At 53.4% G+C, this 66987-nt stretch overlaps 2 protein-coding genes and 1 long non-coding RNA gene across 3 annotated transcripts; 2 read left to right on the plus strand and 1 right to left on the minus strand.

The window, feature by feature from the left end:
- Positions 1 to 5000: 5000 nt before the first annotated feature.
- Positions 5001 to 13385, minus strand: LOC128809942 (maestro heat-like repeat family member 5). The gene is made up of 9 exons (XM_053982374.1): positions 13311 to 13385; positions 12923 to 13107; positions 12703 to 12840; positions 12319 to 12433; positions 12010 to 12207; positions 11601 to 11777; positions 11326 to 11481; positions 11076 to 11177; positions 5001 to 5009 (listed from the first exon to the last, which is right to left on the minus strand). The coding sequence occupies exons 1-9, from the start codon at positions 13377 to 13379 to the stop codon at positions 5001 to 5003; spliced, it is 1149 nt and encodes a 382-aa protein (XP_053838349.1). The 5' UTR covers positions 13380 to 13385.
- A 9803-nt stretch (positions 13386 to 23188) lies between these two features.
- LOC128809944 (uncharacterized) lies at positions 23189 to 29677 on the plus strand (the record flags this gene model as incomplete). The annotated part of the gene is given in 13 exon segments (XM_053982375.1): positions 23189 to 23311; positions 25554 to 25643; positions 25894 to 25993; positions 26096 to 26238; positions 26378 to 26392; positions 26394 to 26578; positions 26897 to 27006; positions 27291 to 27389; positions 27392 to 27431; positions 27809 to 27959; positions 27962 to 28631; positions 28634 to 29577; positions 29579 to 29677. Coding segments are annotated over 13 exon segments (2703 nt in total), but the record flags the coding sequence as incomplete, so codon positions are not given.
- A 16193-nt stretch (positions 29678 to 45870) lies between these two features.
- On the plus strand, positions 45871 to 46341 carry LOC128809642 (uncharacterized). The gene is made up of 3 exons (XR_008437809.1): positions 45871 to 45891; positions 46017 to 46172; positions 46321 to 46341. It is a non-coding gene; the product is annotated as an uncharacterized LOC128809642 (long non-coding RNA).
- The last annotated feature ends 20646 nt before the right edge of the window (positions 46342 to 66987 follow it).

A 66987-nucleotide genomic window follows, 5' to 3' on the forward strand; every position in this document is an offset into this window, starting at 1 on the left:
ACAGTCGATTGAAAACAAAAGAGTGCTGCTCAGGAGGAGAAAGGGCAGAAAGACTATTTCCCCTAAGGGAAGTTCCCATGGGAGGAGCCAATGGGGGAATAGGATTTGTGAATGCCCCATTAAGAGCTTCCGAGGGGAGGAATTTTAAGAAAGAAATAAAGACCTTAGTAGAGGATCCCCTTGGAATCGCAAACCAGCTAGATCAATTCCTAGGTCCTAATATCTATACCTAGGAAGAATTAAATTCAATAATGGGGATTTTATTTTCTCCTGAGGAGATACAGCTGATATGAATTGCAGGAGTAAAAGCATGGGAGAAAGAAAATAGAAGGGGCAACCCTGCAGATGTTCCCCCCGGGGATGTTAAAATGCCTCTAACACCACCGGATTGGAACCCGAATAATGAAGCAGGGCGGAAAAGTATGACGGAATATAGATCTCTGATCATAGAAGGAATCAGGGGCGCAGTTCCCACAGCAAACAATGCAAAGCTAGCATTTGATAGCCATTGGGAAAAGGACGAGGCTCCAAGTGCGTGGTTAGCCCGGTTCAAAAGAAATTTTCAACTTTACTCCAGTGTGGACCCAGAGAGCCAGGAGGGAAAGGTACTCATTAGGGTACACTTTGTGACAAGGGCTTGGGATGATATCAGGAAAAAATTAGAAAAGCTTAAAGATTGGCAGGAAAGGAGTTTAAATGAGTTACTAAAGGAAGCACAAAAGGTGTATCTAAAGAGGGAGGAGGAAAAGGCGAAAATGAAGGCAAAGATCATGATAGCAGTAGCAAGGGAAAGTCAGGGAAAACAGGAAGATACCCAAAAGGAGGTAGAATGGTATAAGAGGGAGAGAAAACCAGACCGAAGAGGAGAATTTGAAAAACGAGAGTGCTTTTACTGCGGTAAAGGGGGTCATGTTAAGAAATATTGTAAGCAGCTCGTAAAGGACCAGAAATTATACAGAGAAACTGAGACAGGAGTTGGAGAAGGAGAAGATTAGGGATGTCAGGGGCTCTATTCTCTGAGGGCAGTAAAAGATTTAAAAGCGGAGCCCTTGATAAATTGAGAAGTAGGCCCTCAGAGAGAAGAATTTGAATTTTTAGTAGATACAGGAGCTGATAGGTCATGCGTTTTTAAGATACCAGAAGGAGCAAACTTAGTAGAGCAACTTGTAAAGTAAGAGGGGCAAGCAACAGTCCATTTGAAGTACCTGTAATTAAACAAGTAATAGTGAGAGGAAATTCAAGGGAAGGATGTGTTGATTCACTATTTATGCCTAAGTTGAACTGTAACTTACTCGGCCGTGATTTACAAGTAAAGATGGGGATGGGGTAGTTCCGAAAGAAGGGAAGATGGTAGCAACAATTATGAGATTAAATAGAGAAGACGAGAAAGAAATAGATTCCCAGGTGTGGGCAGAAGAGGGTGGTCGAGGTTTATTAGACATACCACCGATAGAGATAAAAATGAAACCCGGAACTACAGCCATTCAAGTCCATCAATATCCCATCTCAGCTGAAGGAAAACAGGGGTTAAGTCCCGTAATAAAAGGATTGATTCAAGATGGGATATTAGAGCCGTGCATGTCACCCCAGAATACACCAATTTTACCAGTTAAGAAACCGGATGGAAGATAGCGATTAGTACAGGATCTAAGAGAGGTCAATAAGCAAACTGTAGCCAGATATCCAGTAGTGCCCGACCCTTACACTCTGTTGAATAAAAAACCACCAGAACATTCCTGGTTTAGTGTGATAGCTCTTAAAGATGTGTTTTGGGCGTGCCCATTAACAGAGGAAAGTAGGGGGTGGTTTGCTTTTGAATGGTATGGTGAGAACGCAGGGAGAAAACAACAATATCAATGGATGAGATTGTCCCAAGGGTTTACTGAATCACCAAATTTGTTTGGACAAGCACTGGAAGGGTTATTAGAGCAATTTGAGCCAAAACAGAATACCCAGATTTTACAATACATGGATGATCTATTAATTTCAGGGGAGCAAAAGGAACTAATATGAGAAACTACTGTAGAACTTTTAAATTTTCTGGGAAAAAAAGGGGTTAAAAGCATCAAGGAAAAAAGCTCCAATTTGTAGAGCAAGAAGTAAAATATTTAGGACATTTAATTGGGAAAGGTTATAAGAAATTAGCAATGAGTAGAATTGAGGGAATCCTATCCCTGCCCTCCCCAAAGACAAAAGGGGATGTAAGAAAATTATTGGGTTTGGTTGGGTACTGTAAATCCTGGATTGATGGACACACCAAGTTAGTTAAATTTTCATACCATCAATTGGTTGAGACCAGGACTTTTGAATGGACTGAAGCAGATGAGGGGAAATTAATGGAATTGAAGGAAAGACTGATGAAAGCTCCGGTTTTAAGTTTGCCTAATTTGGAAAAACCTTTTGAACTGTTTGTAAATGTAGATGAAGGAATTGCTTAATGGTGTATTAGTGCAAGAGTGGTGCGGAGAAAGGAAACCAGTTGCGTATCTATCTAAATTGTTAGACCCTGTGGTGAGAGGCTGGCCCACCTGCCTACAGTCAGGGGCCACTACTATGACTCGAATTGAGGAAAGTTATCAACTAACTTGTGGAGGTAAAATTAAGGTACATATCCCCCATGATATAAAATTAATATTAAGCAAGAAAGCTAGTCAATGGATTACGGACAGTCGATTACTGAAATATGAAATGAAGTACTCACTAATATTGATAACATAGAACTTACAACTACAAAAGTGCAAAACCCTGCACAGTTTTTATATGGGAAATCAGAAGGCCACCTTGAACATTGTTGTGAAGAATTAATTGATCTGCACACTAAAGCAAGATCTACAAGAATTCCCTTTATTAGAAGGGGAAGTGTTATTTGTAGATGGCTCTTCTCGAATTGTCGAAGGGAAAAGGATGTCAGGTTACGCAGTCATAGATGGGGAAACGATGAAAGTAATAGAGAAAGGAAAATTGCCAACGAAATGGTCAGCTCAGTGCTGTGAATTGTATGCCCTAGTAAGAGGTCTAATTTGGTTGAAATACAATAAAGGAACTATCGATACTGATTCTAAGTATGCTTATGGAGTTGTTCACACATTCAGTTAGATTTGAGGGGAAAGAGGGTTCATAAACTCTAAAGGTAAAATGTTAATTCATGAAGAATTGATAAAAGACATATTAAAAGCACTAAAAGATCCATTAGAAGTCGCAGTAGTACATGTTAAAGGACATCAAAGGTGGACATCAATAGAAATACTCGGAAATAATTTAGCGGATCAGACAGCTAAAGGGGCAGCTTTAGGAAAAGAAGAGCGGCTATTTAAAATAGAAAACCTAAGAGTAATAGATGGGGAAGAGATTCCAATATTCACAGAACAAGAGCAAGAAGAATTGCAAAAACAAGGGGGCGTTAAGGATGAATTTGGGAAATGGACAATGCCTGATGGGAGGCAAGTATTGAATAAAAATCTATCTCGGAAAATCCTAGAAATTCTGCATGCCTCTACGCATTGGGGAACTCAAGCACTGTGTGATCACTTCTTAAGAACATATGTGCGGATTGGGTTATTTGGGCTAGGAAAAGCTGTAACAAAGGATTGTATGACTTGTCAGAAAAGAAACAATAAAATAATGGAGGGGGAAGAGAATTAGCTAAAAGGCCTTTTCAGAATATACAAATTGACTTCACTGAATTTCCTCAAGTACAGAGGTTTAAATATTTATTAGTTATCATCGATCACCTTACCCATTGGATAGAGGCTTTTCCAACAGTAAAAGCAACTGCAGAAACTGTTAGTAAAATTCTACTTGAACAAATTATCCCATGTTATGTTATAGTGAATACAATAGATTCAGACAGAGGGCCTCATTTTACTGCTAGAATTTTACAATATGTAATCAAAACCCTTGGTATGACTTGGAAGTTGCATACTCCTTGGAGGCCCCAAAGCTCAGGAAGAGTAGAGCGAGCTAACCAGACCCTGAAAATTACACTTGCCAAGCTAGTAGATGAAACAAAAATTAATTGGATCAAATGCCTCCCATTAGCCCTGATGAGAGTGAGAACAAAGCCTAGATCTGATGTGGGTATTTCCCCTTATGAACTGATGCTTGGACTCCCATTTTTGACCACCTCACATTGCATGGGGACATCCGAAGGAGATAAAGGTGTGAAAATTCACCTAAAAATAATTGCAAAACCATTAGAAGAGTTAAGAAGAAATGGCTATTGTTGCATCCCGGAGTTTGGGTTTAGATTAGGGTTTTTAATTTATGCTAAAATAAGTCAAGTTCTGTAATCCCGTGTTTCCCCTGTGTTGTTCCCCCCCGCGGTTTCTGGCCCCATGTTGCCTGCTGCCGGCTCTTACCCCTGTGCCGCTCCTGTAACCACCCTGCCGTCCGGCCCTGGGAAACCCCGTGCTGGCCACACGATCCCGCTCAGCCCGCTCTGGCTCGGTGCCCGCCCCTGCGGGGTTCTCTGGTTGGTTGCGGTTGCTGGCGTCACTGCCACGGCAGCCGCCCCTATTGGGCGGCAGGCCGTGGATCCTCTCGCCCCGCCCCTCTATAAAGCCCTATCCCGCCGGCAGTCAGGCGCCATTTTCTCCCATGCGAGTGCCGGGAGCGGTCGTGTCTTTCCATCGAACCGCGCCACGTGACCAATAAACCGTTCCTGCCAAGCACGGAGTAAATGGACAAATTCCTTCCTCTTTGCCGGGTCCCTAGCGCACGGTAACAGCGGTTGGCCAGCCCACGCGCCCGAGACACGGAGCCGTGTCCGGGAACCCGCGGCAGCAAACCCCGGTAGCACGTGGAAGCTACGCCACAGCCAGGCTCCCAAGAGCCGCGTGCAGCCGGGGAGAGCAAAAACCCACGCCGCAGCTATCTCCCGCAAAGTACTCCTATTGATTTTAAAATCCATAAATATCAAGCAGGAGATTGGGTATTAAATAGATCGTGGAAAGAACAGCCGTTAACCCCCAGATGGGAAGGCCCGTACCAAGTTTCATTGACTACCAAAACTGCAAAAAGAACACAAGAGAAAGGGTGGACCCATGTTACCAGGGTCAAAAGTCCAGTTCCGGCTCCCACAGAATAGACTATGGGAAATTCGACTAACGTCAAGCAGCACCTCTTGTTTTTATAAGTGTTGTTCTAATGTTGTAATTTGTGAACTGTTATTTAAAGATATTGTTTATCAACCTGTTGTTTAATATCCTATTTAAATCCAGTATTAGTGTAAAAGTTAAGATAAAGAGTTATATGAATATTTATTGTCATATTTATTCAAGTGTTACTATTGAAAATATTTGTTGAAGTTAGAAAAGCATCTCTTTGATTTTAAGAAGTAAAAGTAAAACATTCAACTAATGGCAACTAATTACAATTTCTGGTATTTCTCATTACAGAATCAGTGACAAGAAGTCCCCATAAGATAGAGCATTCGCCCACCATAGTAGTGATCTGACCCTAAAACGGAAAAAATAACAAGTCGACACAGGGAAAGAGTGGAGTGAGACGTGGATACCGGTAAGAACGTAAGCACAGGGGGCAAGCCCAGATCAGGTGACAGCACTCTTACCATCCGAAGCTGACTAAGGACCATGAGAATCAAGAGAGTAACCTGTACTGGACCCCTATGGGGGTTGATAGCAATAATGACTGTGAGTCTCCAGGAGAGCTCACCAAACTCCTGTGATAAGTGCTATCATGCTGTCTATACCGGAAATGCGCGAAGCGCAGTTCTCAGATTCCACACTAATCTTAACCCTGAGTGTGTTGACTTGTCACAATTACAAACCTGTGTAGAAGATGGAAAAACCTATTGGCTATTTGAAAATGAATGGACCCCTAAACAGAAACTAGTGGGGGAATGCCCTACAAGGGAGAAATGGTTATGCACTGACAAGAAACCAGGGAATAAGGTCATTAAAGGATTGGACTTAATAAAAGAAAAAGAAATAAAAAGGGTGAATAAACCAGGGGTAGAAACAAAATTACCGAATGGAAAGAATTTGTTTTCAGATCTAGTAGAAAGAATCAGCCATGAGTTCAACGTATCGAATATACGCTGGATATGTGGGGATACCGGGAGGTCAGAAATATGGCCCTGGGAAGGAATCGCACTCAGCCCTCAAGAAACTCTAAAAGCGATGAAAAACCTAGATAGAGATCGAAAACCAGACATCTGGAATGCAGAAGAAGTTTGGAACTTAAAGTCCGAGGTAATCAGGGAAGAATGTATATGGAGAAAAGGACTGAAATTTCTTTCCTATGTAGGTGAACTGTCTTGTAAAAGGTATCTAACTACTAATGATACCCATGAGTGGTGGATTCCCCAGAGTAAACATCTGTATTGGGCACAAAAACAAAAGCCAGGCTCAAACTGTTCATATATACAAAGAGAATAGTTGTAGGAGTGTCTAGCTAAAGAACCGAATCTAGTTCAAGACGAACCCTGGTTGTCTAAATTTTGGAACAAAAATGAAGTTAGAAATACCAGATCACTAAAATTCTGGAAAGGCCCGAAAGGATTGTTTTGGATTTGTGGAAAGATGGCATATGTGATGCTACCAAAAGACTGGAAGGGCAGTTGTACATTAGGTGTAATAAGAGTGTCATTCTTTTTACTTCCAAAAGATGACCATCCAGATTTAGGGGTACCCCTCTATGATGAATTAAAATGTCAAAAGAGATATCTAATTGGAGGAACCCAGAGCTGGGGAGACGAAGAGTGGCCCCCAGAGAGAATTATTGAAACCTATGGCCCTGCCACCTGGGCCCAGGACAGTTCATGGGGGTATAGAACCCCCATTTATATGTTGAACAGAATTATAAGGTTACAAGCACTTCTAGGAATAGTTTCTAATGAGACAGCTTTAGTTTTAGCCTTGTTATCAGTACAGAGCCGCCAGATGAGGACTGCCATATATCAGAACCGGCTAGCCTTGGACTACCTGCTGGCCGAAGAAGGAGGGGTATGTGGAAAGTTTAATTCATCTGAATGTTGTCTAGAAATTGATGATCATGGGGACCTAATTAAAAATATAGCCACCAGGATTAGAAAACTTGCACATGTACCAGTACAACGATGGACCCCATTGATAAAAGCTAATTGGTGGGATAACATCTGGAATGGAGAATGGTGGAAAAAGATACTGCTTATAGTGGGGGGGGGGGGGGGGGGGGGGGCACTCATAAATTTAATTTTCCTTCCTTGTTTAATACCTTGTCTTATCAGAATGATTAATAACATTGTCCAGACTTCTCTTGAAAGGTCAACAGATGAGAAAATTATGATGATGAAAGAAAACCAAGACGGAAAAGGAACAGAGAGCGCAAAAGAGATGTATGAGAAATACCAGAAGTTAAGAGAATTTTACTGAAAGTATGAAAGTCCAGTTTGATAAGTTAAGGCTGATGCGGGCCAAGCCCGATCAAAGAATTAGAGGGAGGATTGTTATGAACAAAAATAAAATTTAAACCTTTGGGGAACTTAGTTGACAATGGTTAAATGTTGTTACAAAGTTAAATGTTGTTAATACCAGTAACAAAGTGTGATTAGTTCTATGAAAACCCAGTAGTGTGGTTCATGTATAAAGGGGGAGTGGAACCAGGGAGGAGATGGGGTGCCAATCTTTGTGCAGGGGCAGAGAAACTTCCAGGAGTATTCCATCATAGAACACAACCACAACTTAAATCAAGATTGGAAGAGAGACCAACCAATGGGAGGTGAGAATTCCAAAATGATTGGCCAAGACTGCACCAACTTATAAGTCAATCAGCAACGGAGAAATAGACCTGTCACAGCACGGATCCTGAACGCCCCAATCAGGAGACAAGAGAGAGACTTGAAAAGGCCTGGGGTGTCTAACTCCCGCGTCTTTCCTGGGAGCCGCTTTCCCTGGAAACACCCCTAGGTTACAATTACTAAGCTGTTGAAACAGTATCTGGACCAGCCCGAGGTTTTTGCTTCCAGTTGTTCATTTTGTAATAAACAAGCTTACTTTTTTAATCAACATGCCTCCTTTTTGTTAGTTTAAAGTTTCTTTCTAAGCCTGTTTGCAACATGTACTGTGGACTATGGAGAGGATCTTGCAAAAGAATTTGCATCAGGATAAAGAGAAGGGGAGAATGAAACAAGGTCTTTGCTTGACATAAGCACAAGCAATTCACAGAAGTAAACGAGTACTTAGCACAGATATACATAACTACTTAGCACCAGTTAGCATAAGGAAAAGCTGGAGGGCCAAACCTGACAGGAGAGTGACTTGACAAAAAGCTTTAGACATAGTCTACCAGAAGAACTAAGGGCAAGTACGGAATCAGCCCTGTGCAGGGAAACCATGAGGAGGAAGTGCTGCTTTAGGGCATGAACACTGCTCCTGGACAGCGCCTGGGCATTAGCTTCGAGGACAGGAATCTGACAGAATGTATTTCTAACCTCCTGCCTATCGAATCACCGCAGCAGGGTAAAGATGGATGGTATTTTTGATACAATTCCTACATAAACGCACTGAAATTGATACATGGCAGAGAAGCGTGTTAGTGGGGTGCAGCCCCCTGCCCTCCCGCCAGATCAATAAAAGGGCTTTTAGGGGACAATGCATTTGTCTGCTGATTACTTTGAATTAGGGAGGCCCCTCAGGACTGCAGTATCCTGAGGGAACACCATTGGCCTTGACCTGTAGGCACCTGCAAAAGCTAAAAGTCAGCTGCCTCAGCTTTCAGAGCCTCTCTGGGCCAGCATCCTGACGTGGATGCAGGACTGCTGCCAGGCACTGCTGGGACCCAGCGGGACAGGACCGGCTGTCTCGTGTCCACGTAGCACCCCTGACACAGCCAGGGCTGTCCTGAAAGCAGACAGACGCTCCCATGTCAGCAGAGAGGAGCAAGGAGCACTGGGCTCCCCTCAGCTGGGCTCACCACTGTGCTCCAGTGGGAGGGGCAGACAGGCCACCCACCTTCAGGGCATCCCCTGCATCAAAAGGACGTGCATTTTGGCCTTTTCGTCCCTTCACCCCAGAAGCAGGCCTGACATCTCCTCCTCTGGAGTGGAGTTTTTCCAGTTCTGATGTCATCTCACGCTTGGCCAGCGCCTGAGATGAGCTGCAATGGCTTGTGATACCACTTCCACGCCAAGCACAGCTCCATTGTCTATTGTTCCTCTTTCACAGGTTAACTTCCCTTCGATTGACCAACCCATTGTTTCTTTTAAGGGTCAAATTCACAGTAATTTCACAATAAGGTTTCCTTCATTGTCTGTTCTTCATTACCTGCCTGATGTGCACAACAGCAGACCAAATACGGCAGGGCCTTAGACACGATTTCAGTCCCTGACACACAGGCTCCTTGTCCCACTGCCGGCCTTCCGTGTGCTCGGCAAGATCTGCAACTCCACAGTGTTGTGGAACTGCACCTTCAGCACAGGCACCTTTCCAGCCTGATCTGCCCTCGTTGCTCTGTGCGTGTGCACAAAACACGGCGTGGAAGAGAACGGCAGCAGGGGCCTGTGTGTCCAAGGGCTCGGGATTTGTGTCACTTCATCTCCACAGAGATGCAGGCAAAGTGAAAAAGCCAAACTGTTTATTAATAGAAGACAAACCAAAGGGATGGGGTGGGAGGGAAAAATGGGATGGGCAGGATCTGAGGGCTAGAGGGAAAGAGCTGTCAACAGGGAGGGAGAGTGGAAGGGAAAAAAGGGGATGGGCAGTGTCTGAGGGCTGGAGGGAAGGAGCTATCTATAAGCAGGGAGAGGGCTGAAGCCCTGCAGGTTTCCCACAGGGTCAGCTGTGCCAATCATCAGCTGTGCCTGGAGCTCCAGCTGGTCTCTTCTGGTCTCAAGGTAGTCTCATCTTCCATGGCATTTGGAGGCCTGATGCAGACACTGGTTCCTCTGAGCCACTTCTGCAGCTCTTTCACTGAATGTATCATGAACTACTATGTTTGTCTGGGAAGGACTGTAATCTCTCCACAGGGCCTGAAGGGCTGGAAGAGAGAGGGACAGAGCCCCGGTTAGAGCCAGGATCTGTGGGAATCCTAGCAGACCTTCCTGCGAGGTCCATCCCACCCAGCTCCAGCCATGGCCACAAGAAAAAGGGGTGTTAACTGGATCAGCCTCCCATGAGTCTGACCCTCCGAGATCCTGAAATCTCTCTGTGCTCTGCCCATGCCAACTCTCATCCACACAAGGAGCAAAGCCCACCACAGCAAAAACAGGGATTGCAGCTCCCTGCCCAAGCATCGCACCTCCCCCGCCAGCCCCCGCTGTCACTCCGCAGCCCTCACTCACCCTGACTGAGGGCATGGAGCTTTCCCTGCTGCCCCCTCGAGCTGCGCTCGGCCATCCCTGCGAACACAGAGCCTGTCACGGCCCAGCGGCACAGCTCCCTGCCAGCGGCGCTGCCAGCCCTGTGGCCACACGGCCTCGTGGCCCGGCAGGGCTCAGCCCGGGCCCTTGCCGCACGCTGCCGCCCAAGGGCACGGCTGCCGGAGGGTGACAGCAGCGCCCAGGCCAGGCGGGGCTCCGTGGCGCCGGGCCCGGATGGCGCTGCCGGGGCAGCAGGCGGGGCTGGGGCCGAGCTGCCCGGCGGGGCGGGGAGGGAGCCCGGGCTCCTGGCTCACCCATGAACCTGACGGCCGCCTCTCGCAGGGGCCCCTGTGGGCTCTGCAGGTAGGGCCGGGCCCGGCGCAGGTGCTCGGCCGCTCGGCTCCTGTCCTCTGCCAGCTGGAGAGAGCGGCAGGAGGGAAGGGCTGGCGCGGGCTCAGCCCCTGGGCCGGGCACTCCCTGCGCCCAGCCCCGGCCTCCCCTGCCCGCACAGCCCTGAGGCCCGGCCAGCAGCCGCTGGCGCCGGGCTCTGGAGGGGGCAGAGGGCCGGCTGCTGCCCGGGGAGCCGCGGTGCCACCCCGCAGCCCCGCCGGGCCGGGGCTCCATCGGCACCCGGCTGGGACCCACGGGAGCCTGGAGAAGAGCCCGCGCGGCCTCTGGCTGCAGCAGCGGGCAGGGGCACAGCTGCCAGCCCACACACTGAGCACTGTGCCCATGGGGCTTCTCCAGCCTGAGCCTGGGCCTTCCAGGCCATCCTTACCAGGACCTCAGCAAACTTCCACAGATGCTCCTTCTCCAGGAGCTGTTTGAGATTTCTCCTCTTCAGAAACTTGGCTGCACAATGCAGCGTTTCCCGAGAGGCCTGGAGAGCAGCAGAGACCCCGAGATGGCCCCACAGCCCAGGGCACAAGACCTTTGTCCCTGTGCCAAGGCCTGGAGGAGGCTGCAGCCCGCCAGGCGCCAGGGCAGGAGGCAGCCGAGCCCCCTCCCAGCATCATAGAAATGCTCACCTTTGCCACGTGCCAGTTCTCATCATGACAGTAGATGAAAAGTGTGTCCAGGCTCTTGTTCACAATTGTCTTCAGGGACTTTTTTCCCTCATCCACTACCAAGTCCATCACCTTACAGAAGAGTTGAATGGAGAGCAACTGCACATGGCTGTTGTCCTAGAGGAAAGGAAAAGACCTACACCAGCTACTCCAGGCCCACCTGGGCAAAGGCCTGAAAATCCACAGGGCACAAAGTTTCTGGGAAGCACCCAATGCCTGTGGATGCAGAACCTTACGTGGTCAAAGAGCAGCAGGAGAGCCTCAGCCAGCTTCGGGGCAGTGGTGCTGGATACCAGGATGTCTTTGTGCTGGAGCACATTGGTGAACACACGGAGGCTCATGCTGACCACCTCTCTATCTTCATCCCCCAGCAGCTGCAGAAGGCTTTGAGACACGCTGCACATTCTTCTGGCCTGGGTGGAACACAAGGCTGTGCTGGGAAGCCATGGACGGCTGCACGGCCAGCAGCGCCCTGGCACTGCAACCCCACCCTGCTGCTGCAGGGCCCACAGGCCAAAGGCCTGTCCCAAAGCACTGGGGCAGGTGAGGCAGGAGAGCTGGGAGCAGCTGCCTCAGCTCCTGAAGCCCTGCCAGCCCAAGGGGCTGCTTTGCCCGGCGCAGCTTCAGCCGCTGCCCCCTTCTCACCATCGAGGGATCCTTGCTGAGCACCACGAGGCCTCTGAGCGCCAGGTGACGCCTCTGACTGCATTCACTCCGGAGGTACCTTGACATGATCTTCAGGACGCTGCCACCACATTTACTCATGTCCAGGCGCTCGAGGACCTGAAAGGCACAGGGCAGTGACAGGGGACCCAGCCACCAGGAACCCAGAAGCGCACAGGGCTGGGCCCAGGCAGCAGCACAGGGCGTGGGCACTGTCCTGGCAGCTGTGGCTACGAGAGGGCAGAGAGCTGGGAGGCAGCTCAGCGAGGCAGCGCTGGCCAACAGGCTCACCTCCACAAGGAATGCCAGGGCAGGTAGATCCCAGCACGGCTCCTCCCTGCTGAGCTGCCGGAGCAAGTGGAGCGTGATGCAGGAACAGAAGGGGACCAAGACATTGCACATCTCCCTGGCAGGAGGAAAAAGGCATCAAGACCCTGAGGTGGGGAGACCAAAACTCTCCCAGCACTGACTCACAGAGCTCTGGTCTTTCCCCAGCATCCCTGGAGGGGATGTGGGCCCTCTGAGAGGCAGCCCCTTCTGGGCACCCTCCTCTCCCAGCCTTTTCCAGTCTCCTTGGCCATCCCTCGCTGACGAGGCCCTCTGGCCCATGAGCACAGGGACTGTGTGGGGCACAGGGCACAAATGCTGGGGGCAGTGAGCAGAAGGGGGTCTCACCTGGCCAGCAGACCCACGGCATAGTGCTGGGTGTGAGCACACAGCATCATGTCCCAGCCACCCTTGCGCTCCATAGCCACCACCACATGGTCACACTGCAGTCGGCAGAGCAGATCCTTCATGGCCTGCACTGCAAACCTGTGTGCAGAGCAAAGCCCAGGTCACACTGGGAGCACTGCCGCTGGCCACAAGGGCACGGGAAGGACAGGAGGACTGGGACCTGTTGGGCTCGTAGGGAAGGCGGTGTTTCGCCTGGCATGCACTCCAGAAGTTATCAACTTCCTCTGGTGGCATCTGCTGTGTGGTGATGACAACATGGGAGAGCAGAGCCACAAACAGTTGCCCAGAATAAGGGATCATGGCCTTGTTGCACTCAGGCACAATCACCCAGATCACCAGAGTTGCCTGCAAAAGAAGCAGCCCAAGGCAGCGCTCAGTGCCAAGGTGTCCATGGGGCAGGGCCCAAGGGCAGAGGCAGGGGGAGCAGCGGGCCTGGTGCCCCCTGAGCCTGCCCCTAGGCCAGGTTTCAGCCCAGCGCCTGAGGCGTGGAGAGGATGGTGAGCTGCTGGAGAGGTGACCTGGGGCTGAGCAAAGGCCCAGAAACTCACAGCCAGGGCAAAAAGGTCCTTGTTGTCCCCATCGGAGGTGCACATTCTGTGCAGAGGCCAGTCCTCCATCACACAGAGCAGTGTTGGCAGCGCTTTCTCCAGTGCTGGTCCCGATGAGCCTATGGCTCTCCACATCTTTGCAGCAGCTCTGTGGGATGGCAGCTCTGTGTCAGGGGCATCTCAGTCACAGCACCATGCCCTGTGCAGCTGTGGGGGCCCAGGTGACAGAGGCCTGGTGCCCTGAAGGGCAGGGGGGGAGCATTGGCAGCAGGCTCAGGAAACAGAGGGGCCCGAGGGTCCTGGGCCTCTCTGCCTGTCTGGCAGAGACCATTGGACAGGCTGTGCAGGGCCACGGGCCCTAAAGGCTGCTGAGCCCTGAGCTCTCAAGGCTCGTGGGCCCCGTACCTGTCACACGTTGGGGCACAGCGCAGGAGGGTCAGCACCACGTCAGCAGGGTGTTCTTCTGCCAGCCTCACAATGTCCATTTGCAGCCTGGCATCCACAGAGACCTGGGACATGAGACTCTGGTGGATGTTCTTCACCTTGGCTGGCACCTGGAGGAGGCATGGGGGAGACTTGGAGCGCTGTCCAAAGGAACAACTTCCCCAGCTTCCCCCAAGAAGTGCTTCTGTTCCCACCACACTGTGCTGGCCTCAAAGGCTGAGGGGGCCCAGAGACCATGGCTTGAGGGGACACACCATCCTGGGAGGCCTCCAGGTGTGGACCCAGGCTGCTTACCTGCTGCTGCTGGTGAGAAGAAACACAAGGCTCCTTGAAATAGTCAAATATGAGTTCCTGACTCAGAGTGGGAGTGGGCGTGGTGTCAGTATTTGCAAGGCCCTGAGTCTCTACGCTGTTGGCGTTTGTGATGGCCACATCCTCAGTCACTGCCATGTCAGCCTTTGCCCTGTGATCGTTCATTGCAGCCTCAGAGTCTTCTGAGTGCTCCAGTGAATCTGGGCTGGTGTCAGTAGTTGTGATGCCCTGAGTCTCTTCATTGTCGTTGTTTGTGATGGCCACGTCCTCAGTCATTGATGTGAGAAGAGCCTTTGCCCAGGTTTCAGTCTCTGAGGTCTCAGCGTCTTCTGAGCGCTCAGCTGAATCTGGGCTGCCATCGGGCTCTGCCTGGAGCTCGGTCAGCCCCGAGTCAGGCTCGGCTGCGCCCTCAGCTGCTGTGCTGCCGGTCTTCCTACGCTGAATGCGCAAGAACTGCCGGAACATCTGCAGGAGAAGAAAGGCCAGGGAAGCCCGGGATGTTCCATGGAGTGCTCCAAGCGTGGTGCTGGGCTGAGCAGTGACAGCAGGCCCAGCCCAGTTGGGGATGGCTGCTGGTACCTTCAGGCTTTTGCGGAAGCGGCCACGGGCGGGTTCCTGCTCTTGTCTCCGGTCCAGGGCTGCATCTGGCAAAGAACAAGCGCAGCCAGAGCTGAGGGGCTGCGGGAGAGGCCGGAGAACACAGCCCAGCCCTGCACTCCCCAGGCAGGGAGAGCCCCAGAATGCCCCAGGGGATGGAGCACGGCCACTGTGGGGTGTCTGCCCGGCCCCTCCTCCATCCTGTCCATGGGCCTGTCCCCAGGGGATGGGATGGGATGGGATGGGATGGGATGGGATGGGATGGGATGGGATGGGATGGGATGGGGCCAAGCTGACTGCAGCCATCAGCCCTGTGGCTCAGCTCTGCCACTCACCATCCTGCAGTGTCTGGAACTGCTTCGCTTCTTCATGCTGTTGTGCTGGGTCAGCTCCAGGGTGTTTCTTTTTTTTCCCCCTAATAACTTTGAACACACTGAGAAATCTGTCTGCCATGCCAGAGTCTGGACTTGAGGGCACCTTGAAGGAAGATGGAAGGGTGAAGTTCTGAGTCAACAAGTCGTGTAGTTGTGCCTTGAAGGCATCTGAGGCAGAGAAACCTCAGGACGGCTGCAGGACAGCAAGTCCTGCACTCTGGTCTTGAGGGCTCCTGCCACAATGACAGGAGACTCCTCGTAAGGCTTGTGGTCACCAATTCCCTCAGTCTGGCCTCGCAGGCACCTGCAAAAGAAAAGCCTCGGGAAGGCCACGGGCTGCCAAGTCCCGCAGTCCTGCCACGAGGTCACCTGCAGGAATAACGCCTCAGAAAAGCTCCGGGTCAGACACGAACGAGCGCGCTGTGCGAGGGCTCCTCACGGCACCGCTCTGTCCTGTCCCGTCCCGTCGCCTGCTCCGAGCACTGTGGCGTGCTCTTGTCACCGCCAGCTCCTATGTCACCACGTGTCACAAAGGGAGGGCCCTTGGACACCCTGGCCCCTTCCATGACATGGTGACCGTGCTGCAGCGTGTCACAAAGGGCCCTTGCACACACTGCCACCTGCCCTGGGGCCACCCCCAGCCCCACCCAAAGTGGCCCAGGCTGGAAGGAATCCCTGGCCCCAAGTGTCTAAGAATGCCCAACAGGATCTTTAGGAACAACTCAAACCATCAGCAAACCCTGCCGTGTTCTGTGGGATCAAGTAGCTCCAAAATTTGCAAACTTCTCAAATTAATAGCGATTGCCGGAGAATGTGAATGATTTGGAAGTTTGTTCCCACCTAAAAGCAGCAACTCATTTGCCTTAACACATTCCATTGGAAGTCCCTTTTGAAACATAGCACTATACAGAGGCAAAAAGAAGGCCATTCTTTGGTGTGCAAATGGTTTTCGATGAAGGGATGATAATATCGTAATTCTCTTAAGGAATAAAAGCTCTCAAGGAATGAAAGTCCACTCAGTGGTACAAAAGTAGCCCAGACAAATGAGTAGATGGACAAAGGGCTCGTCCTCCCCCAGTACAGATATCTAAGTGGCCAATAAAGTACATCTCTCCCATCTTGTTCCTTGCAGGAGAATCAGGACCATGAAGAGAAATAGTCACAGATATTCCTTCTGGCCTCCATAAGCAAAGCTGTGCCAAACCACAGATGCTGCCTTCAAGCTGACTCAAATTCCAGCCTAGACCTCTCACCTTGCAGACAACTCCTTCCCCAACACGCTCCCCAACACCAACCCCCTGCAAACACCCGCAGAGAAGCCCTCAACAGCCTGCCAGGACTGTCCCCACTCCTCTGAAGAGCTTTCCCACCCTCCAGCAGACCCCCTGGTTCCCTGTACGTGCTGTGGGATGGCACTCGGGAGCATCTGCTCCAAGGCCTTCCCTGGCAGCAAGCTCAGGCTGCCAGGCCTATGGATCCTGGCTCATCCTTCCCACCGAGCCTTCCTGTGCACGGCTGCTCCATTGGCACATCTGCGCTCAGCTCGGACTTCTCCACTCAGCCAGGGCTGCTGGGAAAGGATGGAGAGCAGCCTGGCAAGCTCTTTCTCCAGCTCCCCCTTCCCTCTCGGGGGAGGTAGAACATTCCAGAGGAAAGCAACTGGTGCCGCAAGGAGTGGGCGGCATCAGGCAGCTCTGGGGAGGCCCCTCAGGACTGCAGTATCCTGAGGGAACACTGTTGGCCATCCCCTGCGTGTATCTGCAAAAGCTTAAAGTCAGCTGCCTCAGCTTCCAGGGCCTCTCTTGGCCAGCATCCTGACGTGGATTCAGAACTGCTGCCAGGCACTGCTGGGACCCAGCGGGACAGGACCGGCTGTCTCGTGTCCACGTAGCACCCCTGACACAGCCAGGGCCGTCCCGAAAGCAGACAGACGCTCCCGTGTCAGCAGAGAGGAGCAAGGAGCACTGGGCTCCTCTCAGGGTATCTCAGCTGGGCTCGCTCCACAACCCGCCCCCATTTTAAGGCCTGCTGATGCCCAGCTGCCAGAAATGCCTACCTTGTGCTCTCCAAGATGCACAGGGAGAGTCAATGAGCAGGACACATGGGGAGGCAAACCTTCCAAGCCTTTCTGAGGCCAGGAGCACACCAAGATCAGACAAGACTCTCCACGCTGCCTGGCCCACCCAGCCCAGCTCTGGGCTGGCCCTGGGCCACAGCAGCTCCCACCAAGCAGGAGGCAAATGCGTATTGCCGAGAGTCGAAACACAGCTGTCTTGGTTTGGAAAGACAGGTGTCTGCTAAGGAAGGTGGGAGCCTCCCCTGAAATGGAAAAATGTAGACCTCTTCCCTCTGAATTGTTAGAAGTTTGAAATTAAGGGGGGCTCTTGGGCAAAAATATGGGAGCAGGAATAACAGTTCTTTACTAGGGAAGAAATTAAAAGATAAAATAAACAATGCAGTGAACTAAAACAACAGGAACAGAGTCAGAATACAACCTGACACCCTGTTGGTCAGGTTGTTGGTAGCAGTGCAATTGGAATTGTGGCTGCAGTCCTCCTGGAGTGTCAGGTGTGGTTCTGTTGGAGTAGTGATCTTGTAGAAAAGGGTGCAGTCTTCCTCTGAAGAGGCAGTGGAAGAGGCAGCTGTTCCTCTGGGAAAATCCAGCGCAAAAAAGCTGTGCTCCTGGGCCAGAATTTCAAGCCTATATTTGCAGGTAGGAATGCTTGGCTCCTCCCTCTGGCCAGAGCCTCTCCCAATGGGAAGTTAGAGTTCTTATCAGTCATGCAGTGACACTCAATGGCCCCTTATCAGCAGATGTCTCCCCATAAGGAAGGATTGATTGTGGAAGAGATAAGGAACAAGTGCCCACTTAACACAAGACAACACAAGACAATTTGCCTTACAGATGGCAAATAGAATACATCTTGCTTTTTCCAGTCTGGGACAACAGCAGCCAGGGAAGATGTGAAATGTGAGTGTGTAAAGGCCTTTGAATTCACAGCTCCCAGAGACAGCTTTGCTGCTCACAGCAGGACAGAGATGGTTCTGCTCACACCTCTGTTCAAAGGGGGGTAACACATCCTGCTGCAGGTGCTTGGGTTGTTCTCTGCAGCTCCAGGTGGATGCCAAAGCTGCTCTTCACAGCCTTCTTCCTGCCCCTCTGCCAAGTGCAATGGGCCTTCAAGGACTGAAAGGAGCACAGAGAGCCAAAGGGGGACACTTGCAGCTGCCTCACTGGGAGCTCCCTGGGGAAGCACTTTCCTTGAGAAGCAAGCCCCCTTCCTCCAAAGGCGGTTCCCTAAATGTGCAGCTTTTCCGGGGAACACCAACACAGCCTTAAGAAACGCTGGCAAGGCTGAAGGAGTTCAGGTCCTTTCAGGACAGGCACTCCAGCTCTAGCTCGTATTCCCCCAAGTGCTTTTCCAGATGAAGGTTCAGACCTGCAGCCCCAGGCCCTCTACCAATAGAAGCTGCTCACTGCCTCTTTGTGCCGGATCAGTCCGTGTCTCACAAACGGGATGGGACCCTGACTGGTTGCAGACTTAGGATTTATTATCTGTCTGTATCATACAAGCAAAAAGTAAGAGACACAGGAAAATAACAACATCCATGCAAACACAGATCAGAGGCAAGATGGCAGCCCATGCAAAGCCTTTTTCTACATATTCTTTGAATCAATAGCAGAAAAGAAAAGGTGTAAATGCATTATACTCTAACCAGTTACAAAAGGACCCATGTGGGTTTAACGTTAACAAAAGGACTTCTATGAACCACAAACAATACACAATTATTCATTCTTTAAGATGGAAACTTTTTCTATCTTTGCAAGGCATATATCTAGGACTTCTCACATCTTGAGCTATCAATAAGTTCTTGTTCTTTCTTGTTCCTCGTGATAAATATCAATGTATTCACTTGGTTCTTAACTTCCTAGCTTTCTCATGAGAAGGTTTATAAATTTCCCAGCCTTTCTCAGCTTTAGAAAGTGTCTTTTACCTTTTTATATTCCTACAGATGTGGACTTGGGGATGCCAGTGCTCCCCAGGGCATTTCTGTGCGCCTTGGAAAACATTGAGTGACTTTTCCAAACAGTTTATAATCTGTGGGTTTGGCATTTGTCTGTTTCACTTGGATGGCATGAGCCTGCTCTGCTTGGCACCGTGCCTTTGTTAAACAGCTGAGGCAAAGGTTAGTGCTAATTTGACAGGGTTTGGGATTGGGTCCAAGACAAAAATGGTTGTGTGTGGCTTGGTGTTACTTGAAGAGTTGGGAGCTCCTGGTTTTTGGATGCCAGGTACCTCTAGAACCTGTTCAAAGAGAAGTGTTTGCCATGCGTGAAGCTTGTCAACTCCCCCCAGCGTAACCCAGTCTGAGAGAGCAGATCTGGCTCTGGGGTTGTTACCAATAACCTTTTATTTTCAGTGCTAAATCTATGCCAGAGGCAAGGGATGTGTTTTTGTCTCCATGGCTGCCTTGCCGTGCTTTTCTTTGGGAATGTGATGGACAAAAAAGGGAAGAGATTAGATGACTTTGCTCCTTCTCCCTTCTTTCTCCTGCTGGAATTTTTTCCTCCATTGCAGGGCTTAGGAACCTCCTTGCAGAGGCAAGAAAGCCAATCCATAGGGGGGTGCTCTTGGGGATGTATGGGGCACATCCTGATTCATTGATGCTGGAGGCTCTACTGATCCTGTCTGGCATCTTCCCTGGCTGAGTGAAAGCCTTGCAGTCTTTGGGGATCACACCAGCAGCAGGAACCCTGCAGTGCTCTGGCTGGTTCAGGACAGAGCTGGATTTTCCCTTACTGTCTTAAGAATTACACACAGCCTCTGTCCCAGCACTTTGAAAATGTAAGTGACAACCACACCTGCTCCAGCAGATGCCTGGGACTTACCTGGTAATGCAGATGGCTTTTGCCACGGTCTTTTTCATAGAATTACAGAATCATTAAGCTTGGAAAAGACCTCTGCAATCACCAAGTCCAACCATTAACCCAGCACTGTGAAGCCCACCACTAACCCATGTCCCTAAGCACCACATCCACATGTTAATTCCCATTAATTGTGCAAGATGCACTGCAGGAGATTGGAAAAACTGGGCACAAACAGCAAATGTGAATTGTCTTATTAGCCAGTTACTTTTGTTTTGTGGGTATATTATCGATTGGATACATGTTGGACCTGTTTCCTTTAATCCCATTAATTTGTGGTCTCAGCTGCTTTGTGTGGGAGTCTGAACTGCTCCATTAGAAGGAGTGTGTTAAATGGGATGAATTAGCCAGCTTTTAATACAGCTCGTCACCTGCTTTGTCCTGCCTGGCAGCCAGCGGGTCTCTCTTCCTCCTGCCAGCCACTGTTTCCAGTCCATCGTAGCCATTGGCCCCTTGGAGACCTGGCTTCAGCAGGCTGAGGGATCCGTAGCTCCGGGGGGGATTCCAGAGGGTGGCATCTCCCCATCTTGTTTCAAGCAAGGGGATGTTTCAGGAGTGACCCCTCCTTCCCATGAGGTTTCCTGTGTTGTAAATGAGCTGGGATATGGTTAAAATGTTGGGTTTTCCCTTCCAAGTCAAAAAGTGACTGGGAATAGTCTCTGTACCCTTGGTGGTTGCATGGGCCTGGAGTCCTCTACCTGGAAGTGCTTGGGTTTCTCTTGGGATTGCTCCCAGTCCTGATGCCTCTTGGCAGTTTGAGAGAGGATGAGTTCAGAGACCTGTTTGAAGGAGGAGAGCCACAGGAATAACATGGCCCCTGGCTGTGGATGGTGAGGACTGGGCTGGATATGACCACCAGCTGCTCCACACCACCAGTCCTTTGGTGGCAGACAACATCTCTTTGAGTTTCCTCCCCTCTCTCCATGCTCCAGACCTTCTCCCCAGGTCAGGTGTGTCCCATGGGAGACAGCTTCTGGAGGATTTTTGAGCTCAGCTCTGCAAAAATGGACTGCTCTGTGTTTGAGAGAAGGGGAAGTGAGCACCTTTGGTGGGAGATTAAAAGCCCCTTGCTAAGATCAGTGGGAGAGGTGAAGAAATTTTGCTGGAAAGCACAAAATGGGTATTTCCTGCTGGATTCTGAAAGCCACAGCAGCTCTCCCCAGCTTTCCCTGCAGATACTGCTGGTGGATGCTGTGGGAGAGAGCTGGAGACCAGATGCTCTCAGGATGTGCATGCTCTCAAAAAGTTCTGTGCCCTTTTAGAGCTTTATTTTGGAAGAACTTGCTTCTTTTTGAAATCCCCTGCCAGCCTGCCTCATTTCAATGCTTTCGAGAGGAGTCAACCCTTCAAAAGAAATAACATTTTAAATGAGAATCAGTGTTTCATTTTGAAACTATTATACTCCATGAAGTGCAAATTGAAGCCATGTGGTCTCGATGGGATTTTTTTTCCTTGAGCATCACTCGGCTATCATGTGAGGAGGCTTTTTGCTTGGTGTCTCCAAGCAAAGATTCTGTTGAATCTCGTCTTTCCCAACCTTTCCCAGAGGTCTCACATCCCCTGAGCAGGCTGGTCTGACAGCACAGGATGGAAAAGAGCAGAAGCCACGGCTGATGGATAAGGTGGAGATGCTGCCTGAGCATCTCCAAGGAGTACTGAAGGTTTGAGGGAACAAGAAGTATCCCAGCTCTGCCAGCGATGGAGATGGAGGCTGACTCTGCTCCAGAGCACCCTCTCCACTGCTATTTGTGTCACCTTGTGCAAGACCTGCAGCTAGTTACCCTAACCCTACTGTATCCATACCTTGGTTGATGAAAGCCTCCACGGGTGGGTACTTGTTGACACTCGGGCTCCGGGTGTAAATACATCCCAGGGATGCTTTGATTCCAAATTAGTTTTGAATTCAAGCATACCAATCCATCACATTTGCTGCAAAGCAAAATGTCCCAGATCAGCAGTTGCACATGAAACTGCTTTAGATTCCAAATTTGGTTTTGAACTTAGTGTTACCAGGGAAGAAACCCAACAAACCTTCAAAACATTTCAGTGGTGAAGTGAGAGCTTCTGCCAGGGAGAAAATTAAATGTATGGTCAGACTTGGGATGGTTTGAGGTTCTTCCTCATATCCAGCTTTCAGAGGATCTTTTCCCTTTGGATCCAGCACCATCTGACAGCCAGGGCTGAGATGGGGCAGGCAGTGCTCTCTGCTGGGATGTGAATTACACGGGGGGTGTGAGCTCAGTCGGTCCTCAGGGAGCTGCATGAGCTGCTGGTGGTGGTGGCAGATGTGGGGTGGCTCCTACACAGGAGCTGCTTTGAGCTTTTCTGTGATTTTCCTTTTTTTTGTGTGAGCTGGCACAAAGACATGTCTTGAAAATCATCCTTTTGCTGGCAGGTGAGCTTGGATTGAGTTTTTTCAATGATAATCAGCAGATAAAGGATCATGCTGGAGATTTGCCTGGGAGCCCCTGTCCTCATTCCTGTTCCCTGAACAACTGGTTCTGTGGGAGTCCTGTGATGCTTGAGGTCCCACAAGCAGGGCAGCAGGAGGTTTCATGCTGGCTGCACCCAGGGGTGTTGCCTTGAAGGCATCCAGTGCTGAAGCATGAGGCAGCTCCTGAATCAGCCTAGGGAGGTCATGGCAGCAAGTCCTGGGAGCCGAGAGCTCCCAGGTGTCACTGGGAGTACCATGGCCGCCAGCTCTTGATCTGCTTCCAGGCAGCCAAAGGTGGAAGGGAGAAAACAAGTATGGGTGCTTTGATGGCATCTGAGGTGCTTTGGGAAGCTTTGTTTCTGTCATTCTCTAACCCTGAAGGGCAGCGGAGCAGACAGAGCACCCCAGTGGGGTGGCTTGGAGCCAACTCCAGCTCTGCCAGGCTCTAACCAGAAGCCTCCTGGCTGTGTTGGGTGGTGTTCTCCAGCCTGGGCAGCAGAGAAGCACTCAGCCCCCCTCTGTCCGTTGCATCTCTGCCTCACACCCTGGCAGGAGTGAGGTTTCCCAGAAATGAGATCAAGCAGGGGAAAGAATCTCTTGGAGGAAGCCTCAGGCAAGCTGGGCATGGCTCTGTAAGTGGGCTCTGTGCCAGTTCCCACTGATGGTCACACCTTCCTCCACACTGCGCTGGGTCCACGGCATCCAGTAGCTGCATGAGCAGCCCTGGGGTGGGAAGGAGAAGTGGGAGGCTCCTGCCTTGCCTCTTCCACACTGATTTCTTGCCTTCTCACTTGCAGCTACAGCTCCAAACGTTGGCAGCTGCATGGATCAGCCCAGACCCCCAGGAGGGGACAGATGGACAGAGCCGCAGGGTGACAGGGAGCTGTTTCCTGAGGGGGAGCTACTGCTGCAGGTATGGTGCTGTGGCTTGGTCATTTGGGGTCTCCCCAAGCTGCTCTGGAGCTTGTGGTCGCATCTGTGGAGCGGGAGGAGACCCTGCCTTGCCCAGAGCTGCTTCACTGTGATTCCTGCAGGCAATGAGTTCCTGGGGACAGAGACCAGTGGCACTGCCTGGCTGGGATGGGTCCAGATCCCCATTCCCACCATTCCCTCTCATCCCACAGCAATTTGCTGCCCCTTTGATTATATTACATCTCATGGACGTAAGCTCCATCCCAACCAAGAGGTTCAGGGATGTCATATGGTGGTGTAAGGATTGATCCCTGAGTAGTTCCCAAGGTGCTGGCTTGGTTCATTATCTTTAGCAAAGGCCAAGAGGAGAATGTTGAGAGCTGTGAGACAAAACATCCCCCAGGAACTCCTTGCCTTACCTGGGGCATTGTGTGAACTCTGGAGGGATGAGTTCACAGCCTGCCTAGGATGGGAAAAGCCCAGCTTCAGTTTGTAGGTTTTGGGGGAGAAAAGAAGAGCACTTGGATGTTGGGCAACAGTGGTGGACAAAACCAGTGGGAAATGAGAGCTATGCTTTGTAGAAAGGCCACGTGTGTCTCATGAAACAGCTGACAGTGAAGCTCGGAGCACGAGGGCCTGGTGAATCAGCCTCCCACAGTGCTGCTGCTTTGGGCTGCCATCTATAAATGTCAGCTGGAAGGGCCTGGCATGGAAGGTCACATGGAAAGGCTGACTGCTGAACAAGCATCTGGGCACATCAGCTGAGGAACATGCTTACTGGGGCTGCAGGACGAGTCTGTGCAAGACCTTCAATCATTCTGTGTTCTTGGCATCTCCCATGCCTGGCCTTTCACAGAATCCCAGAATGGCTTGGGTGTGAAGGGACCTTAAAGGTCATCTTGTGATGAGCTGCCATGGGCACAGACACCTTGCACTATCCCAGGTTGCTCCAAGCCCCATCCAGCCTGGCCTTGGTCACTTCCAGGGATCCAGGGGAACCACAGCTTCTCTGGGCACCCTGTGCCAGGGCCTCACCACCTTCTCCAGCTCTCCTATAGGCTTTCTGGGCCTTCAGTCCTCTTCTCCCACCTCTCCAAACACCAGCAGATGAATGCTTGGCTCTCTTTAAGCCTGGCTTTGGTTGCTTCAGCCCTGCTCCTGCAGAGCCCTCCAGGCAGCAGGCAGTGTGAGCAGACCCCCAGCAGGAGCCTCCATGTGGGATTTGGGTGAGGCAGTGACTACTGGGAGCTCAGTGTGACTGTTGGCAGTGAATCTTGGACTACACGAGGTCCCCCATGGTCCCAGCTGTGTGCCAGTGTGATGGTCACAGAGGAGCAGCTGGATACCAGGAGGGAGCCCGTGACTGCCCCAGCCCCAGCATCTCCTGAGCACTCCCCAGGACTGTGGACTTGGACCATATGATGGCAATTTGTTGAGCCATCAACATCAGAGCATTGGCAGGCTGGGGTGACTGAAGGCATCTGGAAAGCTTATGAGGTGTTACTGCGACAGAAATCTCCCCCGCTGAGCTGCCTGGTGGCTTTTTTTCCTCCCCACAAAGATCATTTTAAGCATATACTGTGATTTGCAGCAATCTCTGACTTGGGATCCCTCAGGGGGCTCCCAAACAGCACACAAAGGGAAGGGACTGGTCCCTCAGCAAGCTGGATCTGTACGCTAAGATTCCATTTCGGGTGTTCTTTCCCTAATTTCTCTCCTTCCATTCACTAATAAATTAAACACATCACAGTGAAGAACAGGGGGCATGAGTTACTATCTAGTGCAGTGCTTTGCTTTTGAGGAAAATCAGCCTGAAATGGACACCAGAATCATAGAATATGCAGAGCTGGAAGGGACCCACAAGAAGTGTCGTGTCCAAAGCACAGCCCTAGGAGAGTGGAGCTATTCCCAGCTGGAAAGGAGGACTCCAGATCCTCCATGAAACCTCTCCCTATCTGGTCCCTCCTGACGCAGGAGCTGCCCTGCAGTGAGAGGGGGTTCCATGGGAGGTTTGGAGAAAGTGGTCAGTCCAGCTTGGATCATTGCTTGTGCTGAGAAGAAGAAACTCCGCAGAAGAGAATCTTGCATGGTTACCAAGTGCTGTCCTTCTTTGTGGGGCTCCTTGTTGAGGAAGAAGGTCCCTTCCTGTCCCTGGATGCTGAAGAAACAGCTGGGGGATTTCATCGTTCAGCAGCGGGATTGAAGCTGGGCAGAGTAAGTTTGGACCAAACTTTTGCTTTCAGGCACTCAATGGATTTGCCATCGCCGCAACTGGAGATGGCTACATCTTCTACATCTTCCCTGCCTTGCGGGACTACTTGGGCTTCCACCAGGTGAGCACCATGTTTTCCTGGCTGGAAACAGATGGATGCAGTCCTGGTGTGGGAAGGAGGTGCAGATGGAGAGCAAAGCTTCCCAAAGGGCAGCAGCTCCTGTGGCAGGGGAAGGAGCTGGAGTTTGCCTGTTCTTTACACTCAGTCCTGCACTTTAGTGCCCAGGAAGGGAAACCTTCTGCCATGTCCTCCTCCCGACACCTCTGCCAGGCTGTCCAGGAGCAGACACTATTCTGTTTTGTCATTCCAGTCGGATCTCATCTACCAGAGTGTGTACGAGATGATCCATGCGGGCGACAGGGCCGTCTTCCGCTGCCAGCTGCACAGGACCCCACTGCATGCTGCTGACAGTGAGTGCCAGGGTGATCCCTGCAGGGGTTCACTTGAGCAGCTCTGATCCGTGAGCTCAGGGTGTGCAGCACAGTTTGGAAAGCTTCCTTTTGATTTTCCAGCTTTTCCCCCTGAGCAGCCGCTGCTTGCCAGACGCAGCGCCACGTCCAGCCCCCAGCACCTCCATGCTGAGAAGCAATCCTTGGTGGAGAGGAGCTTCACCTGCCGCTTCCGCTGCCTGCTGGATAACTCCTTGGGATTCTTGGTAATGCTGGGACACCCTTCTGCTCCTCCTGTGCCTGCAGAGTGTTCCCCCAGAGTCACTTGTGTCCCATAGGGATGAGAGCACAGCCAGTTCCCACCACCCTGTTTGCTTCACACCCACATTTTCTAATCCCTGTAAGGCCTTGAATTTCCACCACCATTACAGGGTGCCTGAAGTTCCTTCTTGGGCAGCAAAAGTCAGCAGCAGACAAGTCCCCAGTTGCTCTCTTTGCCATTGCCACACTCCTCCAGCCTCTCTCCATCCTGGAGCTCCAGACCAAAACACTGATCTTCCAGACAAAGCACAAGCTGGACTTCACTCCCATGGCCTGTGATTCCCGGTAAGGCATCTCTCACTTTCCCTGTGGCAAAATCCCTGGTGCTGGACAGAAAACTAGATCTGGTGGGGACAAGGAACACCTGACCCAGCTCCCATGGCCTGATGTTTTTGTCCCTCTACTGCAGGCCCCCAGTAACACAGGGAGCAGGTTAACAGGGCACCAGCACTTCTTGTCTGCTGTGGTTTGCGTGGTTTGTGGAACAGAGGATGCAGCTCAGCCCAGGGCGAGGTTGCACCATCCAGAGTGGGGGTCTGGCCAGTGAGGTGCAACTGTGGGGGATGCATCCCTGGTGTCACTGCACTCCTGTGCTGTTTCCAGGAGGAAGGTTGTCCTGGGATACACAGAAGTGGAGCTGTGCAGAAGAGGGTCCGGATACCAGTTTGTTCATGCGGCTGACATGATGCACTGCGCAGAGCACCATGTGAGAAGTGAGTGCTGGGGGACTGTTGTGGGGGTGTTTGTGGGGTCCCTCAAGGCTCTGGCTGTACTATTGCTCCTTGGTGCTGTCCGTCCCGGGGCTGGAGTAGCTGTGACAAAGGCTCTTCCTCCTGGATGAGCTTGGGCAGCTGGCAGAGAGACAGCACACTGCATCTCCTGCCCCCGTAGCACGGCCACGAGGTGATAGTCAACTTCGTGGCAACTTGCGTGTGTCATTGGTCTGCCTCCGTGGAGGAGCTCTGTCAGTGGCAGTTCTTTTGTGTCCCTGCCCCAGTGATGAAGACAGGGGAGACCGGGCTGACGGTATTCCGGCTGCTGACCAAGAGGAGCAGCTGGGTGTGGGTGCAGGCCAACGCACGGCTGGTGTACAAACGATGATGCCCGACTGCATCATCGCCCGCCAGCGAGCCCTGTCGTGAGTATTGCTGGCCCCCTTCAGCTGCTCTGGGCTTGGGGGGCTGTCCGAGGCACACAGAGGCCATGAAGGTGGAGGAAAGGGTAGGTGAGGTTGGCACTTTGCAGCATTTGTCCTCCTGTAGTGTGAGTGAAACAGCTCTGAGGAGGTGGTTGTGGACATGCTCTTGTCTGAGAGCAGCAGCCCTTCCCTGAGCCATGCAGACCTCCCTGTGGGCTCCCCAGAGCTCTCTTTAGCCAGCCCAGTCCAGCCCCCTTTTACTCTAGAAAAGCCAGGGCAGGGCTATGAGTTCCCCTCTTGCTGTCAGAAGGGAGGTTTTGCCTGGCCTGGAGGAGCTGCTCATGCTGTTTCCATCCCTTTTTGCCTCCACACCGAAGGAATGAAGAAGGGGAGGAACATCTCCAGAAGAGAAACTTGCCGCTGCCTTTCAGCTTTGCCACAGGGGAAGCAGTCTTGTGTGGGAATGACCTTCCTGGGTTCTTTGACTCGTTCCAAGCCAAGGAGGAGTTGCAGGTGCAAGCAAACTCCAAGTCAAGTCAGAGCAGCGCTTGGTAGACCCCAGCTCTCTCCTTGGGGCCATGATGAAGCAGGATGCATCCGTATACAATTCCCACGCTGATAACGTGCCTCAGGTCTCCCTGCTAGCTCTCATTCCTGAGCCTGATGGGCTGACTCAGAAGGAGGATGTCAGCAGGGCCAAGGAGGACAGCAACTCCCTCCTGGTGGTCATCGAAACCCTCTTTGAGAAGAGTGAGGTGGATGGAAACGTCTGCCAGACCCTAAAGGTGGACAGCACAGAGCTGCAGCAGTGGGAGGAGGATCTGCTCAGCCTGGGGGTAGAGGAGGAGCCACTAGCTCAGGGGCTTGGCCAGAGGCCGGGCACCAAGGTGACATCCTATATGGAGCAGATGCTCCCCAGGGAGGGTGTTGGAAAGAGCCTGGACTTCCCACACTGCCATGAGGAAAACAGTGCTATGGCTCACTTCCAGCGCTGCTGGGCAGCTGGTTCAGCATTCCCAGCACAGCCCCAGGCAGCGGGCACATGGGGAGGCCAGGGGGCTGTGGGCTCCGTGGGCTCCGTAGCCTCCGTTACCTCTGAGGGCAGCTTTGCCCAGCCAGAGCAGCAGGTCCCGTTTAACCCAGCCGGGCCGGTGGCAGGGACTGTGCTGGCTGTTCCCATCTCCAGCAGCAAATCCTCTGCAGACTTCAGCTGGCAAACCAAGCGTTTCAGGCAGAAGCTACCCCCTCTGGTCCTGTAGATAACACTCTTCCTACTGCTCAGAGCCAGCCTGGGTGCCAGCTGGTGGGCTCAAGCTGCTCACCCCCATTGCACTCAAACACGTTGGTGACTCTGTGGCACAATAAACTCCTCCAGGCAAACCCAGTCAGTTGCCCATCGGAGGCTTTGCTGGCCATAGTTTCAAAACAGCTGGAAGCTGCAGGAGCATACGTGGAGTCCCAGACTCTGCCAGGTGGCAGTCCTGAGAATTCCCCGGGGGCTGGGCTGTGGTGGCCACCCCCCTCCCAGTCTTTTCCTTGCCCTGTCCAGGGTTTGCATCAGTCCCTGTTCTCTGGGGATGGGAAGCTCGATGATGTGGAGGCTGCTCTCCCTGCACCCTTAGAAGCCAGAAGGCTGCCAGGGCATGGCGGCTTCCCCAAACAGCCCCTGGTAGCCCACATAGACCCCAGCTTTTCCTGGGAGGGGGAGCAGGCAGTGCTCCGAGAGGACAAGGGGTTCTCACAGCTGTGGCTCCCACAGGCTGGGGCAGCTCCTCAGAGGAGCCATGGGGCAGGGCCAGTGCACCACAGCGGACTCCTGCTGAACTCCAGCATGGATCCCAGCACCCACGAGATGGACTGCGTTGTGCTGTCCAAGTGCCACTATGGAAACAGCCTTTTTAGGCATGAGAGCAACTTCCTGAGGGATGCTGCTAAAGTATCCCTTCCCCAGCAGCCAGGCACTTTGCTTTGCCCTGCTGAGAACCACCCTGGAGCACCTTCCTCCTCACCGGGCTCGGTTTCAAGGTGCTCAGCAGCTCTCCCTGTGAAGGTGGGTGCAGGAGCACCCCTGTGCTCCGGGCAGGGTCCTGGCTGCCCATCAGTTCCCTTCTCAGCTGGGCAGCCCCTCGGTACCTGTGAGATCCAGGCTCAAGGTGAGGTGCGAGGGCTGCAGAACCTGAGGGGTGTCCGGCTCCTGTGGAGGTCTGCCAGGGGTGCAGCCACACCATCCTTTGTGGGCAGCCTGGTTTGGGGCTCCATGTGAACCAGGAGCCCTGTCTTGAAAAGCCACCAGCAGCTGTGAGCTCTTCTGGTACCCGCCAGGTGCGTCCCATGCTCCCTGGTCTCTCGGGATTTTGTCTTCCAGTGCTTTCAGGCAGTCTAAGATGAAGTGGTTTGGACTTTTTGTTCCATAAGAAGTCTTTCAGGGAGATGCAGCTGTGCCTCTGGGGAGGCTTGTGGGCTTCTGGGCTCCAAGGAAGAACATTGCTTGCTGGCACATCCGTGTGCTTGGGGCAGCCTCTTGCAGATGGAGCTGCTGCCTCAGAGGCAGGTAGCACTGAACTGCTGTTTCTCAACAAAACAGCGTGCTCTTCTCGTCTCCTGTGTTGGACCACCCTTGTCATGTTGCTGTTTAGTCCCCTGCATCATCTCTGCCAGCCTGAGCCTCTTTTCCTCCTGTGCTCTCCATCTCCTCCAGAGATCATCCAAATCCTTTGGAAAAGATGTTACCAAGCACTTCAAGAAGCTCAGCAGCATTGAAGGGTCTCAGTGAGAGGTGGAGTTGGTGGGAGTGGAGGCATCCTGGGGATTTGGGCTCTCCAGCAGCCTCCCAGGGGAGTTTGGGAGAGGTGGGTACCAGGCACTGTGACTTTTCTGGGATGCAGGGTGGGGAAGGTCCAGCCAAGCTCCCCTTGGGTTTGTCACTGGCTTGTCCTTGTTGTCCTCTTCTCTGCTCCACAGTGCCATGGGACAGAGAAGAGTGGGGCTTCCCCCTGTGGTTTTGCCAAAGCAGTGAGAAGGAAAGGCAGGGAGGGATGCAGTGACCACTGGCTGCCTCTCCACTTCAGACCCACTTGGTGCCCTTCAAACCATTGTTCTGCAGCCCAGAACAACCACTTTGTTGAATTCTCTTCCTTTTCTAGATACGTAACCTAAGATTTGAATGAATTGGTTTTTCCCCACCATGAGAACAAAGTCTTGCAGATCCATCAGGGAAATCCACAAAAAAAAAGCAATGATTTTTTTTTTGGGGGGGGAGGGTGGGGATGATTTGAGACCACACTGACTTGCAACATTGGGTTAGAGAGGTCAGAGTTCTTGGGGACATTCACACCTTCCCCTCATGCACCCATCAGCCTGAGCATCACATCTGCCTCGCACACCAGTGTTAAGCATTTGCAGATCAAATTAAATCAGGCAATCAGCACAGGGCCAGCAGCAAGCCCACATGTCCCGGTGTAGAGTGGCCTCATCTCCCTGGGGCTCTTCCTTCATGCCCAGCCTTGCCTCCGCTCATGGGGCCTGGGAAAGGTCAAGCTCCTCTCTGCAGGCTGGGAGCAGAGCAATGCTGAAACGTGCTGGACCACTCTAAGGTGGCTTCGAGGAGCACCTAGGTCGGGCAGGGAGTTGACTGGCCATGATCCAGATCCAAAAAGCGGCAGGATGGACTCTGCTCACTAGCCTCTCATGCTGGTGACTGTGAAACGCTGCTGGGGGCGTACCAGGGGCTCCCAGTGTTGCAAGAGGTGGGCCTTGGGTTGGGGACACTGTTGCTTGGGGCCGTGACAGACCTCCCTGTGCTCTGTCACTGGTGTCTGATCTCTTGTACCTCGTGGCTGTACAGATAAAGTCTGTTCTGGTGGCAGCATCTCATTTCTGCTCCATGATTTCTTTGTGCTGCTGGTGGCAGCTGGATGGTGCTGAGGGGAAAAGAGCTGTCCGGTGAAATGAACAGGGCTAATGCCTTTATTAAATGTTCAGCTCTTTATTAAAAAGATCAGCTGGGCAGGGGGCTCGACGCAGAGCTCGCCCCTGCAGTCGTAGCTTTCCCAGGCGGCCGAAAGGAAGGAGGCGTGCAGAGTCTGTCACTGAAGTCCAGAGCAGCAGCTGTCCCTTCTTCTTTCCTTGTAGCACACCGGTGGCCAGAGGGTGAGGAGGCGTGGCATGCAGAGTCTGTTGCTGAAGTCCAGAGCAACAGCTGTCCTCGCTCCTTCCATGGTGGCAGCACCAGGGCTCTCTGTCTCTGTCGCCCTGCTTCTCAGAGCCTAATACAGTCTTCTTTCTTAGGTGATGGCAACGGGTAAAAGTCAATCAGGGGATGTGTTTCCCTCTTCCTCAGCTAGGGCATTCGTCTAGACTCCTCTACTGTGTTCAGTTTTTGATTTATAGTCCTTTTTATCTCCTAAAAATGCTCCCATGATCCTATGGGGTTTTTATTTGCATGTTAGTCCCAGAATGGCAGCATGGAGGGGTGGGAGGCCAGTTATCTCCAGGTAGTTTAGAGAAAACAAACAGAGCAATTAGCTAATTAGCATTTCAATATCGGTACTTAGCTAGAGTTAGTAGTTTTTTTTAGTGTTGCCATGGGAACTAGGAAGGCCCTGCCCGCGTCTCTCAGGAACACGTGGAAACTGTTCATTACAAATCCCTCCTCTATTTCTTTGATCGGGCTTAAGCCCGCATCAACTTACAGTCTTTGGCTTTTGAGGGCTAACTTCTTTTGGCTTTTGTATGCTTTTACTCATGTCTGATGGTAATTCTCGTGGCCTTTAGAAACCAAGTAAGACTTAATAATATTCTAATTAAATTTTTTTTTCAGTTAACTCCTTTGGCTAAAGGACACTTAGTCTTATTAAACAATTACCAAGTACTTAAACCTTTACTATGGTACTTTAACTCAGAAACAGTTATTAACACCTTACTGTATATCAGCCTCTAGCAAGTCTTCTTTAAAGTTAATTTTAAGTCCTCTGGTTTCTTCATTACTGTCCATGCACAAGAGGAGGCGGGTAACACTGTTGGGTCTGGTCTGGCGTCTGGGGGTGGCACTGGTCCTTTAACTCTGGTGACGTGGGTCCAGCCTTTTTCTTGGGTCCGCACCGCAGTGTGTGTAGTGAGTAGTACCTGGAAAGGTCCTTCGAATTTGGGGGTTAATGGAGTGGTAGTGTTCCAGGACTTTATCAACACCCAATCCCCAGGACTGATGTTGTGGGCATTGGCGTCCAGAGGGGAAGTTTGGGAGAGATACCCCTTCTTTCGGAGGCCTTCTAGGGATTTTCCTATGACCTCTAAATATTTCTGAGTTGCTGCCTCCCCTTCCAGGTAATCTGCTGTACTGAAAGGGGTGATTAAAAAAAAAGGGAGTCTAAACATTATTTCATAGGGAGAGACCCCTATGTCAGACTGAGGTCTGGTTCTGATGCGCAAGAGAGCGAGAGGTAAACACCTGAGCCAATTCATCTTTGTTTCTTCAATTAATTTAGTTAACACATTTTTAAGAGTTCTATTCATCCTTTTCACTCTTCTAGAGCTTTGAGGATGCCATGGGGTGTGCAATCTCCACCATACCCCCAGGGCTTTTGTTACTTGATGTAAAGTTTGAGCGACAAAATGTGGACCTTGGTCCAAGTCAATGTCATTGACTAGCCCATATCGTGGTATGATGTTTTCTAAGATTATTCTTGCAACTTCCTGCGCAGTTTCCTTTTTGGTTGGGAAAGCCTCCACCCAGTGAGTGAGGTGATCCACGATCACTAGTAAATGTTTGTACTTTAATTTTCCCTTGCAGGGTCAACTTTTGGGCTTCTTTTATCAGGATAGCTGCTGCTGCTGCGATTACTTGCAGGCAAGTTGGCCATCCTCTGGCTACTGGGTCTAGTAGTTTTGAGAGGTAGGCTATTGGCTTTTTTTATCTTTCCCACTTAAATACATTCTATGGGCTTCTTTGAGCAACTCATTCATGTTCTTTTCTTGCCAGTCCTCTATCTTTTCTAGTTTTTGTCTAATATCGGGCCAGGATTTGGTGACAAACTAGACCTTTAAGAGGACTTGACCCTCTGGGCTATCTGGGTCTATATTTGAATACAACTGGAAATTTCGTTTTAGTCGGTTAAGCCAAATTGCCGGGGTCTCATCCTTCTCCTGAGTACCATCAAAGGCCAATTTCGTGTTGCTTCCCCTAGGGATACTCTTTCATCCCTCTTATCATGAGGGCCCTATAGTCTCTCATGTTTTGCCTACCTTCTTGTTGGCTGGGACTCCAGTTGGGGTCTACTAAGGGCATCCCCTGGTTCCCTGGGGGCCCCAGTCCACCCTCTCTTTCCCATATCTTCACCCCTGCCACTCGGATCATCTGGACCTCTCTCGGAGAGAACAATGCTTAGAATAGCTCAGGTCTCCCCAGGTACAAATACTCAGCCCTAGAAATTGGTCCAACTGGCTAGATATTCCAACAGGGTCTTCCACGAAATTTCTTAGCTCTTTCCCAAATCCCCGGACTTTGGAAGCTGCCAAAGGTGCATCCACAAACCTAACTCCCCCAGCTGCTCTACCCATAGGAACCCCTCTAAGGGGAAAGAGACCCTCCACCCTTGGTGCTTTGGATTGGGTGCTACAATACGGCCCTTTTTCTAAGACATCAGGCAGGGAAATAGTAGTGGAGACAGACACTGGAGGCCAGGGGGCATGCCAGGTGGCGAACCAACCCTGGGCAAGGGTGGCCTCAGCTCCCAAGTGGGAGGAGGCAAGGAAACTCCAGCTGGAGAAGGGGAAGAGGGAGCTGGGGAGATGGTTGAGGAAACTAAGGAAGGGACGATGAAACAGAGGTGGGAAAACGGGGGAAAGGAATCAGGGACTCAATAGGAGGGGCTGAAGGACCAACTGGGGAAACTGGAGCAGAAGGGGGCAGGCAATCGAGGGCGTCCCATTCCTTTATTTTTCTAGTCTCCCCCTCTCTATTCTCTTTGTCTTCCTCTCTATTTCTTTATAATTTGCATATTCTCAGTCTCATTATTTATAGAATTCTCCAGCCAGCAAGCTGCATAAGATAGTTGTTCTATATCAAGGTCCTCTCGGGTTTTTTAGGTGCTGGTTTAACTGATTACACATCCACTGATCTTGGGTTCCATACCACGGCCACTCTCCCTGTAATTCTAACTTCGGCCATACTTCTATACTGTAATGTATCATCTTACTCTTGTCGAGACCCTTCATGGTCTCCCGAGAATCCCATTAGTCTAACAGTTGCCCCAAGGGGCTGTTAGGGGGAATTCTCTTTGCTTTGGAAGGATTTGCTCCTTTACTATAACCTCTTCCCATTTTCAGGCCTCAAAACCAAAAAAAATATATATATACCTTAAATGGTGCTTCTATCTAAAATGGAATATACTGACAGGCAGCTAAAGCTCATCAGGCCTCTCCCAACTTAGTCTTTTGAATCACTTGACTAAACTTAATCTCTTTTAACTAAATTCCCACTCTTGGTCCTACCCTCTTGGCACTTTACATTGTCTCTTGGCCAGGACAATCACTAGTCACACTTCCATCTATTGTCTTCTGTTCTTTTTCTCCTTGGCCTAAGTTTTGAACTTCTTGATGGACTTTCTAGGCTTGGACCCCTGCTAAGTCCCGCCCAAACTCTTACTTGGCCTTTTGCCTAACCTTCTTACTAGGCTTGGGAAGCTTGGTCTCCCTGCCGAGGTAAGGTCGAACGTCCTGCCGAGCCTTACACTCGAACTCCGGCCAAGCCCCCTTGCCTGACTCTCCTACTAGGTTTGGGAAGCTTGGTCTCCCTGCCGAGGTAAGGTCGAACGTCCTGCCGAGCCTTACACTCGAACTCCAGCTAAGCTCCCTTGCCTGACTCTCCTGCTAGGCTTAGCTTGCTTGCCTTCCTGCCTTTCTGCTTACTTGGGTTCATGCCTGCTCTGACAGAGACATCCTGCCCTGCCTTCCAGAGACATTCCCCTACCTGCTATGCCGGGGACCTCCGTCCATGCCTGCCATGGACATCCTACCTGCCCTGTTATCCTGTCCTGCCTGGTAGGGACATACCTTCTGCCTGGCGGGGACACGCCCCCTGCCCGGTGGGGACGTGCCCTCTGCCTGCCGGGGACATGCCACTCCTGCCTGCTAGGACATCCTGCCCTACCTGCCAGGGACATCCCACCTGCCATCCTATCCCATCCTGCCTGCCAGGGACATGCCCTCTAGGACCTCCACATCCCACCTGCCCTGCTGGGGGCATTCCCCTTGCCCTGATTGCCAGGGACTTACTTTGCCCCTAGGGGACCTCCACACGCTCGGAGGAGGGCTGCTTTACTTCTAAGGAGACGCCTTAGTCGCTCCTGCATTCCACTCGCTTCCCCCCGTTCCCGGCCAGCCCCTTCGCAGGAGTCTGGAAACACGGTACTAGCGGGTCCCTCTCACTTCGGGGGTCCGAGCTGCCGGCCCCCGTCTCACTCACTTACTCATTCGCTCGTCTCCCGGTTTTTCTTACCAATCCGACGCTCCTCTGTGTTGCTCGTCTCACACTGATCCTAGGGTCCGAAGGTAGCCAGTGACTCCCGAGGGTCTCTCGAAGCAGGTGGTCAAGCTGTCCAGCTGTCCGGGGGTCCTCTTTGGGCGTGGCTATCCCGGACGAGCCGGCAATTGAAATGAACAGGGCTAATGCCTTTATTAAATGTTCAGCTCTTTATTAAAAAGATCAGCTGGGCAGGGGGCTCGACGCAGAGCTCGCCCCCGCAGTCGTAGCTTTTCCCAGGTGGCCGAAAGGAAGGAGGCATGCAGAGTCTGTCACTGAAGTCCAGAGCAGCAGCTGTCCCTTCTTCTTTCCTTGTAGCACACCGGTGGCCAGAGGGTGAGGAGGCGTGGCATGCAGAGTCTGTTGCTGAAGTCCAGAATAACAGTTGTCCCCGCTTCTTCCGTGGTGGCAGCACCAGGGCTCTCTCTCTGCCTTTCTCTCTCCCTGCTTCTCACAGCCTAACCTAGTCTATTCTTTCTTAGGTGATGGCGACGGGTAAAAGTCAATCAGGGGATGTGTTTCCCTCTTCCTCAGCTAGGGCATTTGTCTAGACTCCTCTACTGTGTTCAGTTTTTGATTTATAGTCCTTTTTATCTCTTAAAAATACTCCCATGATTCTAAGGGGTTTTTATTTGCATGTTAGTCCCAGAATGGCAGCGTGGAGGGGTGGGAGGCCAGTTATCTCCAGGTAGTTTAGAGAAAACAAACAGAGGAATTAGCTAATTAGCATTTCAATATCGGTACTTAGCTAGAGTTAGTAGTTTTTTTAGTGTTGCCATGGGAACTAGGAAGGCCCTGCCCGTGTATCTCGGGAACATGTGGAAACTGTTCATTACAGCAGGTGCTTGGGTTGTTCTCTGCAGCTCCAGGTGGATGCCAATGCTGCTCTTCACAGCCTTCTTCCTGCCCCTCTGCCAAGTGCAATGGGCCTTCAAGGACTGAAAGGGGCACAGAGAGCCAAAGGGGGACACTTGCAGCTGCCTCACTGGGAGCTCCTTGGGGAAGCACTTCCTTGAGAAGCAAGCCCCTTTCTTCCAAAGGCGTTTCCTTAAATGTGCAGCTTTTCTGGGGAACACCAACACACCCTTTAAGAAACGCTGGCAAGGCTGAAGGAGTTCAGGTCCTTTCAGGACAGGCACTCCAGCTCTAGCTCGTATTCCCCCAAGTGCGTTTCCAGGTGGAGGTTCAGAGGTGCAGCCCCCGGCCCTCTACCAACACAAGCTGCCCGCTGCCTCTTCACCTGCCTCAACTCCTGCCTGCGTTCATGGCACCAAAACCAGGCTGTTCCCGGCCACAGACCAGAGCCCTGTTCCCGCAGGACGCTCTTGCCAGCACCTTCCAGGACTCTCCGCTCTGCACGCAGCGCTTTTCATGCCTGCTCCCAACAGGCTTTGGAAGGCAGAGCACAACCTGGCTGCCTCTGCCAGCAGCACACCCCAAACACAGGCGGAGGAAGAAGCAGCAGGGGCTGTTTTGCGGCCATGCCCAAGAGAAACGGGAAGGGTGCCCTCCCTGTGGGCTCACTTGGTTGGCTTTCTGACTGGCTCTGAGCCTGGGGCTGCCATTCCTCACCTGTGGGGACCAGAACCACACCCGGGATCCCGGCACTGCCTGACAGCGCTCCGGGCACTGGCACGGTCGCGCGTCCGAGTCCCGGGCCCCGCGCTGCTGCTGCATTTGCTCTTAGGCACACCCAAAGCCGCCTGTTAAGCCTGGATGGTCGCTGATTCTGTCCTCTTCCTCATCCTGTGCAGGGATGGAGCACTGCTGAGCTTTCAAGAAGCTGCTCTTGAAAACTTCCAGCATTCCAAGCTCCTTTGACCTCCGTGGATGCTTGCCATGGAATCCCTCACAGCTGGGTTCATCCTCAGGTTGGCTCTTCCAAATTCCAGGGGCTCCAGGGTGCTCAGCAAGATCTGCAACTCCACTGTGGTGGTGCGTGGCTACGCAAACGGAGCAGAAAGCTTTGTGAATTTGGAGTTTGGATTTTCTGTTTCCTAAACCTAAAGTTGGAATTTCTATTCTGTACTTTTACGTGTATTTACCATTTCCCCTGAAGCTATTCCCATGGATTTTACCTGTAATGTATTCATACTGGACATTGCTCTATTGGTTTCACCTTATCTCTCACTTTCCCCTATAAAAACAGTAAACCAACCCCAGACCGGGGTCACTTGTATGTGCGGCGTTCGAGCAAATACAACCTACTTCGGACTGCGCAACAAGTGTCCAATCTCTTGAGTCTCTTTATCCCGGTCATGGACGTGCTCTTGAAATAGCTCTGTCTGTATCAAATGAACCCCAAAGTTGGTTGTTGCTTCTCTCTGACTGCTCCCGGCAGCGCCTGGCCAACGCCCCTGGAAAAAGGAGCCGGGCGGAAACAAGGAAGTCGGATAGAGAAAGCGACAAGTGTCGCCACAATGTGTGGCTCTGATACAGCAGCTGTTTTTAGGGCATGGCAGATAGCGCTCCGGTTTGGGGCTTTTCCAGATGCTGTTTTCCACAGCCGTCACCGCGGGAGACACAGCCGCTGACGCCGCCACTGCTGAGCCGTCAGCGCCAGAGTCTGCCCGGTGGGAAAAAGCCCTTGGACCACGGCATCCGTGAAGGGGTTCTCGCCCCCTTTCATGCAGCTCCGCAGCTCTATCGCTGCTGAGAAACTGTTCCGGTTTCTGTCCGCTTCCGTTTTCAGCAGGGAGTAGACGCAACTTCCGCACACCCTGAAAGACGGCTTCAGACCAGGAACCGCTGCTGTTTTTTGTTTTCTAAGAGTCGGCGGTGTGGTAAGTTTCAGTTCTAGCATGGGAAGGACCCGGCTAGGGAAATCTTACTTGGTAGAGGCACCCCTGTCCCTGTGGAGGGAAAGGGCATGTGGGTGCGCAGCGTGCGGGGTGCCGCCATCGGTTTTTAGACCTTTTCAGGTTTTTTTCTTTGTTTTTTTCTGGCAGCAGGTGGGTGAGGCTTGCTGGTGGGCAGAATGGGTGGGAAATTGTCCACACAGCAGAAAGAGATTTATAACCAAGTAAAAGGAACCCTGACAGAGTCAGGAGAAAGTTTTTCTAAGAGTTTTGTGAAAAAGTTTATTAAGTGGTTGGTTTTAAGATTTCCAAACGTCTCAGCTCAGGATGTGAGGGAAAAGGGTTTTTGGAAGCGGGTTGGCTTCCAAAACACCTTGTGGGTGAGGGGGATTGGAACCAATCCCAAAAGCAAGCAGCCGAGATTCCAAAACCAGTGTTAGATCTCACAAAAGACGCAGCAGAACAAGCATTTCTTAGTATGCCCTCAAAGGAACCTATAATACCTTATATCGCACTCAAGCAATCTGTTTCAGAGCCATTCATGGATTTTGTTGAATGAGTGAGAGACACGGTCGAGAAAAAGGTGGAAGGGCAAGAAGCACGAGACGAAATCATGTTAGAAATTATTACCACAAATACAAATGAGGCCTGTCGGCGAGTCATCATGGCTCTTCCAGCGTCTCCTCCTCCAACGCTGGATCGGCTCATCAAGGAGTGCACAAGAAAAGCCACCCTGATGGCAGAGGACTTGGTGAAAAATCCTCAGGAAAAAGTGGTTGCTCTGACATCAGCAACCCCAAAAACTCCAACATCGAGTTCTCCTCCTCCCAAACGCAGGTGTTTTTACTGCAATGAGGAAGGCCATCTCATCAGCCAGTGCCCCTTTCGGGGGACAGCACTTCCTCACGGGGGGAGGGAGGTGGAGGGAGAATTCTCCAACCAGAAAAAAAACTAATTGGGGAGCGCGGATCCACCCCGCATGATGATACAAATGGGGTGGGTCAGGGGGTTGTTGGAGACCCCACAGATGACGCAGTTGCGTCAAACAGGAAACGCCGCATGGGAGGAAGAGAACCCTAATTCCTGTTTTTCCTTTATACTGGCAGAACCTTTTATAGTTAATTTACCCTGTTGTATGATTTCATTTTTCTTTCAGACTAGCAGGATGTCAGTTTCTACGTTCCTGCTCCCCATTTGGCTCCAGAAAATGACCTTCTACCTGTCCACAGGGGACGCGTGGATCGTCCCTCAGACACGGAAAAATGTGTGGGTCACCCTTGCCCAAGCCTTGAAACAAGAACACCTGTGTTTAGCTTCTGCCTCAGCAGAAAATCCAATGTCCATATGCCTGGTAGGGATTCCGAGTAAGGGGCAAGAATTTCCAAAGTCCTTGATCCATTTGCAAACAGAGTTAAATGAAAACAATCCACCTAATATCTGGGCAGAGTTCTACAGGCACCAGGGAGTCGTAGAACATGTTAAAATACCTGTTCAGAATCCCCTGCTCCTGTGGCAAAAGTTTGCTCTAGACCTGCCCGCTGCTGATGGGGAGCCCCAGGAATTAGAACTACTGGGCTCCACAAAAGCTGAATTTTGCGTTCAATTTAATTTTTCACCAGATAAAGAAATAAACCTATATGCAGAGGTCAGACAATACAAGATAGAATTCAGAGCAGGCCAATGGTGCACAGCTGTTGCTGTTTTGGAGATCCCTAGCACCGCAGATTTCTATCCCCACAAGCTGGAAAAGGGAATGTTTTTCATCTGTGGGGATAGAGCATATCCAGGAATCCCTTCTCATCTTATTGGAGGTCCATGCACTCTGGGGCATCTTTCCCTTGCTTCCCCCAACATGACTCAAATTCCAATTGGGCAAGCAAAAAGTGAAACAAAAATTACTAAACGGAGTGCAAGTCAATTTGATGAACACTGTGACGCCGAAATTTACCATTGAGCAGAATCAAAAAGGGTTGCCGTCTCTGTGTTTTTACCATGGGTAGCGGCAGCCAAAGCATTGAGTGAATTAGGCAATTTAGAATGCTGGGTGACAAAGCAGGCAAGTTTGACATCGGCAGCTTTGAGTGATCTCCTGGCAGACGAGGAAATTACCAGGAAGGCTACCCTGCAAAACAGGGCAGCTATGGATTTCCTGCTGTTGGCACATGGGCATGGATGCAAAGAATTTGAGGGATTGTGTTGCTTTGATTTGTCATCAAAAGACCAAAGTGTTCAATCATCCATCCGGGAAATGAGAAACCTCATTGGGAGCGTGAAGCAGGAGAATGAGGACTGGGTCAAGGGCATGTTTAAAGGCTGGGATCTCTCTGGGTGGGTGTTGTCCCTTCTTAAGGACATTTGTTATTTTGTAGTTGCAATTTTTTTAGTTCTGCTATCATTTGGGATTCTTAAGCGAATCATTTCTAGCATTGCTTCCTCCAAGTTTGCAGCCTCCGCACCTGTCGTTGCTGCTGCCACCATGGGAAGAGAATGGTGGGAGAATGGCAAACAGGTAGGCACTGCAGTTTAATAGCTGCAGTTTCTCCTTCCCCCAAAGCTCTGTTCATTTTATTAAACAAAAAAGAGGGAGATGTGGTGGTGCGTGGCTACACAAATGGAGCAGAAAACTTTGTGAATTTGGAGATTGGACTTTCTGTTTCCTAAACCTAAAGTTGGAGTTTCTATTCTGTATTTTTACGTGTATTTACCATTCCCCCTGAAGCTATTCCCATTGGATTTTACCTGTAATGTATTCATAATGGGCATTGCTCTATTGGTTTCACCTTATCTCTCACTTTCCCCTATAAAAACAGTAAGCCAACCCCAGACCGGGGTCACTTGTATGTGCGGCGTTCGAGCAAATACAACCTACTTCGGACTGCACAACAAGTGTCCAATCTCTTGAGTCTCTTTATCCCGGTCATGGACGTGCTCTTGAAATAGCTCTGTCTGTATCAAATGAACCCCAAAGTTGGTTGTTGCTTCTCTCTGACCGCTCCTGGAAGCCCCTGGCCAGCGCCCCGGGAAAAGAGAGCCGGGTGGAAACAAGGAAGTCGGAGAGAGAAAGTGACACTGCTCTTGTGACTTTCTAAATACAATCCAAATTATTCATTTGCTGTTATTTTAATTCAGCTGAGAAGAGTTTGGCCATTTCTCCCTTGGGTTGTGCTGTCAGATGGTTGCTGATCAGTTATCCAAGGTATGCTTGGTAGAAAATAGAGAAAGAACCCTTCCCGTTGCCGTGGTTTCCACTTCTAATTCCTGTTTCAAGTGCAAAGTGTGAGAGACCAGTAGGAGAAGTAGATCAGATAATCAGAGACAAGGAAGCTTTGGAGAGGGTGGGAGTACTTTTACTGTATCTAGCACGAGGTGCAACCATTCAACACTGGTTTTGATTGCATGATCTGATACAAAATTATTGTGATGTGGTGTTAGACCTTGTGCAGTTTTCATTATAAGTAGATAAACTTTAGGCATAAAACCCTTGAACCTCTAATTCTTGCAACTATGAACTGAGATACACAGCTAAGTTGCAGTTCATAATATTGCTATGACTATTGAGCCACGGACTCAAAGTACCTGAGATTGCTGCAAATGCCTCTTTATGTTGCCTAAAATAGGAACAAATGCAACATAATTCAAATATTGTGACAGATCTTGAACTGCCTTTGGTAGCAGCAGCATAATAAATGTAAAAGTTAAACAGACTGTCAAGTCTGCAGTAGGATAAATGACTTCTGTGGGTCCCTTCCCACTCAAAATATTCTATGATTCAGAAATAAAAACAAGTATTTTCTTTTGCAATGAGGTTCAGACACAGCTCAAGGAATCACTGCTGCTTACCCACAACTTTACTGTTGACAATTGTGCGAATCGGAGCAGTTCCAGACACTGCAGGATGGTGAGTGGCAGAGCTGGGCCACAGGGCTGATGGCTGCAGCCAGCTTGGCTCCATCCCATCCCATCCCATCCCATCCCATCCCATCCCATCCCATCCACTGGGGACAGGCCCATGGACAGGACGGAGGAGGGGCCGGGCAGACACCCCGCCGTGGCCGTGCTCCATCCCCTGGGGCATCCCGGGGCTCTCCCTGCCTGGGGAGTGCAGGGCTGGGCTGTGTTCTCCGGCCTCTCCCGCAGCCCCTCAGCTCTGGCTGCGCTTGCTCTTTGCCAGATGCAGCCCTGGACCGGACACAAGAGCAGGAACCCGCCCGTGGCCGCTTCCGCAAAAGCCTGAAGGTACCAGCAGCCATCCCCAACTGGGCTGGGCCTGCTGTCACTGCTCAGCCCAGCACCACGCTTGGAGCACTCCATGGAACATCCCGGGCTTCCCTGGCCTTTCTTCTCCTGCAGATGTTCCGGCAGTTCCTGCGCATTCAGCGTAGAAAGACCGGCAGCACATCAGCTGCGGGCGCAGCCGAGCCTGACTCGGGGCTGACCGGGCTCCAGGCAGAGCCCGATGGCAGCCCAGATTCGGCTGAGCGCTCAGAAGACGCTGAGACCTCAGAGACTGAAACCTGGGCAAAGGCTCATCTCATGTCTATGACTGAGGACGTGGCCATCACAAACACCAAAACCAGAGAGACTCAGGGCCTTACAAATACTGACACCATGCCTGCTCCAACTATGATTCATGCTCCCACTATGGATTTTTTCGAGGAGAGTGCTGTTCCTTCTCACCAGCAGCAGCAGGTAAGCAGCCTGGGTCCACACCTGGAGGCCTCCCAGGATGGTGTGTCCCCTCAAGCCATGGTCTCTGGGCCCCCTCAGCCTTTGAGGCCAGCACAGTGTGGTGGGAACAGAAGCACTTCTTGGGGGAAGCTGGGGAAGTTGTTCCTTTGGACAGCGCTCCAAGTCTCCCCCATGCCTCCTCCAGGTGCCAGCCAAGGTGAAGAACATCCACCAGAGTCTCATGTCCCACGTCTCTGTGGATGCCAGGCTGCAAACGGACATTGTGAGGCTGGCAGAAGAACACCCTGCTGACGTGGTGCTGACCCTCCTGCGCTGTGCCCCAACGTGTGACAGGTATGGGGCCCACGAGCCTTGAGAGCTCAGGGCTCAGCAGCCTTTAGGGCCCGTGGCCCTGCACAGCCTGTCCAATGGTCTCTGCCAGACAGGCAGAGAGGCCCAGGACCCTCGGGCCCCTCTGTTTCCTGAGCCTGCTGCCAATGCTCCCCCCCTGCCCTTCAGGGCACCAGGCCTCTGTCACCTGGGCCCCCACAGCTGCACAGGGCATGGTGCTGTGACTGAGATGCCCCTGACACAGAGCTGCCATCCCACAGAGCTGCTGCAAAGATGTGGAGAGCCATAGGCTCATCGGGACCAGCACTGGAGAAAGCGCTGCCAACACTGCTCTGTGTGATGGAGGACTGGCCTCTGCACAGAATGTGCACCTCCGATGGGGACAACAAGGACCTTTTTGCCCTGGCTGTGAGTTTCTGGGCCTTTGCTCAGCCCCAGGTCACCTCTCCAGCAGCTCACCATCCTCTCCACGCCTCAGGCGCTGGGCTGAAACCTGGCCTAGGGGCAGGCTCAGGGGGCACCAGGCCCGCTGCTCCCCCTGCCTCTGCCCTTGGGCCCTGCCCCATGGACACCTCGGCACTGAGCGCTGCCTTGGGCTGCTTCTTTTGCAGGCAACTCTGGTGATCTGGCTGATTGTCCAAGTGCCTGAGTGCCACGAGACCATCGTCCTTTATTCCTCCCGCCTGTTTGTGGCTCTGCTCTCCCATGTTGTCATCACCACACAGCAGATGCCACCAGAGGAAGTTGATAACTTCTGGAGAGCATGCGGGGAGGAACGCCGCCTTCCCAGCAAGCCCAACAGGTCCCAGTCCTCCTGTCCTTCCCGTGCCCTTGTGGCCAGCGCCAGTGCTCCCAGTGTGACCCGGGCTTTGCTCTGCACACAGGTTTGCAGTGCAGGCCATGAAGGATCTGCTCTGCCGACTGCAGTGTGACCATGTGGTGGTGGCTATGGAGCGCAAGGGTGGCTGGGACATGATGCTGTGTGCTCATACCCAGCACTATGCCGTGGGTCTGCTGGCCAGGTGAGACCCCCTTCTGCCCACTGCCCCCAGCATTTGTGCCCTGTGCCCCACACAGTCCCTGTGCTCATGGGCCAGAGGGCCTCGTCAGCGAGGGACGGCCAAGGAGACTGGAAAAGGCTGGGAGAGGAGGGTGCCCAGAAGGGGCTGCCTCTCCAAGCGCTCACATCCCCTCCAGGGATGCTGGGGAAAGACCAGAGCTCTGTGAGTCAGTGCTGGGAGAGCTTTGGTCTCCCCACCTCAGGGCCTTGGTGTCTTTTTCCCCCCTGCCAGGAAGATGCTCCGTGTTTTGATCCCTTTGTGTTCTCGCATCGCACTCCACTTGCTCCGGCAGCTCAGCAGGGAGGAGCCGTGCTGGGATCTGCCCTTCCTGGCATTCCTTGTGGAGGTGAGCCTGTTGGCCAGCGCTGCCTCGCTGAGCTGCCTCCCAGCTCTCTGCCCTCTCGTAGCCACAGCTGCCAGGACAGTGCCCACGCCCTGTGCTGCTGCCTGGGCCCAGCCCTGTGCGCTTCTGGGTTCCTGGTGGCTGGGTCCCCTGTCACTGCCCTGTGCCTTTCAGGTCCTCGAGCGCCTGGACATGAGTAAATGTGGTGGCAGCGTCCTGAAGATCATGTCAAGGTACCTCCGGAGTGAATGCAGTCAGAGGCGTCGCCTGGCGCTCAGAGGCCTCGTGGTGCCCAGCAAGGATCCCTCGATGGTGAGAAGGGGGCAGCGGCTGAAGCTGCGCCGGGCAAAGCAGCCCCTTGGGCTGGCAGGGCTTCAGGAGCTGAGGCAACTGCTCCCAGCTCTCCTGCCTCACCTGCCCCAGTGCTTTGGGACAGGCCTTTGGCCTGTGGGCCCTGCAGCAGCAGGGTGGGGTTGCAGTGCCAGGGCGCTGCTGGCCGTGCAGCCGTCCATGGCTTCCCAGCACAGCCTTGTGTTCCACCCAGGCCAGAAGAATGTGTAGCGTGTCTCAAAGCCTTCTGCAGCTGCTGGGGGATGAAGATAGAGAGGTGGTCAGCATGAGCCTCCACGTGTTCACCAATGTGCTCCAGCACAAAGACATCCTGGTATCCAGCACCACCGCCCCAAAGCTGGCTGAGGCTCTCCTGCTGCTCTTTGACCACGTAAGGTTCTGCATCCTGAGCCACAGGCATCGGGTGCTTCCCAGAAACTTTGTGCTCTCTGGATTTTCAGGCCTTTGCCTAGGTGGGCCTGGAGTAGCTGGTGTAGGTCTTTTCCTTTCCTCTAGGACAACAGCCATGTGCAGTTGCTCTCCATTCAACTCTTCTGTAAGGTGATGGACTTGGTAGTGGATGAGGGAAAAAAGTCCCTGGAGACAATTGTGAACAAGAGCCTGGACACACTTTTCATCTACTGTCATGATGAGAACTGGCACGTGGCAAAGGTGAGCATTTCTATGATGCTGGGAGGGGGCTTGGCTGCCTCCTGCCCTGGCGCCTGGCGGGCTGCAGCCTCCTCCAGGCCTTGGCACAGGGACAAAGGTCTTGTGCCCTGGGCTGTGGGGCCATCTCGGGGTCTCTGCTGCTCTCCAGGCCTCTCGGGAAACGCTGCATTGTGCGGCCAAGTTCCTGAACAGGAGGGATCTCAAACAGCTGCTGGAGAAGGAGAATCTGTGGAAGTTTGCTGAGGTCCTGGTAAGGACGGCCTGAAAGGCCCAGGCTCAGGCTGGAGAAGCCCCATGGGCACAACGCTCAGTGTGTGGGCTGGCAGCTGTGCCCCTGCCCGCTGCTGCAGCCAGAGGCCGCGCGGGCTCTTCTCCAGGCTCCCGTGGGTCCCAGCCGGGTGCCGATGGAGCCCCGGCCCGGCGGGGCTGCGGGGTGGCACCGCGGCTCCCCGGGCAGCAGCCGGCCCTCTGCCCCCTCCAGAGCCCGGCGCCAGCGGCTGCTGGCCGGGCCTCAGGGCTGTGCGGGCAGGGGAGGCCGGGGCCGGGCGCAGGGAGCGCCCGGCCCAGGGGCTGAGCCCGCGCCAACCCTTCCCTCCTGCCGCTCTCTCCAGCTGGCAGAGGACAGGAGCCGAGCGGCCGAGCACCTGCGCCGGGCCCGGCCCTACCTGCAGAGCCCACAGGGGCCCCTGCGAGAGGCGGCCGTCCGGTTCATGGGTGAGCCAGGAGCCCGGGCTCCCTCCCCGCCCCGCCGCAGCTCGGCCCCAGCCCCGCCTGCTGCCCCGGCAGCGCCATCCGGGCCCGGCGCCACGGAGCCCCGCCTGGCCTGGGCGCTGCTGCCGCCCTCCGGCAGCCGTGCCCTTGGGCGGCAGCGTGCGGCAAGGGCCCGGGCTGAGCCCTGCCGGGCCACGAGGCCATGTGGCCACAGGGCTGGCAGCGCCGCTGGCAGGGAGCTGTGCCGCTGGGCCGTGACAGGCTCTGTGTTCGCAGGGATGGCCGGGCGCAGCTCGAGGGGGCAGCAGGGAGAGCTCCAGCTGATCTGCAATGGTGAGTGAGGGCAGCGGGCTGACAGCGGGGGCTGGCGGGGGCAGCTGCGAGCCCTGCCCCGGCTGCAGTGGGCTCTGCTCCCGGTGCGCACCAGGGCTGCTGTGGGCAGAGCACACAGAGATTTCAGGCACACGTCGGGGAGTCGTGGCAAGTACCTCCCGGCTGATTCCAATGTCTCCTACTCCCTTCTGGGTGGGATTGGCCCTGTTCAGAAGGACTCCTAGCATTCCCACAGATCCGGGATCTCACCATGTCTCTGTTGCTGTCTCTTCCAGCCCTTCAAGCCCAGAGGCGGGATGCCAGCCCGTCATGCTCTAACCTGGAAAATCAAGCCCAGTTTCCCCAAAGAGCTAAAGAATTAGGCACGCCTTCTGGATCCAGTGAACCAGTGTCCCAAGAACACACCCGGAGACATTGAAGAGGACATCACCTCTCAGTGCTGCTGGAAATCCTGGCATAGCTGATGCTGGGCACAGTTCTCGTGGCTTCAGCACTCTCCCTGCCTGTAGATAGCTCCCTCCCTCTAGATAGCTCCCTTCCTCCAGCCCCCAGACACTGCCCATCACCTTTTTTTCTCTCCACATGTCCTCCCTTTTGATAGCTCTGCCTCACCAGCCCTCAGCCTATCCATCACCTTTTCTTCCCCTCCACTCTCCCTCCCTGTTGACAGCTCCCTACCTCCAGCCCTCAGACCCTGCCCATCCCCCTTTTCCCTCCCATCTCATCTCTTTGTTTCATCTTCCATATAATAAACGGTTTGGCTTCTTCACTTTGCCTGCATCTCTGTGGAGATGAAGCGACGCAAATCCTGAGCCCAGGGACACACAGGCCCCTGCTGCCGTTCTCTTCCACACCGTGTTTTGGTGTTTTGTGCACACACACAGAGCAACGGGGACAGATCAGGCTGGAAAGGTGCCTGTGCTGAAGGTGCAGTTCCACAACACTGGAGTTGCAGATCTTGCTGAGCACCCTGGAGCCCCTGGAATTTGGAAGAGCCAACCTGAGGATGAACCCAGCTGTGAGGGATTCCATGGTAAGCATCCACGGAGGTCAAAGGAGCATGGAATGCTGGAAGTTTTCAAGAATAGATTCCTAAAGCTCAGCAGTGCTCCATCCCTGCACAGGATGAGGAAGAGGACAGAACCAGCAACCATCCAGGCTTAACAGTGGGATTTGGGTGTGCCTAAGAGCAAATGCAGCAGCAGCGCGGCGCCCGGGACTCGGACGCGCGACCGTGCCAGTGCCCGGAGCGCTGTCAGGCAGTGCCGGGATCCCGGGTGTGGTTCTGGTCCCCACAGGTGAGGAATGGCAGCCCCAGGCTCAGAGCCAGTCAGAAAGCCAACCAAGTGAGCCCACAGGGAGGGCACCCTTCCCGTTTCTCTTGGGCATGGCCGCAAAACAGCCCCTGCTGCTTCTTCCTCCGCCTGTGTTTGGGGTGTGCTGCTGGCAGAGGCAGCCAGGTTGTGCTCTGCCTTCCAAAGCCTGTTGGGAGCAGGCATGAAAAGCGCTGCGTGCAGAGCGGAGAGTCCTGGAAGGTGCTGGCAAGAGCGTCCTGCGGGAACAGGGCTCTGATCTGTGGCCGGGAACAGCCTGGTTTTGGTGCCATGAACGCAGGCAGGTGTTGAGGCAGGTGAAGAGGCAGCGGGCAGCTTGTGTTGGTAGAGGGCCGGGGGCTGCACCTCTGAACCTCCACCTGGAAACGCACTTGGGGGAATACGAGCTAGAGCTGGAGTGCCTGTCCTGAAAGGACCTGAACTCCTTCAGCCTTGCCAGCGTTTCTTAAGGCTGTGTTGGTGTTCCCCGGAAAAGCTGCGCATTTAGGGAAACGCCTTTGGAGGAAGGGGGCTTGCTTCTCAAGGAAAGTGCTTCCCCAGGGAGCTCCCAGTGAGGCAGCTGCAAGTGTCCCCCTTTGGCTCTCTGTGCTCCTTTCAGTCCTTGAAGGCTCATTGCACTTGGCAGAGGGGCAGGAAGAAGGCTGTGAAGAGCAGCTTTGGCATCCACCTGGAGCTGCAGAGAACAACCCAAGCACCTGCAGCAGGATGTGTTACCCCCCTTTGAACAGAGGTGTGAGCAGAACCATCTCTGTCCTGCTGTGAGCAGCAAAGCTCTCTCTGGGAGCTGTGAATTCAAGGGCCTTTACACACTCACATTTCACATCTTCCCTGGCTGCTGTTGTCCCAGACTGGAAAAAGCAAGATGTATTCTATTTGCCATCTGTAAGGCAAATTGTCTTGTGTTGTCTTGTGTTAAGTGGGCACTTGTTCCTTATCTCTTCCATAATCAATCCTTCCTTATGGGGAGACATCTGCTGATAAGGGGCCATTGAGTGTCACTGCATGACTGATAAGAACTCTAACTTCCCATTGGGAGAGGCTCTGGCCAGAGGGAGGAGCCAAGCATTCCTACCTGCAAATATAGGCTTGAAATTCTGGCCCAGGAGCACAGCTTTTTTGCGCTGGATTTTCCCAGAGGAACAGCTGCCTCTTCCACTGCCTCTTCAGAGGAAGACTGCACCCTTTTCTACAAGATCACTACTCCAACAGAACCACACCTGACACTCCAGGAGGACTGCAGCCACAATTCCAATTGCACTGCAACCAACAACCTGACCAACAAGGTGTCAGGTTGTATTCTGACTCTGTCCCTGTTGTTTTAGTTCACTGCACTGTTTATTTTGTCTTTTAATTTCTTCCCTAATAAAGAACTGTTATTCCTGCTCCCATATTTTTGCCCAAGAGCCCCCCTTAATTTCAAACTTCTAACAATTCAGAGGGAAGAGGTCTACAATTTCCATTTCAGGGGAGGCTCCCACCTTCCTTAGCAGACACCTGTCTTTCCAAACCAAGACAGCTGTGTTTCGACTCTCGGCAATACGCATTTGCCTCCTGCTTGGTGGGAGCTGCTGTGGCCCAGGGCCAGCCCAGAGCTGGGCTGGGTGGGCCAGGCAGCGTGGAGAGTCTTGTCTGATCTTGGTGTGCTCCTGGCCTCAGAAAGGCTTGGAAGGTTTGCCTCCCCAAGTGTCCTGCTCATTGGCTCTCCCTGTGCATCTTGGAGAGCACAAGGTAGGCATTTCTGGCAGCTGGGCATCAGCAGGCCTTAAAATGGGGGCGTGTTGTGGAGCGAGCCCAGCTGAGATACCCTGAGAGGAGCCCAGTGCTCCTTGCTCCTCTCTGCTGACACGGGAGCGTCTGTCTGCTTTCGGGACGGCCCTGGCTGTGTCAGGGGTGCTACGTGGACACGAGACAGCCGGTCCTGTCCCGCTGGGTCCCAGCAGTGCCTGGCAGCAGTCCTGCATCCACGTCAGGATGCTGGCCCAGAGAGGCCCTGGAAGCTGAGGCAGCTGACTTTAAGCTTTTGCAGATACACGCAGGGGATGGCCAACAGTGTTCCCTCAGGATACTGCAGTCCTGAGGGGCCTCCCCAGAGCTGCCTGATGCCGCCCACTCCTTGCGGCACCAGACGCTTTCCTCTGGAATGTTCTACCTCCCCCGAGAGGGAAGAGGGAGCTGGAGAAAGAGCTTGCCAGGCTGCTCTCCATCCTTTCCCAGCAGCCCTGGCTGAGTGGAGAAGTCCGAGCTGAGCGCAGATGTGCCAATGGAGCAGCCGTGCACAGGAAGGCTCGGTGGGAAGGATGAGCCAGGATCCATAGGCCTGGCAGCCTGAGCTTGCTGCCAGGGAAGGCGTTGGAGCGGATGCTCCCGAGTGCCATCCCACAGCACGTGCAGGGAACCAGGGGGTCTGCTGGAGGGTGGGAAAGCTCTGCGGAGGGGTGGGGACAGCTGGGGCTCCTGGTGGGCTGTTGAGGGCTTCTCTGCGGGTGTTTGCAGGGGGTTGGTGTTGGGGAGCGTGTTGGGGAAGGAGTTGTCTGCAAGGTGAGAGGTCTAGGCTGGAATTTGAGTCAGCTTGAAGGCAGCATCTGTGGTTTGGCACAGCTTTGCTTATGGAGGCCAGAAGGAATATCTGTGACTATTTCTCTTCATGGTCCTGATTCTCCTGCAGGGAACAAGATGGGAGAGCTGTACTTTATTGGCCACTTAGATATCTGTACTGGGGGAGGACGAGCCCTTTGTCCATCTACTCATTTGTCTGGGCTACTTTTGTACCACTGAGTGGACTTTCATTCCTTGAGAGCTTTTATTCCTTAAGAGAATTACGATATTATCATCCCTTCATCGAAAACCATTTGCACACCAAAGAATGGCCTTCTTTTTGCCTCTGTATAGTGCTATGTTTCAAAAGGGACTTCCAATGGAATGTGTTAAGGCAAATGAGTTGCTGCTTTTAGGTAGGAACAAACTTCCAAATCATTCACATTCTCCGGCAATCGCTATTAATTTGAGAAGTTTGCAAATTTTGGAACTACTTGATTTGCGCAATGAGATGTAAAGCCTTCCGGAACTGAGGAGTCTTAAATGCAGGGCAGGGTTTGCTGATGGTTTGAGTTGTTCCTAAAGATCCTGTTGGGCATTCTTAGACACTTGGGGCCAGGGATTCCTTCCAGCCTGGGCCACTTTGGGTGGGGCTGGGGGTGGCCCCAGGGCAGGTGGCAGTGTGTGCAAGGGCCCTTTGTGACACGCTGCAGCACGGTCACCGTGTCATGGAACAGGCCAGGGTGTCCAAGAACCCACCCTTTGTGACACGTGGTGACATAGGAGCTGGCGGTGACAAGAGCACGCCACAGTGCTCGGAGCAGGCGACGGGACAGGACAGGACAGAGCGGTGCCGTGAGGAGCCCTCGCACAGCGCGCTCGTTCGTGTCTGACCCGGAGCTTTTCCGAGGCGTTATTCCTGCAGGTGACCTCGTGGCAGGACTGCGGGACTTGGCAGCCCGTGGCCTTCCCGAGGCTTTTCTTTTGCAGGTGCCTGCGAGGCCAGACTGAGGGAATTGGTGACCACAAGCCTTACGAGGAGTCTCCTGTCATTGTGGCAGGAGCCCTCAAGACCAGAGTGCAGGACTTGCTGTCCTGCAGCCGTCCTGAGGTTTCCCTGCCTCAGGTGCCTTCAAGGCACAACTACACAACTTGTTGACTCAGAACTTCACCCTTCCATCTTCCTTCAAGGTGCCCTCAAGGCCAGACTCTAGCATGACAAACAGTTTTTCCAGCCTGCTCAAAGCGATCAGGGAGAAAAAAGAGGAAGACCCTGGAGCTGACCCAGCCCAGCATCATGAAGAATCGGAGCAGTTCCAGACACTGCAGGATGGTGAGTGGCAGAGCTGGGCCACAGGGCTGATGGCTGCAGCCAGCTTGGCTCCATCCCATCCCATCCCATCCCATCCCATCCCATCCCATCCCATCCCATCCCATCCCATCCACTGGGGACAGGCCCATGGACAGGACGGAGGAGGGGCCGGGCAGACACCCCGCCGTGGCCGTGCTCCATCCCCTGGGGCATCCCGGGGCTCTCCCTGCCTGGGGAGTGCAGGGCTGGGCTGTGTTCTCCGGCCTCTCCCGCAGCCCCTCAGCTCTGGCTGCGCTTGCTCTTTGCCAGATGCAGCCCTGGACCGGACACAAGAGCAGGAACCCGCCCGTGGCCGCTTCCGCAAAAGCCTGAAGGTACCAGCAGCCATCCCCAACTGGGCTGGGCCTGCTGTCACTGCTCAGCCCAGCACCACGCTTGGAGCACTCCATGGAACATCCCGGGCTTCCCTGGCCTTTCTTCTCCTGCAGATGTTCCGGCAGTTCCTGCGCATTCAGCGTAGAAAGACCGGCAGCACAGCAGCTGCGGGCGCAGCCGAGCCTGACTCGGGGCTGACCGGGCTCCAGGCAGAGCCCAATGGCAGCCCAGATTCGGCTGAGCGCTCAGAAGACGCTGAGACCTCAGAGACTGAAACCTGGGCAAAGGCTCATCTCATGTCTATGACTGAGGACGTGGCCATCACAAACACCAAAACCAGAGAGACTCAGGGCCTTACAAATACTGACACCATGCCTGCTCCAACTATGATTCATGCTCCCACTATGGATTTTTTCGAGGAGAGTGCTGTTCCTTCTCACCAGCAGCAGCAGGTAAGCAGCCTGGGTCCACACCTGGAGGCCTCCCAGGATGGTGTGTCCCCTCAAGCCATGGTCTCTGGGCCCCCTCAGCCTTTGAGGCCAGCACAGTGTGGTGGGAACAGAAGCACTTCTTGGGGGAAGCTGGGGAAGTTGTTCCTTTGGACAGCGCTCCAAGTCTCCCCCATGCCTCCTCCAGGTGCCAGCCAAGGTGAAGAACATCCACCAGAGTCTCATGTCCCACGTCTCTGTGGATGCCAGGCTGCAAACGGACATTGTGAGGCTGGCAGAAGAACACCCTGATGACGTGGTGCTGACCCTCCTGCGCTGTGCCCCAACGTGTGACAGGTACGGGGCCCACGAGCCTTGAGAGCTCAGGGCTCAGCAGCCTTTAGGGCCCGTGGCCCTGCACAGCCTGTCCAATGGTCTCTGCCAGACAGGCAGAGAGGCCCAGGACCCTCGGGCCCCTCTGTTTCCTGAGCCTGCTGCCAATGCTCCCCCCCTGCCCTTCAGGGCACCAGGCCTCTGTCACCTGGGCCCCCACAGCTGCACAGGGCATGGTGCTGTGACTGAGATGCCCCTGACACAGAGCTGCCATCCCACAGAGCTGCTGCAAAGATGTGGAGAGCCATAGGCTCATCGGGACCAGCACTGGAGAAAGCGCTGCCAACACTGCTCTGTGTGATGGAGGACTGGCCTCTGCACAGAATGTGCACCTCCGATGGGGACAACAAGGACCTTTTTGCCCTGGCTGTGAGTTTCTGGGCCTTTGCTCAGCCCCAGGTCACCTCTCCAGCAGCTCACCATCCTCTCCACGCCTCAGGCGCTGGGCTGAAACCTGGCCTAGGGGCAGGCTCAGGGGGCACCAGGCCCGCTGCTCCCCCTGCCTCTGCCCTTGGGCCCTGCCCCATGGACACCTCGGCACTGAGCGCTGCCTTGGGCTGCTTCTTTTGCAGGCAACTCTGGTGATCTGGCTGATTGTCCAAGTGCCTGAGTGCCACGAGACCATCGTCCTTTATTCCTCCCGCCTGTTTGTGGCTCTGCTCTCCCATGTTGTCATCACCACACAGCAGATGCCACCAGAGGAAGTTGATAACTTCTGGAGAGCATGCGGGGAGGAACGCCGCCTTCCCAGCAAGCCCAACAGGTCCCAGTCCTCCTGTCCTTCCCGTGCCCTTGTGGCCAGCGCCAGTGCTCCCAGTGTGACCTGGGCTTTGCTCTGCACACAGGTTTGCAGTGCAGGCCATGAAGGATCTGCTCTGCCGACTGCAGTGTGACCATGTGGTGGTGGCTATGGAGCGCAAGGGTGGCTGGGACATGATGCTGTGTGCTCACACCCAGCACTATGCCGTGGGTCTGCTGGCCAGGTGAGACCCCCTTCTGCCCACTGCCCCCAGCATTTGTGCCCTGTGCCCCACACAGTCCCTGTGCTCATGGGCCAGAGGGCCTCGTCAGCGAGGGACGGCCAAGGAGACTGGAAAAGGCTGGGAGAGGAGGGTGCCCAGAAGGGGCTGCCTCTCCAAGCGCTCACATCCCCTCCAGGGATGCTGGGGAAAGACCAGAGCTCTGTGAGTCAGTGCTGGGAGAGCTTTGGTCTCCCCACCTCAGGGCCTTGGTGTCTTTTTCCCCCCTGCCAGGAAGATGCTCCGTGTTTTGATCCCTTTGTGTTCTCGCATCGCACTCCACTTGCTCCGGCAGCTCAGCAGGGAGGAGCCGTGCTGGGATCTGCCCTTCCTGGCATTCCTTGTGGAGGTGAGCCTGTTGGCCAGCGCTGCCTCGCTGAGCTGCCTCCCAGCTCTCTGCCCTCTCGTAGCCACAGCTGCCAGGACAGTGCCCACGCCCTGTGCTGCTGCCTGGGCCCAGCCCTGTGCGCTTCTGGGCTCCTGCCGGCCGGGTCCTCTGTCACTGCCCTGTGCCTTTCAGGTCCTCGAGCGCCTGGACATGAGTAAATGTGGTGGCAGCGTCCTGAAGATCATGTCAAGGTACCTCCGGAGTGAATGCAGTCAGAGGCGTCGCCTGGCGCTCAGAGGCCTCGTGGTGCCCAGCAAGGATCCCTCGATGGTGAGAAGGGGGCAGCGGCTGAAGCTGCGCCGGGCAAAGCAGCCCCTTGGGCTGGCAGGGCTTCAGGAGCTGAGGCAACTGCTCCCAGCTCTTCTGCCTCACCTGCCCCAGTGCTTTGGGACAGGCCTTTGGCCTGTGGGCCCTGCAGCAGCAGGGTGGGGTTGCAGTGCCAGGGCGCTGCTGGCCGTGCAGCCGTCCATGGCTTCCCAGCACAGCCTTGTGTTCCACCCAGGCCAGAAGAATGTGTAGCGTGTCTCAAAGCCTTCTGCAGCTGCTGGGGGATGAAGATAGAGAGGTGGTCAGCATGAGCCTCCATGTGTTCACCAATGTGCTCCAGCACAAAGACATCCTGGTATCCAGCACCACCGCCCCAAAGCTGGCTGAGGCTCTCCTGCTGCTCTTTGACCACGTAAGGTTCTGCATCCTGAGCCACAGGCATCGGGTGCTTCCCAGAAACTTTGTGCTCTCTGGATTTTCAGGCCTTTGCCTAGGTGGGCCTGGAGTAGCTGGTGTAGGTCTTTTCCTTTCCTCTAGGACAACAGCCATGTGCAGTTGCTCTCCATTCAACTCTTCTGTAAGGTGATGGACTTGGTAGTGGATGAGGGAAAAAAGCCCCTGGAGACAATTGTGAACAAGAGCCTGGACACACTTTTCATCTACTGTCATGATGAGAACTGGCACGTGGCAAAGGTGAGCATTTCTATGATGCTGGGAGGGGGCTCGGCTGCCTCCTGCCCTGGTGCCTGGCGGGCTGCAGCCTCCTCCAGGCCTTGGCACAGGGACAAAGGTCTTGTGCCCTGGGCTGTGGGGCCATCTCGGGGTCTCTGCTGCTCTCCAGGCCTCTCGGGAAACGCTGCATTGTGCGGCCAAGTTCCTGAACAGGAGGGATCTCAAACAGCTGCTGGAGAAGGAGAATCTGTGGAAGTTTGCTGAGGTCCTGGTAAGGACGGCCTGGAAGGCCCAGGCTCAGGCTGGAGAAGCCCCATGGGCACAATGCTCAGTGTGTGGGCTGGCAGCTGTGCCCCTGCCCGCTGCTGCAGCCAGAGGCCGCGCGGGCTCTTCTCCAGGCTCCTGTGGGCCCCAGCCGGGTGCCGATGGAGCCCCGGCCCGGCGGGGCTGCGGGGTGGCACCGCGGCTCCCCGGGCAGCAGCCGGCCCTCTGCCCCCTCCAGAGCCTGGCGCCAGCGGCTGCTGGCCGGGCCTCAGGGCTGTGCGGGCAGGGGAGGCCGGGGCCGGGCGCAGGGAGCGCCCGGCCCAGGGGCTGAGCCCGCGCCAACCCTTCCCTCCTGCCGCTCTCTCCAGCTGGCAGAGGACAGGAGCCGAGCGGCCGAGCACCTGCGCCGGGCCCGGCCCTACCTGCAGAGCCCACAGGGGCCCCTGCGAGAGGCGGCCGTCCGGTTCATGGGTGAGCCAGGAGCCCGGGCTCCCTCCCCGCCCCGCCGCAGCTCGGCCCCAGCCCCGCCTGCTGCCCCGCCGGCGCCATCCGGGCCCGGCGCCACGGAGCCCCGCCTGGCTTGGGCGCTGCTGCCGCCCTCCGGCAGCCGTGCCCTTGGGCGGCAGCGTGCGGCAAGGGCCCGGGCTGAGCCCTGCCGGGCCACGAGGCCGTGTGGCCACAGGGCTGGCAGCGCCGCTGGCAGGGAGCTGTGCCGCTGGGCCGTGACAGGCTCTGTGTTCGCAGGGATGGCCGGGCGCAGCTCGAGGGGGCAGCAGGGAGAGCTCCAGCTGATCTGCAATGGTGAGTGAGGGCAGCGGGCTGACAGCGGGGGCTGGCGGGGGCAGCTGCGAGCCCTGCCCCGGCTGCAGTGGGCTCTGCTCCCGGTGCGCACCAGGGCTGCTGTGGGCAGAGCACACAGAGATTTCAGGCACACGTCGGGGAGTCGTGGCAAGTACCTCCCGGCTGATTCCAATGTCTCCTACTCCCTTCTGGGTGGGATTGGCCCTGTTCAGAAGGACTCCTAGCATTCCCACAGATCCGGGATCTCACCATGTCTCTGTTGCTGTCTCTTCCAGCCCTTCAAGCCCAGAGGCGGGATGCCAGCCCGTCATGCTCTAACCTGGAAAATCAAGCCCAGTTTCCCCAAAGAGCTAAAGAATTAGGCACACCTTCTGGATCCAGTGAACCAGTGTCCCAAGAACACACCCGGAGACATTGAAGAGGACATCACCTCTCAGTGCTGCTGGAAATCCTGGCATAGCTGATGCTGGGCACAGTTCTCGTGGCTTCAGCACTCTCCCTGCCTGTAGATAGCTCCCTCCCTCTAGATAGCTCCCTTCCTCCAGCCCCCAGACACTGCCCATCACCTTTTTTTCTCTCCACATGTCCTCCCTTTTGATAGCTCTGCCTCACCAGCCCTCAGCCTATCCATCACCTTTTCTTCCCCTCCACTCTCCCTCCCTGTTGACAGCTCCCTACCTCCAGCCCTCAGACCCTGCCCATCCCCCTTTTCCCTCCCATCTCATCTCTTTGTTTCATCTTCCATATAATAAACGGTTTGGCTTCTTCACTTTGCCTGCATCTCTGTGGAGATGAAGCGACGCAAATCCTGAGCCCAGGGACACACAGGCCCCTGCTGCCGTTCTCTTCCACACCGTGTTTTGGTGTTTTGTGCACACACACAGAGCAACGGGGGCAGATCAGGCTGGAAAGGTGCCTGTGCTGAAGGTGCAGTTCCACAACACTGGAGTTGCAGATCTTGCTGAGCACCCTGGAGCCCCTGGAATTTGGAAGAGCCAACCTGAGGATGAACCCAGCTGTGAGGGATTCCATGGTAAGCATCCACGGAGGTCAAAGGAGCATGGAATGCTGGAAGTTTTCAAGAATAGATTCCTAAAGCTCAGCAGTGCTCCATCCCTGCACAGGATGAGGAAGAGGACAGAACCAGCAACCATCCAGGCTTAACAGTGGGATTTGGGTGTGCCTAAGAGCAAATGCAGCAGCAGCGCGGCGCCCGGGACTCGGACGCGCGACCGTGCCAGTGCCCGGAGCGCTGTCAGGCAGTGCCGGGATCCCGGGTGTGGTTCTGGTCCCCACAGGTGAGGAATGGCAGCCCCAGGCTCAGAGCCAGTCAGAAAGCCAACCAAGTGAGCCCACAGGGAGGGCACCCTTCCCGTTTCTCTTGGGCATGGCCGCAAAACAGCCCCTGCTGCTTCTTCCTCCGCCTGTGTTTGGGGTGTGCTGCTGGCAGAGGCAGCCAGGTTGTGCTCTGCCTTCCAAAGCCTGTTGGGAGCAGGCATGAAAAGCGCTGCGTGCAGAGCGGAGAGTCCTGGAAGGTGCTGGCAAGAGCGTCCTGCGGGAACAGGGCTCTGATCTGTGGCCGGGAACAGCCTGGTTTTGGTGCCATGAACGCAGGCAGGTGTTGAGGCAGGTGAAGAGGTGTAGGAATATAAAAAGGTAAAAGACACTTTGTAAAGCTTAGAAAGGCTTGGAAGTTTCTAAACCTTCTCAAGAGAAAGCTAGGGATTTAACAACTAAATGAATTTATTGATATTTATCATAAGGAACAAGAAAGGACAAGAACTTACTGATAACTCAAAATGTGAAAAGTCCTCGATATATGCCCTGCAAAGATAGAAAAAGTTTCCATCTTAAAGAGTGAATTATTGTGTATTGTTTGAGGTTGATAGAAGTCCTTTTGTTAATGTTAAACCCACGTGGGTCCTTTTCTAATTGGTTAGAGTATAATGCCTTTACACCTTTTCTTTTATGCTATTGGTTCAAAGAATATGTAGAAAAAGGCTTTGCATGGGCTGCCATCTTGCCTCTGATCTGTGTTTGCATGGAGGTTGTTATTTTCCTGTGTCTCTTTCTTTTTGCCTGTATGATACAGACAGATAATAAATCCTAAGTCTGCAACCAGTCAGGGTCCCATCCCGTTTGTGAGACACGGACCGATCCAGCAGACAGATTGGCCTCTCCAACCTGCTGCTGCAAACCTTCATCCCTGTCCTGCAGGATCTTGCCCAGGGACAGACTTGAACTTGACTCCTTTCACTGCCTCAGTTACTTCAGGCCCAGACCCCTGCAGCTCTGGCCCAACAGCCAGCTCTGGTAGCAACAAAAGAGATGAATAACAAAGCTAATTTAGTGCTGATTGCAGGGAGATTACCCAGGGAGACCTGCTGCCAGCTGCCCTGCAGCGGAGCACTGGGGAGGGAACTGGCGAGACCAGCACCAGAGGTGGGAAAGGACCTGGTGAGACCTCCTAAGCCCAGCCCCTGCTCCAGCCAGGTCAGCTGTATGGCGAGGTAGCCCACTGTTCACTGTTTGCTAGGAGCTGTTAGATATCTCAAGCTTTGCCAGACGCCAGAGTGTGGTCTTGCACCACGACAGGGTTTTCCATGGGTTCTGAAAGAGATTGGCTTAGGTTGGATGTTGGGAAATAATTCTTCCCTGTGAGGGTGGTGAGGCCCTGGCACAGATTACCAGAGCAGCTGTGGGTACTCCATCCCTGGAAGAGTTTCAGGCCAGGTTGGACAGGGCTTGGAGCACCCTGGGATAGTGGAAGGTGTCCCTGCCCATGCCAGGGGGTGGAATGGGATGAACTTCCTTCCAACTCAAACCAGTCTGGGACTCTGTGATCCTCTCTCTTGCAGACTGTTGCATCCTGGTTTTGGGTTCAGATTAGGGGTTCTGATCTTTGTTAGTTTGCCGGTTCTGTGTACCCTCGTGCATCCTCCCACAGTTTCCCCCCCACCACGGTGCCTAGCTCCAGGCTGCCTGCCATTGGAGTTTCCTCCTGTCACTCCTGTAACCACTCCCTGCCAACTCCTGAGGATTCCGTGCCTGTCACCCCATTCCCGCGGTCCCAGTCGCCCCGAAGCCCCGTGTCCGCCCCTGCCGTGTTCCCATTGGTCGCTGTAGTACACATCACCGCCATGGCGTCTGTATTCATTGGGCGGGAGGACTCCCCGTCTTCCCTGTCCCACCCCTATATCATCCCGCTCGCCTCCGATCCCGGGGGCATATTTGTCCACGCGAGGTTGGGAACGGGCTGCAGCTTCTCTGTCACGGCTCTCGCGGCCAATAAAGCATCCAGCTGCCATGCGGACGGATTTGGACGTTTTCCCTGCCTCTTCGTTTCCTCCCTCGCACCAATGGCAAAGCGTGGCCCACCCCGGAGTGCGGCAGCAGAAGCACCCGGGAATCGTGGCAAGCCCTGGCCCCGACGAGAAGCCGAGATGCCCAAGCCGGGCGCTTGAGAGCTGACCGGGGCCGAGAAAAGTAACGCATTGCCACTGCAGACCTCTCTGCCTGGTGTCCTAGGAAGAAGGCATGTCAGCGCATTTCCTAATCACACCCTCTCCACCTCAGAGAGCATTTTAAGCCCCATTTTCTTGCTCACCCTTGGCAGAGCCACATCTGCAATCCCAACATCTGCCTCCGTTGTTACAGAACCATAGGAAACGAATCCCAGCAGAGCTCTCCAGCTAGCTGGAGCTTTACCAAGCCACTAAAATCCATCCAAGTTTTCATGAGATCTCGCTCTTTGCAGCAAGTGGGGCTCCTGTCACACCACAGAGAGGCCAGAGCATCGTGGCAGTTGGCAACATAGATACCAGCTTTCCTCCTTGGGCGCTTGCTCTCAAAGAGACAGGATCAGCAAAGTCACTCCAGATTTCTCTGGGAGGCTGTCAGATACAGGTCCAAGTAGCAACCACTGCAAATTGGTTTGCAGACAGAGCTCAGCACAAATCTGGCGGTGAGGTTCAGTCATTGATTACACGAGTGACAAAACCTTTAAAGTGCCTTGGACTTTAGGCACTTTAGGCAGGCAGTGATAGCACCAGAGCTGTCACTGCTACCCAGCACTGCTCCCAGGCTGGGCCTGATGGGCAAAGCCTGAGGAGACCAAGCCCTGAGCCCCCTGATTTTGTGCAGGGAAGGCTGAGATCCCAGGCAGCAGAGAGCTGTGCAACCCCTGCAGCGTTTGCCCCGGGGCACAGAGGAGTTACAGATGTGCACACCCTGAATCAGCCCATGGAGGCATGGAGGGAGCTCCCAGAGCTTCCCTCTCTAGGCTCGAAGCTTAACATTTCCAGCAAACTATTAATTAGTCTGGTTTCTTGTTAAAGCACAGACAGAGAATAATATTTAAAAGCAAAGCAGATTCAAAGGATGATGCGGTGAGGCACTATCCTGCAATAGAAACCAGGATCCCACGCAGATGACAAATCCCTTTCCTCGTATCCGCTGTGGAAGCAGGCACTGATACGAGCACCCAAACCCACTGTGGTTGTCCTCTGCTCTGTCCCACCCTAAACCCTGCCCCAGGCTCTGATGCCTGGCTTCCTACACCCCATTAAACAGGTCTGTTCCCAAGCCAGAGGCACACAACACCCACACCTCCGAAATACCAGAGAAGGTGGAGAAGGCAGGAAGCCCCTTCTCAGATTTATCCTGGTGTTAGCAGCCAGACAAGATGCAGACAACACCGGGAAGCTCCACTCTAGGGCTGGAGAAATGCAGCACAAGGGAAAAAGCAGCCTCAGGGCATCACCCTGAGCCCACTGTGCAATTGGTCTCTCAATTGCCTGGAGATAAGGCAATTACCACTCTATCAAAACATCCATCTCTCTCCTGCCCGGAGATAAGGCCCGGCTTGGGCTGGGGATGGGGAGAGGATAGGGATGCTCTTCAGATGATGCCATGCTCTCCTGCTCCGGGAGAAGAGCCTGCACAAAGCACAGGACAGCAAACCCGAGGCAGAAAGCAGAGCACAAGGGGTGCCAGCATGTCCCCCCAAAATGCCCAACAGGACACGCCAGCAGCAGGCTGCTGTGACCTGCAGTTGGCACGGGTCTTCATCAGGCATGCCTGAGACCCAGGCCAGCCCTGATGTATCTGGGATGATCTGAAGTCAAACAAGATGAACTTCAGGGCAGAGCAAGGGGAAGGAGCTGGAAATCACAGGCAAGTGGCCAGATGGGAATAACTGGCCTGGCAGAACGGGACGCCAGAACCCCTGCAATGCCAAATGCTTTTCCAGAGCAGCTCTCTCACTGGGAAGCACACGCTGAGTACATCCACTGGGAACCAGCTCCTGCTTGGAGGCACAGGTCCCATCTGGAGAGTCTGGTACAGGAGTCTCCTCCTGGAGCCCAGCATCCAGCTGGAGAGGGCGCTGGGAGAGCCCAGAGGAGTGGGCATGAGCGAAAAACCAAGGGAGCCAAGTTTATCCAATCTGTGGCGGGGAGAAGACGCAGTAAGAGCCTCTAAATAGAAGCTGCTGCTGCCTTCCTGCCCCACGTGCTCTGCCTTCCCCAGTGTCCATCACCCATTCGATCGGGCCCAAGTTGCCGGAGGGGGAACGTGTCCCTATCTGCACGTTCTGGTGACTTCTGGGAATGTGGTGACTGCCCCCAGTCAGGCTCTGCGCTGTATATAATGTTAACATTTATTAAACATACTGTAACTGTAATAATAATAAAGGGTTGAAGAAGAATAGGGAGGGAGGGAGAAGGAATATGGAAATATAAGAATACCAAATATGGAATAAATAAGGAAATACAGAATATGAAGTATAATAAAAAGGAACATGTAATATGTATTATATTATGAACATTCAATTATTTAGTGAATTTAATTTTAAATTGCCATTCCAGTTAGATGAGGGCATTGTTGCAGTTCAACAAGACACACTGTTTTACCCACCTCTCTCTTCCCCACAGGGTGCTGGGAGTGCAACACAGGAGGAGTTCTGGACATACAGGATGCCTGCTAATGAGATGGAGGAACTTTGCAGGAGGTCTCAGCTGCTGGGCAGGCTCCCAAGTGTCTCCCACCATCCATGGTGACATTTTCCTGCCAGTATCAACATTCAAGGGCCTGCTCCCATAACTCACCATCATGCTTCCTGCAGGAAACACAACCTCCCATCCCAAGGCTTGGGGTAGAACACAAGCTGTGCATTGGGGATCGATTCCAGGGGCTTTTCCCCGCTCTCAGCACATCTGTCCCTTTCAGATGGGCATTTACAAATTAAAGCAGCATTTGATGCCAAACTTAGGCACCAGGGGCAACCCTCAGCCTACAAAAGGAACAATGTCCAGGAGAGCAGCTTGAAGCCTACACGAGGTCCCTTCTCTGTGAGCTCCAGTTATTTCACCCACCCCAGCCAAAACCCCAGTACAGCAGTAAGAGCTCAGTTAATAACTTTAACAAGTCCTGGACGTCACCCTGTGTCCTTCATTTTTTAATGCCAATCTGAATTTCATAGCTCAAAGACAAACCCTTCAGTCCCCCCCAGATCTGTGTCTCACTCAGCTGCATCCCCCTAACACGCACCTCATTTGGTTTGATGTAATTTGTCTAACCACAAACTCCCTCTCTGCAAGCATCCTCGCTTCAGGAAGGAGCTTTGGATAACGGGGTCTGCCAGTGTTTGGCAGCAATTTAAGTTCTCTCCTCTACCACCACTCTCCAAACTCATCTGGCAGGGCTGCTCACATATGTGACACGAGAGGAAATGAGCATTAAATGAAATGCACTGAAGTGCCTGTTGAATTTGCAGCTCAGAGAGAGATTGAGGGGTCTTTTAAGGCTGAATGGAAAATTACAGCATTTCCCCAGGAAAGCTCAAGCCTGCTGGGTTGTAAGAGCAGCATTAGGAGGGATATCCCCTCTTGCAGGGAGGCTGGCACAACCCAGCTCCAAACTAGTCCACACAAGCTGGCTAAAAGACACTGGCACCAGGGCTTTTACAAAGCTTAAACACTTTTGAAATCACAGTCATGCACCAGGAAGGAGAAAAATTAAAATAGTTTTCCTTTGATTAAAAAAAAAAAAGGGGTGAAGAAAATTTTTTTGAGATTCCTCAAATATCCTTTAAAGTCTTCTGGCCACTCACCAACCAAATCCAGCTCCAAACAGACAGAAAGAAGAGAAAATGAGACTGGAGATGAGCATGGCAGTGGGTAAAACACTGAGGTATATAACAGAACCACTGGGATAGCCTGGCCAAACACTGAAAATCCTCTGGCTGAGGCACACAGGGTGACACAGCCAGCAGCAAGTCACCCCAAGGCCCAAGGAGGACACCGCAACACCTCTGGTCCTGCACAGCCCAGCTGCAGCACGCAGGGTGCTCCACGGCCAGCCTTGAGAGGGGGAATGCCAGTGAGGAAAATGCCTCATGGAAACAGTGAAGCTTGCTCTAGACATTCCAAACCTGCTTAATTTCCCTTCCCTTTGGCCCAGTGGTTATGAAGCACACTGTGCCAGGGGGTTCATGGTGAAGCTAGTGGCTCCTGTGCCGAGGGAAAGCCCCAAAGGCTGTGCTGCTGCTGGGGTTTGTTTTTCCTCAGCTGCTCTTTCAACGGGAACCCAGTAGGAAGCGTGTCCTTTCTGCAAGCTGGCAAGTACCAAGGGAGATTATTCCCGACAGTGGAACTTGCCTGAGCTGATCTATTGTCTCCTAATTCTTATGATTCGATTTTTTTAGTAAGTGAAAAGCCCCAAGCAGACTGCAAAGGGGCTGGAGAAGCCACTCAGCCCATCCTCGCTGTCCCCTCTGGCTGGCTGTACATCCCACTGCCACTAGCCCTGCTCCGCCTGGCCGCTCCCAGCAGGATCCCGCTCCAAGATCTGACCCACCACAGAGAAAAACAATCTCTTCCCATTCCCAAGGCTGGCCTTGCAGAACCAGGGAACGAGAGCCTTTGTGCTCCAAAGAGACACCTTCTCCTGCACCCGGAGCCACACAGATCCAGCCCAAACCCTCAGGCTGGTATGCCAGAGGGCTGGAATCACCACTCCGAGATGAACAGAAGACAGCTTTGTGGCAAAACAGCTATCCTTCATGTTTACGCAACAAGATTCCCACTTAAATCCCCAAGAGAGGCTCAGGGTCACCTCACCACAGGTTTAAAGTATTGATGCTCCCTCCTTCATCCTGGGCTTGGACTCAGCTCATCCATGTCCTCCCCCACAGCCTCCCAGAAACAGATACCCACCTTTAGCTCCTATACACCTGGAAAAGCTGAGCTTAAACAGGCTGGTGGGACTTGGGAGCTGGAGAAGGCATGAAGGAGGCAGGAAACACCAGGGACACCGAGGGGGATGTTATGCAACAGCTACTGAGCAGCGTGGTAATTAATAATTAAGGAACCGAGATGTTTTGGTAATTACTAATTGCTGTATGTTTGATTTAGGTGGGCACCAAAACATAGCCCAGCCTGCAAATCACTGCTGAGCGGCTCAAACTCTCCAGCGAGCTTCCTCACCGGGATGCAGGACAAGCATCTTTGGGATTTCTGTTCTCCCACCAGCGTGCCAGAGCCGACACAGCGTTAGCTCCAATTAACCTTGATTAAAACCGAGTAACCCAAGCATGCTGCTCCCTTTTGCACCCGCAGCGCTCGCACCAGAGCGGCTCCAGGCACTTCCCCAGAACCAGCTGGGCTCTCGCTGCCCGGCCTTCGCTCGTCCTGCCCGGTCCCACGCACCTACCTCTTGGGCACCGGCTTCTTCCTCTTCCTGCCGGTCTACATCCCCAGCCACCGGCAGTGCCCACCGGAGCGGCAGCACCGCGCCACCGGCGGGGCTCCGGGGCACCGGCACAGGCCACACCCCAGCCACCCCTTGAGTGGCAACCGTGCCTGGGGAGCCATGCCTGGGGACACCAAATCCTGGGAAACACTGTGCCCATGGACCGCTGTCCCTAGGTGACAGCTTAATCCTGGGAACACTGAGCCCCAGGGGCTGCCCTCACAAGGGGACACTAAGTCCTAGGAAACGCTGTGCCCGTGGGCCACCATCCACAGAGAAGACCAAATCCTAGGAAACACCACGCACCTGGGCCGCAATCCTCAGGGGACACCAAATCCTGGGAAACACAGTGTCCACAAGCCCCTCTTCCCAGGGGCCACCAAATCCCCAAGGAGCCACCAAATGCTGGGAAACACCATGACTATAGACCACCATCCTATGTACAGATGACACTGTATCCTGGGAAACTTATCAGTGGGCCACCATCCTCCGGGACCATTGGATTGTGGGAATCACCATGTCTGTGGGCCATTGTCCAAGGGAAACATGGAATCCTGGCAAACACCATGTCCGTGGGCCACCATTTGAGAGCCTGATGCCCGCTCAGGAAAAGCCAGCCTGTTCCTTCTCACTTTGCCTTTCCCTGAGTTAATGCTGCCCAAAACTTTTGGGCAGCATTAACTTGATTAAAACCGAGTTTGCTGCAGCAAAATTCTTCCCCCAAAAACCAGCTCCAGCTGCTGTGGTGAGGCCCTGGCACAGGTTGACCAGGGAAGCTGTGGCTGCCCCATCCCTGGAAGGGCTCAAGGCCAGGTTGGACAGGGCTTGGAGCACCCAACTAGTCTGGTTGCAGACAGAGCTGTTAAGGAAACCTCGACGCAATCCTTTGTGGATTGTTTGGTTGGGTTTTTCAAGCTCTTTGCAAATTCCAGGGACAAATCCTTGAAATGCAACTTGATTGCTTCTTGCCAGGGGGCAAAGCAGAAGCCGCTAATGGTGTCACAAATGTGCCAGGTCAGCAGAGCTGATGTCACTTTGATGGGAAATTTGTAAAACGTTTGGTTATGACCTTCCCAGGCCCAGTAATTTAACAGTGATTTTACATAAGGGTTAGGGTTACTGCACATGCTGCCAGCCTAAAAGCTTGGAGATGTTGGTCAAGCACCTGAAGCAGGGTACAGAGGGAATTAGGACAACTGGATGTGCAGGTGTTGGAAAGAGACGTATCCCAG

This window comes from Vidua macroura, chromosome 7 (assembly GCF_024509145.1).
Source record: "Vidua macroura isolate BioBank_ID:100142 chromosome 7, ASM2450914v1, whole genome shotgun sequence".
In the NCBI taxonomy this organism is placed as follows: Eukaryota; Metazoa; Chordata; class Aves; order Passeriformes; family Viduidae; genus Vidua; species Vidua macroura.

Coding starts and splice junctions, on each gene's coding strand:
- LOC128809942 (XM_053982374.1), bottom strand. CDS start 13,379: ATGGAGGACTGGCCTCTGCACAGAATGTGCACCTCCGATGGGGACAAC. Junction 13,108..13,310: donor AGGACCTTTTTGCCCTGGCT/GTGAGTTTCTGG, acceptor CTTCTTTTGCAG/GCAACTCTGGTGATCTGGGT. Junction 12,434..12,702: donor GCCGTGGGTCTGCTGGCCAG/GTGAGACCCCCT, acceptor TCCTCCTGCCAG/GGAGATGTGCAATGTCTTGG.